Source organism: Muscardinus avellanarius (assembly GCF_963383645.1).
Source record: "Muscardinus avellanarius genome assembly, chromosome: 17".
NCBI classification, from domain to species: Eukaryota; Metazoa; Chordata; class Mammalia; order Rodentia; family Gliridae; genus Muscardinus; species Muscardinus avellanarius.
In genome coordinates this window covers 12,576,209-12,648,297 of record NC_137803.1, presented here as the reverse complement: position 1 = coordinate 12,648,297, position 72,089 = coordinate 12,576,209, and the positions used below count along the sequence as shown (strand labels likewise).

The following is a 72,089-nucleotide window of genomic DNA, read 5'->3' as shown; positions in this document are numbered from 1 at the left end:
TTTCAAAACAAAAAATTAAAAAATGGCTGGGGGTGTAGCCTGGAGGTAGAATGTCCATGGGTTCCATCTCTAATAGCCCCCCAAAAGAAAGAAATAATAGCAGAATTATTGATAAATTATCATTATTGTTAAGTATTTCTATTATTCCCTTATTTCAAAGAATGATAGAAGGAAAGGAAAAAAATTAGCAGAAGAGATGAGTAATCAGATATCAGATTACAGAGCAGGGAAGGAATTTTTAAACGTAAGAGTTAAAGAAGAAATCATATACTTTTAACCACATAAAAATTTAAATTATATACATATAAAAATTATCACCAGGAGTTGAAAGACAAACAACAGATTGCAGAATTTATTTATGACAAATAAGTTTCCTATCCTTAACCATGTAAATTAATAGGCTAAGTACTAAAGTTTCTATGAAAAACCAAAGAAAATATAAATCACTAGTAAAACTAACTTCTTTTCACACCCTCACCCCATTTTGGATATGTGTGTGTGCTACTAGAGACTGAGCCCAGGGGCATCCTACCTCTGAGCTTCAACCTCAGTCCTTTACATTTTTCTTTAAATTGAAACAGGGTCTTGCTAGGTTGCTGAAGCTGTCCTAGAACCTGCATCCCTCCAGTTTCAGCCTTTCAAGTCTTGGGATAGTAGGTGTGTACCACCACGCCTGGCTCAATGGCTCCCTTTCGTGTTCATCTCCAGCTTCCTTCTGCTGCGTGAATTATACCTAAGGGCGTTTAATCATGCTCCAGTGTATCTTAGAACATATTGGCCCTTTGAACACCATTGAACCATGTTCCCTTACAGGCAACAAGTTTTCTCTGTGCTCACCGTCATGGCAGACCCTTTATAACAGTGGTGAGGTGACCAAATTCTACACATCTCCAACTTTCATACCATCTTTAATCTTCTTTAAACTGGTTTCTACATACTCCTTTGCATCAGAACCATCTCGTTAAGCCTATCACAGACGTATTTCACCAGACCCAATAGACATTTCTCAGCTTCTGTATTAACAGGCCCTCTCCAGAGGCCCCCACACACTGCTGATGATCATTTCATCTTGTCCAAAAACCTTTCTTCTCTTGAACACCGAGAAACCCCAACCCCCAGGTTTCTCCTTCTGAATCTCCTATGATTTTGCATACTTGGTGTCCAGTGTGGCTTCAAATGTGTGGCCGCCTCAGTGATGCTTCCTCTCGCTACAGGTGATCTTGGCTGCTCTTCAGGCTCTCAGAAACTCATCCTGTGGCTGTCCAGGACTCATTCCTGAGTTCTACAACCATAGACCCAGATCTATGTGAAGAGCAGACAAGAACCTCAAACTTAAGTCCCCAGACCTCCATATCCTCCACAAACCCCTACGCATCTGTGTTACAAACCCTCGTTCTATTACCAAAGCCCTCACTCCAGAGGATATTTGCTGCCTTCCATTCTCTTTTCCATATCAAATCCTGGAGATTCTCCTTCCAAGATTTATCTTTACTTTTCTCCATCTTCATTGTTGCTTCTTGGTTCATAGCACGTTGATCTCTTGCCTGGAATGTTAAAAATGCTGTATTTCCGTTTCTTTTGTTTTCACTCTTGTCTGGTTTTGATGTGTTCTCTAGAGAGCGCGTAGTCTGTTTTGTAAAAAGTAAAATGAGAAACAAAAACATTTTCTTGCTTCAAATCTTTCACTTGCTCCATTTCCAAGTGTGATAACATCTAATTAATTTTTTTTGGTACTGGGGATTTTTTTTTTTTTTTGGTACAGGGACATTTTCTCTCTGAGCCACACCCACAGCCCTATTTTATTTTTTATTTTAATTTTTTTGGTACTGAGGATTGAACCTAGGGGCATTCTACTGAGCTACACCCCAAACCCTATTTTGTATTGTAGTTTGAAACAGGATAGTTAAGTTGCATCTTTCTAAGTCACCGAGGTTGGACTTGAACCCAAGAGCATCCTGTCTCCTAAACATTGGGATTACAGCTGTGCGCAGCCAGGTCTGGTTCCAAATTCCTCTTGATAGCCTACAAGCTTTCATGTAGTCTGACCCTCACTCACGGGCCATTTTCCATGATATGCCATGTTCCTTCTTGCTGCTGCTTCTTTCTGGAATGCTCCCTCTCTCTGCGTTGACCCACCACCCTGATTCCCACCTCGTACATTTATTTCATCTCTGTACTTGTTATGTTTCAGACCCTAACTCAGATGTTCCTGTTTCTTTAGGAGAAACTTCCCTTGTCTATGCAATGTGAACTAGTGACTCCGGTCCCACTATCCTCTTTCTACGACCTTATTCCTTTTTCTTCACAACATTTATTATTTTTAGTTTTGGTTAGGATTAATTTCATAAGTTTCAAACACCTGAAAAATGGTCTTCATTTCTTTCTTGCAATTAGACGTCTCCAGTCACGTAAGTGGTCGCTGGCGTTTATTATGGTAGCTCAAAGCTGTCAGGACAGATGGCTCTGCGGTTCCTTTGTTCATTCCCTTCGAATTGCCTTCAGATCACAAATAAGCTGCTCTTCCTCTAGTATCACACGTTTCAGACAAGAAAGATGGGAAAGAATAAAGAATATAATGGTGTATAACAAGAGTTGCCCTTATTTAGGAATTGTTTTCTGGAAGCTGGCACCTAGCAGTTTATTCTTACATCACTATATCTAGAATCTAGACACTTGTTCTCTTCCTGTCCATAGGGGAGGCAGGTAATAGAATTTTTAAAGTGAGCACAGTGGCCTCTCCCAACAAAATTGAGCCTGCCTGCCTGCCTGCCTCCCTTTTTCCTTCCTTCCTTCCTTCCTTCCTTCCTTCCTTCCTTCCTTCCTTCCTTCCTTCCTTCCTTCCTTCCTTCCTTCCTTCCTTCCATGAGTGATACTTGAGATTATCAATACCCTGTACATCCTTCCTCTGAGAAGGTACACCCCCAACCCTATTTTAGTTTTTTTATTTTGAAACAGTCCCATTAAGTTGCTGAGGGCCTTGCTAAACTGTCTAGACTAGCCTTAACCTGCGATCCTCCTTTTTCAGCCTCTCAAGTAATAGAATTACAGGTGTATGCCATCATACCCAGATTAATTTTCTTTTGATAGAAAAATAGATAACAAACACTAGGTAAGTAACTAGCGTTCTTGTCCATTTACTTATTGTTTTCTGTTTATTTTGTCCTTAAGGGAGGAATAATGTTTTATTTTTCAAGAAACCTATACCCATGATCTAATAGGCACTCAGAAAATTGTGGAACATATGGAACTTCCTACCAATCACGGTGCTGCATTTCCTGGGTATGCCTGGCTAGGGATGCTGTATTGAGGTACCCAGTTTCTACGGAAGGTTCAACGTCTGCTTGTGATATAGCGGATCCTTCCATAGCACAGCTTTGCATGATTTTCCTTTCAAGTCATCATCTCTCTTTCCTACACACCATCTAGTCAATTCCCATGAGGAAACAATGATTTGATATGTTCTGAATATATGTGTGTGTATATATATATATATATATATATATATATATATATATATATATATATTCTACCTTGCTGTAACACCTTTCAGAATGAAGCTTCTGGAGAAAACTATCCATGAAGATACCCCACTTCCTCAGCTTACAATCTCTCCACTCACTCTTGGGGCTTTATCTGCAGATCTCTACACAGGGAGCTTGTCAACAATGTCACAATGGCTTCCACTCAGCTGGGTCTGCAGATTCTCTTCTGTTTTCATAGGAACATCTTCTCAGCAATTTCTGTCCCAGACAACAACTCTTTATTCCCACTCTTTGTCCTCTTGGCTTCTGAGGCTACTGTCTATAAACCACCTCAGTTTTCAATTGAGTTTTCAGTTTTCACTCCTTTTCAGTATTAAATTTTTTCTAGCTCCGACTCTTAATCTCTGCCAACAGAGTCCTATCGGCTTTCCACAGCCTTATACTATTCCCCATTTATTTTATATTCTTATAATGATCTTGTTTAGTGCCCTGGATTGGCAATTATCTATCGGCTAATCGCCATGTTCATGCTCCAGCTCTGACCTCTTTCCCGAGCTGTTTATAACTGTCTGTCAAAGCGTCTAGAGAACCAATGATCTTTTCCCATTTGACACAATCAAAACAGAGTTCTGTTTCTCTCCCATTTTTCTTCTCAGAAAGGAAGACATCTATCCTGTACATCAGTGGGTCTTGCCTGCAAAACTTTTTAGTTATATAATTATTATCATGGCACCTACTGCTAGTCATTTTCTATTTCCCTCTATTTTTCTATATTTGCTAATAGGATCCCTCTGTGAAAGATAAGTGTCTCTTCTCTATTTATTTATATCAGCATGGATCATGGATGTTATTTTATTCTATCAGGTAAATCCAATACTATAATTATTTATCTTTTTGCTCATCTTTTCCTAGCTTTGCACTCCTTTACAATTCTGTGTTTTTTGCACAGTTTTAATTTTTTTCCTGATCACCTCTTTACTTTCTGCTCTCATAAGATGTCCCAGGCCTCACCTTGTGCTTTTCCTCCTCCAGCACTGAACAGTGATCCCTTTTATTAGAGAATGTCTTTTAGAAACCAAGATGTGTTCATTGTTACAGGCATAGCATTGCTGACAGCATTCTCAATGGACAGATATAGGAAGATATCTCTGTGCCTTAGCTCTACATACACATTTCTAGATGCAGATCTATCATGCATTGAAAACCATGATTTTATACTATTATTTTATTTCAAACACCACAAATTAATTTTAGTCTTTTATTTATAACTTATTTCGCCAATAGTAAGAAATCTCTATTTTCGTATCTATACTATATCATAGTTGCACAGATATTGTTACAGATGAATTGGTATATGTGTTATATATTTGATATGTTTGCACATGTATTAAAATGATCCATGATTTTGTATCAAAACTTCTAATTATTGCCCCCTTTATGCACCATTACATAGATACATCATATATTTTCTTATATTCCATTTATCATTTGCCTGAAAGGTGAAGTACTTTTAAAATAGTGTTTTTACTTAATAGATTCTGAAAATCCCTCCCTATTAGTTCAGAATTGCCTTCCTAGTCCTTCTTTGTTGGTTCTATTTTTATTTACTATGAGTATTTAAAACTGTTTTTTGAAAAATTTTATAATATCTGTTTTAAAACCATGTTATATAATTTCAACAGTTGTGTTATCTTCATATTTACATTAGTTGATTTTGTTACATTTCTGGATTTTTTTTTTTTTTTGGTGGTACTGGGGTTCCTGGAAGCCCTTCTACCTCCGGGCTACACTCCCAGACCTCTTTTTACATTTTTTTTATATTTGGAAACAGGGTCTCCTAAGCCAGCGCGCGCGGCTGGCTTCGAACCTGCGCGATCCTCCTGTCTCTGCCTCCCAAGCGCGGGGATTACAAGTGTGCGCCATCACGCCCGGCGACATTTCTGGATTTTGATATGAAAAATTTTGCATTATGTACTAAACATTTTCAATATTATGTAATGAGATTCTAGTTATTGGTTAAATCTTTTATTAGTATGTAGTTAACACATTTGTGATCATAGAGTAATCTGATCCACATTGGTGCGCTCTGGTTTTAGTGTCATTTAGTTATCAAAAACTTCTGGTACTATTTTGGCCTGCAATACTTTTGTAGTACCCAGTTGCCAATATATTCTAAAACAGTTCCCAAAGATTTTTTTTTAGCAATTCTGCTTACTGCTTATCTGTTCACTTCACAAATTAAATGAACAAAGATAGCCTAAGAAATTGTATACAAATTTAAAAGATTCTTTTCTCCATTTTCCACCTCTTTGTGGTTTCCCTCAAAACTCTATAGTCAGAAGAAACATTTTAAATTACATAACAAGTATAAGACTATAGGTAAAGATTTCAAAGCTACAATTGAGAGCTGGACCAATAATTTAAACGACAAGTAAAAAATAGTTCAATTGATTTCATTTTTGGCATTGGAATTGATAATACTATAATAATAAATCTGGGAATTCAGAATATTTTTTTCAAGAAGAAAAATTATACTAAAGATGCAATGATAAAATAATTCAACAAATCAAATAGGACTGATCATTGCATTTATTTGGGATGATGAAATTCTAGAATGGAAAGTGAAATTGAATTTACTTTTTTTTGTTTTGGTGGTACTGGGGTTCCTGGAAACCCTTCTACCTCCAGGCCACACTCCCAGACCTATTTTATATTTTTATTTGGAAACACGGTCCCTTAAGCCAGCGCGGCTGACTTCGAACCTGCGCGATCCTCCTGTCTCCGCCCCCCAAGTGCAGGGATTACAAGTGTGCGCCACCACGCCCGGCTGAATTTACTTCTTAAGAAATTAGAAATGTATTTTTTTTTTTTTTTTGGTCCTGGAGATTTTACCCAGATTTTTAAATTAAAAAAAAATTTTTTCAAAAAGGTTGTTGGGAGTCTTGCTAAGTTTCTGAAGCCAGTCTCCAACCTGTAATCCTCCTGTCTCAGCTTTCCAAGTACTGGGATTACAAGTGTATGCCACCTGGCTTTGGGAAACATTCCTGTGTTAGTATGTTCTAAAGTAGTAAAAAATGAAATGAGTTCAAATAGAAAATTTCACTACTAAGCAATATTAATGGCCCAATTCTTATAAATGGAAATTTACCATTTACTTTTCTTTTGGTTGTGACAATAACAATATGACAGAAATAAGTGGAAACTAATGAGGCCTTCGTCGTTTGGAATTCTGATGAGAAGAGATTAGAGGAAATCGCAATGATTGCCTTCATTTAAATGTCTGAGAGGAGTACCATACTATGTATTTATTGCCGAGTGAAAGCGAGGATGATTCATTTCACAAGTAGAAGAGAACATGAAGGTGGAGAAGTAGAGCAAGAAGAAAAGATAGAGCACATAGTTCCATGTAAACAAGAGGTGTAGACTAGTTACATATTTGTGCCCTGCCCAATAGAGCAACAAAGAGCACAAGAAGAAATAAAAATAGACCCAATGTGCAATCACTGAGAATGGATTAGCCAGAATAGGACATGCGGTTAAGCCTAGGAACTTGCTACTACAGATTTTATTTAAATAAGTCACTTATTGATTGGAAGGATTACACCATTCATATAAAAATTTTAATGTCTGGAATTTGGAACAAACAAAATATCAGACAAACAAATTAAACACAAATCATGTCAACGTCTAATGCATTCTTTAAATAGCTCTCAAGTGGCAGCTGTTCATTTTTCTTATGTTGTTTAACTCAGGCCAAGAAGGAAAGGTAAGAACTTTCTTCTGGCTCTGCACCTTCATATTTAGGATATCTTTTCTCTCATCTTTTATTTCTCCTTTGAAGCTCAAAACATCTCTGTCTGTCTGTCTATCTGTCTGTTTCTCTCTGTCTCTCTCTCTCTATATATATATATATATATAGATATCTATCTATCTATCTATATATCTATATATCTACATATATATAAAAAATATATAAATATATATAAATATATATAAATATATATAATATTTATATAACTAATTATATATTTATATATAAAAGACATATATTTATAAATATATAATTTATATATATTTATATATATAAATATATAAATAAATATATATAAATTATATATTTATAAATATATATAATATATAAGTATATATTTAGTATATATTTATATATAAATATATAATATATAAATATATATTTAGTATATATTTATATATAAATATATATATATATATATTTCAAGCTTTGCTACAGCCATCATCAAAGTCTAAGCAATTCCCTGAGAACCTTTGAGGTTTTTGGCTTCTGAATCATGCTCATCTCTGGCTTAAATAATCATACTGTGACCCCATCTAGTATCTAACCTGCGTGCCACTGAACTCTACTTTTAATGATATCTAATGGGCCTTGGTTTACTCTGCATTCCCCTTAAACATGCTTAATATCTTGTCTTACAGTACAATAATGTAAAATGTCTTGTAGACATTAATTAAGCCCTCTTCCTTTCGCTTACGTTTATTCTGGAAAGGCTTACCACTTTTCTCAATTCTGGGGTGGGAACCCCGGGGACTGATGTCCATGGTCCTGAAACAATCTCTGTCCTTTGGCAAATTGTGAAGAAGGTCATCTCCTTTCTTCTTTGCGTCTAATCTAAACTCCATGTACTACCATTTCAACTACACTCTTGTTAGCACCAAATTCTAATCCATTACACCTACATTCATAGTCCAAAATCCAGGCATTCGCTTTCTCTGCCCTGTTCTTAGGCTTAAAACGGCTACTGCAGAAAAATCATAAAATCATGCTTCGTAATTCTAGCCATAGTTGTTTGGCTAGCCGTTCTAGATTTCTTTAGAAGTATACAACTTTATTATGCCTATTATTTGAATGTAGGAACTGTCTAAGGAACTTTCAAATATGTTTTTTTCTTTTGTTCTGTACCCATTTACTGGGAATCTCACACATTTATCTTTTACTACCTTCTATATACCAAAGACCCTCAAATTATCATTGAGATCACCAAGCACTTCTTTCCCATTTAGACCTGAATTTTTAATGAGGTGTCTTAAGTTTAGTGTATTCAAAGCTAAATGTATTGTTTCCCCTCCCTTTCTCATTCATACTCCTCACGCTGAATGCTGAATTTTCTCTGTTAATGACATCATCATCCACCCAGGCAGCAGAGCCTAAAGTGCCTACACCATCAGCATCGCTTGCTAATGTTTGCTGTCTATTTCCAAAATGCACATATATAGGCTTCAACTCATGCCACTTGAGCTTTTTTTTTTTTTTTTTTTTTTTTTGGTGGTACTTAAGGTAGAACCCAGAGGCTTTCTACCTCCGAGCTATACTCCCAGACCTACTTTATATTTGATTTGGAAACAGGGTCTCACTAAGTTGCTGAGAGCCTCACTAAGTAGCTGAGGCTGGCTTCGAACCTGTGTGATCCTCCTGTTTCAGCCTCCCAAGCACAGGGATTACAAGTGTGCACCACCACGCCTGGCTGACCATTTGATCTTTTTAGAATGCTTCTCACCTTTATTTTCCAAGATTTAGATAAAATGCTAGCTTATTTGTGAGGCCTGTTATCCCCACTTTTAATTAATAATTTCTTCCTTTGTGATTTCATTTGCATGACTTTTTATTCTAATATTTATTGCATTTTACAGTTAGTCATTTAATAAATTCAGTATTTTTATTTAGACCCAGTATAATATCAGTCATTATCATATACATGGGGGAAGAAAGAGAAGTAAGTCTTGATTTCTGTCCTGAAAGAGTTTGCTTCCCAGAATCTAGAATAAAGTCTTACCATGATGGAAACCCAGATGTTGAATTGAGCTATTATTGTTTTAATCTTGTAAAAATGAAAAAAAAATGTCATTTAAGTAGCAGGAGAACTACCATGAATAAAGGCTTTCTGAGACTGGCATACATAGAAAAATATTTTTCTTTTAAAGTTACCATGAGGGTGACTATGAGAAGACTTTAATTATTTATAGATTATTTCCTCCAAGTATTTATAAAACTACTCCCTAGTTTTGGAGAAAAGAATGATTTTAGATTCAGCTACAGTACTTTGTTTTGTATTTCAGTATTCTGTTGCAAAAGATGTACACTATTTTATTCTTGTGCATTTAAAGTGAAGCTAGTGGTTCATCTGGAGATAATAAGAAAACAGTACAGATAAAATTGCAAAGATAGAAAATTTAGTGGTAATAGTAGAGAAAACCCAAGCATATTTGAGTCATATGATGGCTTTCCCCTAAATATTTATTTATTTATTTATTTATTTATTTATTTATTTATTTATTTATTTATTTGGTGGTACTGGGGTTCCTGGAAGCCCTTCTACCTCCTAGCTACACTCCCAGACATATTTTTATTTGGAAACAGGATCTCTTAAGCCAGCACGGCTGGCTTCGAACCTGCGTGATTCTCCTGTCTCTGCCTCCCAGGGGCAGGGATTACAAGCATGAGACATCAGGCCTGGCTCCCCTAAATATTTATAAATAATATTTATGCATGGTATATATGGGCATAAGAATAAATGAAAAAAAAAACCGAGGTGAGTCCCTATTTCTCATCTACTCCTAACAATAAGCATCGGCTCCAGGAACTGTTTAGATGGCAAATTCCAGAAGACTCAAGTACAATAAGCTGCCTTGATAGGAGCCAGACAATAGTTACAGTGGGGAAAGACCCTTCTTCCCACTTCTCCCTAGGACCATGATGCTCCTTGTGAGTGGGCGTCTCTGAGGACATTGGGAAATAGCATTCTTGCTAGAGACAATGGCGCTGATGGAGACTGAGCACATGGATGAGTGGCTTTTGCAGGTGAGGAGAAATACGGAAGAACCATGTGGCAGTTGGAGATAAAGGGCAAATCTGTTTCCTGGGGGGCTTCAAACATCACAGTAGGCTTCATCCCTGGGTAAGTAAGTGAGGACAAGAGACAGTAAATCTTAGGGAATGACCAACTGACTTAGGTAATGGTCTATGTCACCTCATCTGTGCTCTGGAGGCCTGGTACTGGTAAGGCCTAGGGGAATTTGAGTTATTATTTTACAGCAAGGGTGAAGAATTGACATGACATGACAGTTCCCAGGGCCAAGTTTCCTTCTGTCACTTTGGGATTGGTTAGTTGTAAATAAACTGTTGTAGGCACAGTCGTGGGAGGGATTTCTGAGTTAATGTGAAGATGGGAACAATGACGAATAGACCTTTAATTATGGTTGACTCTTGGTAATTCCAAGAGGATTATCCAGTCGGTGCGCCATGTGGGAACCTTGCTGTTAATTTGACAACCATTTCACCATTTGAAATATGACAGGTAGAGACTAGGAAGAATATGGGACTAAAAATATTTCAATTCATTCTAGTCAATTATCATGATAATTAGAGTACAGAAAACAGGAAATCCATTTGTAAGCTTATATTTTTCATATAATTACAATCATTTCCATCAGAAAGCAATTGCTAAATCAAAAATTAATTTTATGGATGCTTTTTTACATTATTTTCTTTGCTATTATATAACTCATAAACGATCATGGGGATGAAGAATTACTATTTGATTTTAGATAAGCTAGCAAGATCTTCCTGGGAAGAAGGTAAAACTATATAAAATTGACATCCGAGCAGTTGTAAATCGATGGTATATGTAAATTCCAATGCCACTTTATTGTAGCTAACCCATCATTTTGGAAAACATTGGCTGTACTTTAAAGAAACATTTAGCTAGAAGAACTGGGATTATAAACCTTTCTGTACACAGAGATGAAGGTAGGTACAATGTATAGCTCTACACTGTGATGTTAGGGCCAGGATTGGAATGTATCGTTGCCCCTGTGTGGCATGTTCTGATGGCAAAAATGTAAGCAGACAAGTGGTCCCAATCCGCCTTTCCCTGCACCTAGCCAATCTTCAAGGAGTGGGTCCACCTCAGTGAAACACAGCCCGTGTTACTCCAGGGCGGGTCTGGGTGTTACAGATGCGGTTTTTCATTGCCAGGTCAGAGGGTGGAGAAGAGGCTGGCAGGATGACAAGACTGAGCTAACACCCCACATTTCAGCTGCTTTCTGAGGCTGTTGAGTTTGGGTACACATCTGGAGAGGCCAAGTGAGATAACTCTAGAAGATTCCAAGCCAGGCCCCAACAATTAGGGGTTCAGGATATCTGCATTGGAGAAACGATACCGAGTTAGAGAATATCTGAGTTACTGAAAGGAATCAGAGAATATTTTAGTTAGAAAAATAATTTTTAAAAATGTACTAGCCAGGCATGGTGGCGCACGCTTGTAATCCTAGCATTTGGGAGGCTGAGACAAGGATTTTGGTTCATGGAGGACAGCCTCGGCTACTTAAGTGAGGCCCTTTGCAGTTCAGTGAGACACTGTTTCTAAATAACGAGTAAAAAATAGGGATAGGGGTGTAGCTCGGAGGTAGAATTTCCCCCAGTTTCCAACCCCAGTACTGCAAAAGGAAATGTACTAAAGCCAGGTTATGGGAGCCTCTGCTTCCAATTCCAGTACTTGGGAGGCGGAGGCACAATCATCTCAAGTTCAACACCAGTCTCAGAAACAGTGAGACGAGATGGGAGTACTGATTAGAGGTAGACCACCCTTGGGTTCAATTCCCAGTGAAATACACACACACACACACACACACAAAAAAAAAAAAAAAAAAAAAACCAAACAAACAAACAAAAAAACCCCCACATCGCTCTAAATTCTATTTTAGGTCATTTTGTAAAGAAAAGTTTCACATGGCAGGGTGAAAAGAGATTGGGCTCCAAGAGATCCATGAAAAATTGCAAAAGAATTGGATACTGAACTCCCAGAGTCATAGCTGTCACTACTGTCTTGCTTTCGTCTATTTAGTCAACAGAAACAGCCTGGATGAAAGAATCTGTTTCTTAATTTAAAAGAAATGTGAAATTTCTTATTGGTGCATTGTAGTCATACATCTTAATGGAGTACAGTATGATAGAGGCATACATGCACACGTCACTTGTTTAGCCCTTCCCCAGTTCCTACCCCATTCCTTCCCGCCTCCCTCCTTCTCATGTTTGGCTTAGCGATTGACTTTGATATGTTTGTGAATGTACACCATGTACATTAGGGAATTTCTCTCCCCCCCTCCCATCCCCATCAGTGAGGTCATCTTATTTACTCACCGTGGTTTCTCCTTTTTTATCTAGAGTTTCTCCTATGATCCCTTTTCTTTTTAGCTTCCACTTACTAGGAAGCCCATCTGATTTTTTTACTTTTTGTGACTGACTAGTCTCATTTAGCATAATGTGAGGGATATGTTTGAGACAGGCTAATAAATACTGTTGATTTTTAATTTGTTTGCACGGTTACATTAAGAAAATTGTTACTATAAAGACCCGAGATAGGAAAATTACCTCTTCCAATCTGATTCACGCACAGACTGAATGTCAACATAACCACTGCCTTAGTCAGATTACTATTTTGAAACCCGATGGAAAGCTAAATGCTTGTAAGTTTCTTCAGGGACAGTGCTGAGCTCTGAGTCACAGGGAAACCATCCCAGAAGAGAGGTTTAAACATCAATAAGCAGCTGCCTGGGCAGGGTGCAGACTTTACCTATGGACACACTTTAAGACCTAGTTCTAAGGTTTGTAGAACAAATTTTTGTTTAGACATGCTTATTTTGCTTCGTTGCATGATGGCAAAGCAGGCTCTCACCTCTGCAACTTTACATCACTCCCCAAAGGGGAAACATTCTGGGCTGAACAGTCCACAGCTGTATGAAAACATTTTGTTTGTGAGAACTTGGAGAAAAAAGATAAGATTCTCATCAGTGTATCTGTGTATCAGGATGCTGTTGTGAATGCGTTGTTGATTTGCATATGCAAATACACTACTCCTGTTTGTTGTTGGAGGTGAGAATCAAATTCACTATCAGATCTCAAGAAAGGTGTAGATGGCCTGTGATCATGCGCAGAGGCCTGGACTTTCTCCAGGTTGCGCCCCTGAAGGGATTCCTTTTCTAGTGGGGCAGACTCTATTACCACTGGCAACTCTACTTAAGTTTGGGGGCAGTGGGAGGGAGGACTGTGACCCCTGCTCTCTGCCATAGACCTTGTCTGTCCAGCCCTCCTATTATCTTATTAAAGTACTGATTTATCATTGGCTGATCATTCCAGCCCATACTCCATTAAAAGTGCTCTCAGGATTAGATCAATTACCAGTCATATACAGTGGGCTCTGACCCTATCTCTGAGACATCTGATTTTTCTCTTTTCTTGTTGAATTTTTAAAATTACAAAGTATATCTTGGATAGACATAAGTATACGCAATATATGTATGCACTATCAACAGACAAAACATTGCCAGAACCCCTGAAACCTCTCTTCTTATTTCTTCAGCAGGAAGTTCTAACGAGGTTATTCCACTAGAGAGAATGAAGGCAATTGTTTCCCCAAAATAGTGTACCCATCCATAGAAGCAACTTTAAAACTACACCTTTGCAGCTGGGCATGGTGCAAGGACTTGGGAGGTTGAAACAGATTGCAGGTTTGACACCAACCTCAGCAATTTAGCAAGATCCTGTTTCAAAAATAAAAAAAAAAAGGCCACCTAAATGAAAGGGATGGGAAGGGGAAGAGGGAAATTCCCTAATTTACATGATGTACATTTGCAATCATATTAAAGTCAATCACTAAGCCAAACATGAGAAGGAGGGAGGGGGAGGGAATAGGGTGGGAATTGGGGAAGGGCTGAATGAGTGATGTATGCACGTATGCCTCTACCGTCTTGTATCTCATTAAGATGTATGACTACAATTCACCTATAAAAGTTAAAGAATAAAGAAAAAAGCTGTGGGGAGGGGGGCTGGAAGTGTAGTTAGAATGCTCTTGGGTTCAATCCCCAGCACCAAAACAAGAACAAACAAATAAAAATCTACACCTTTTCTTGGTTTAATCTTCCACAAGAGAATCATACTGTGTGCATTGTTTTGTGGCTGATTGGTTTTCCAAGCCTCACTTCTATCAGCGGCATGGAAGCCCATGTCTCCTATCATGGAGATCTCAAGTATCAGTGAGCAGATGATGGCATACTTTCTGGCTCAGAAAGTATGGGTTATATGACTGGGTCCCGCTGTCCAGCACTGTGGAGTGCACTAGAGAAGTGAAGCTCTCCCTGAGAAGCTCTCAGAACTATCTCTGAGGTCATGAATTCCCATGAAGGTCCAACAAGGATTGGGAGAATCCTGAAATGCCAAAGCCAAGAAAGTCCCAGGAGACCCTAGTGCTTTTCCTGCACACATCATTCTCCATGCAGTCATTTATCCTCCCTGCTGTCAGCCCTGAGCTCTTCCCATCTGCCCAATCCTTCACAGTTCTCCTGTGATCAAAATGCCTATATAGAGACTGGGTAACCCCCGATATTTTCAAAAGTAAACTACTGTTTAAGATTGGCTGAAATGGCTGAGACTTTTAGGTTGATTGATAATAATGCATAATATCTTATACCAAGGGCAAAGTGGTAGTGGAAAGAAGACAGAGGGGAGAATTAAAATTATCAAGGGCCTATCCTACAAGTAACAGGCTGGCAATTATACCTATAATGAAAATTGATCTGAATTCATACTTTATGGATGAAAAAGATGAAGCAGAGAGAACTGGTTCCTTGTTCATGACCACACATGTAGTAGAGTTGCCAACCGGGGATTTAACACTAGTAACTTATTCAGTATTTTACTTCTATGTTATATATGATTTAAGAAGGGGATTCTAAGTAGATGGGTTTACAAATCTCATCACACAAAGCGGTGGTTTCTGCTCACTCTCCACCTCCCACTCTGCTTCCCACACATACCAGGAACAACAATGGTCCACCACTTTTAACATTACCTCTTGCCTCTTCCTCCAGGTGTCTAAATAACATGACAAAGTTGCTCTGTTTCCTTTTTACTTCTGAAGACTATGAAAGGATGATGTACTTCTTGAATATTATGTTCCTCTCAGAACCCTCTACAATCTCTTCCTAATCTCTGTACAGAAATACATCACAAAATTTGTTTAGCTCAATGTTCAAGTTTTAAATCATTACAACTAAGAGAATTTTGTCCACAGCTGATGGATGGGTAGCGTACACTGTGATGTAGTTTTCCGGTGTAATTATTGTTTTCTCAGGTGTTAATAATTTTCTCTTTTTTGTGTATGTGTTGTTATTTTTCTTTCTTTCTATTACTAATGTATTCCTCTTTTGACTGGGCGGTTATCTCTTCTCAGGTATTCAATGTATTCAAATATATCTAGCTCTGTGAAATTATATTTACCTTAGAGAGCTTCAAATGATATAGATTCTTAATTTTAGCTTATATTTTACAATTAAAATGAAGGAAGTTTGGGCAAATGCTTATAGTAAAAATGTATAAGGTAAATCCAGAAATACTAAATACGATGGAACCTGTTCCTGAAAGAGTGAGCTCACTACCTCCCCCAATGTAGTGTTCCCAAATTTCCAAGGCAGACATGATGGCAATTATATATGTAATAGATATGTTTATGTAAAATATTATATATAATGTATGTAATATGTATTAAATACATATAAATGCACACATATATTTAATGAAATATGACTTATATATAATATGTATACATACATATATTGAATAAAATACAGTTGATTCAAATTCTTACGATATGCATGAGAACATGCCTCCTGTGTTCTCCAGAATTTTGCCTTGTTCACTTTTCTAGGATTGCTCTGATACTCCTTTATAATCATGAACTTATCGATGCTAGGATAGGAGTCCTTGAAAGAAGGACTCTGTTGTTTTTCTTGTTATATATCACAATTGGAGAGAGAAGGAATTGAACAAATGGAAATAACAAGTTAGTGATTGAACTTCCATGCGTAAAAAGTACCAGCTGTGGCACAGTGTAGGAGTATCTATCTCTACACACTACACAAAACACCACCACATGACGCTAAATACCAAGTTAAAATTTTATGCCATTATTTGATTCACTAAAAGTATCTATTTTGACTACTTTGAAATGGAGCAGTGGCTAGTACTCCACGGACTTCTTTCAATTCACGCCACAAAGGACCTGTACCTAATTTCACTTTAATGGCATATGGGAGATGATCATGGTCATCACAGAAGGAAACAGGGAGTGTCTGAGTCAGAGGCTTTATATTTCAGAGTGGTGCAGGGAACTCTCTCAGACTCACCCAACCAGCTGCCAACTTCCTCTATGAAGACAGTAAGGTAAATACTTCCAGAGTCCGCAACTTGAAGGCTGGCTAGGTAAAGAGAGGGAGAGAGGGAAGGTGAGATAGCAAAACAGAAATGAGTGAATCTTGGCTCCTTCTCCGTAGCTGAGACACTAACCTCCTCATCGACTCTCAAAACCATCTCGTCCTGTTCACTTCTTTGCTTTGGGGCTTGTCTGTGACTGGGGTCATGAGAATGGGCTACCCACAGTGAGGAGGTCGGCTACCAGGAAAGAACTTTTTTCCACCTCTGAATAGACAAATAGGGAAATACGTACGGATGTAGAGCCTAGATTTCCAGTGTTCTTTAAGGCGCTGTCAGTTGGAAAAGATTAATTTTTAACACTAGAGTTGAACCGTTTCGATCGCATAGCAAGGTACTCATCTGATAAAGGATTTATCAAAGTTTGAAACCATGGAAAGATTTGAAAATACTTCATAGAGTAGCAAGTATTTTACAGCATCATGTTTGGTTTATTGGTAAGAATAAACATTAACCATGTTCAAAAGTCAATTATTCATTTCTTTCTAATATGTATGTGTCAATTTAGTAAATTTAAAATCTTTTTAAAAATAATATACCATGAAACATAATTAATTTACCTTGTATAATCAAAATTATTCTAAGATTAGAGAATATATTTTATCAATCACTTAAGACACATAATTTATCAGGTGTCTAGGTCCATGAAATATTTTTATAATTTCACATTTTATTGAATATATTTTACGCCTGATTTTTCTCATATTTTATTTAAAAAATCTTTCCTGCTATTTATTAGACATTAAAAAAAGCTTTGGTGAAAATATATGTTTTTGTTGTTCTGACACGAATAGCATATCAATTATAAGAAAAAAAGTGTTAAAATGTTCTTAAATTAAAATATACTGTGTGTAATCAAGTAAGTTCAGTCTTCCGTTGAGTTGTAAGTCCTTAGGTCTAAAGTTTGAGATTTAAAGACTTTAATGAGTGTTTGCTAATCTGTATTATTTATAACTTAAAAATATAAATTAATTACCTTCTTATAGAAACAGATAAAATATGTATGCAAAAATCATCAGTACAAAATTTATTTTAGGTGAATTAAAAATTACTCTGTTAAAGCCAAGTTCTTTCATGATTTGAAAAGGATTTTCCTTCATTTTTCTATCTGGAGAGTGACATACTGGGTAGTATCTCAGTGACATCTGTAGCCGTAAAGTAAACCTACTTCTTTTTTAGTTGTTTTAGTTAATTTAACTGAGATCCAAGTCATGGTAATTAGTAGCTTTATAAATTCGTTTTATATGTGTTGGCATTTTATTTATTTATAAGTTGCTGTGAAGGTAATTTTAGGAGAAAGGAAACTCACAGTTTTGTTCCCAGGCTTATTTTTAACTACTCTTGGTGTGTAGAGCAATTAATTCAGCCTTAAATAAAAGTTGTCTACTTGACAATGTGTATTTTATATCAGACGAGGAAGGAATCTTGCTTTCACTTCTAGAAACTATAGTGCACTTGCATAGAGAAAGATGATAAAAACAATTAGAGGAAGAGGAACATATTCTTGGAATTTATCTCGCACATTCATGAACATGTCTATACAAGGGTGTTTAAGTGCATAATATTTAGTGCTATCTATCATTCTAAAAGTTATGGCTTAGGAATTTATGATTTGTCCAGGAATGTCTTGGCTCATATTTTTTGTAATTATTTTTCACCCAAAATAATTTCTCTACCACAAAATTTATCTTTGTCTCCAAATTATGTGCTCTATCTCCTAAATACACACATTCCTGTGAGTTTTTCTTTTCATTGATATGATGATGGTTTTATGGAAAGTTGCCGGGAAAACTAAAAGTTTAAAGCATGAAAATTTGCAGCTTAGAAAGTAATTAAAGAATAATGGTGAGAAACAGGAAAGTGTTTTCTCCCCACAAGGGATAAAATAGTAAGATATAATTTGTAAAGCAAAAAGAAGAAATGGGGCTTGAGCAAAGGCAAAGGTACCACAGAGTGTGTTTTACAGTTTGGGAGATGATACTACCAGGTCGCTTCCAGGTTCAACTTGGACAATGCAACCAAGTTCCCAAACAGGGTCACTTACAAAACCTTTCAGGTTGGGCTTGGGGTGCAGCTCAATAGTAGAACACCTGCCTATTATGTGCAAGGTCCTGTGCATTTAGTCCCCAGCACCACAAACAAAATAAAATGTTTTTTAAGTTTTTCAGGCACGCCTTATTTCAGAGGCTCTAGTTCACATTATATTTGTGTGTTAAAATGGATTTACAATCCTCTCCTAAATGTAATTTGTGCCATAGATATTTGGAAAGGATTATTAGGATCTTGCCTTTGGAGTTACTTTCTAATACTGATTAATTTCATTTAGTATGGCTGGTGATTTTTAGGAACAAACATAAAATCTTATAAATTCTTTTAGAAGGGAAGACGCTAACACACGATTTTCACCTAAAAGTAATGAAATTCTTAAAATTACTAATCTTAATATAAAAAAATCATTGTATATTTCATTTTCATACATTTAATTGTATATTTGTTAGTTTTGAGCTTATTTTTTATATCTAGAAGCAATACTGATTTTTTTTTCAGCCTAAAAGATGAATTAAGTCCCTAACAAGTTTTTGAGCTCTTCAGCACGACCGGTATCATTTACTGTGCCCCCATCAACTCCCATCATCCACCCCCAATTTTTTTTTCCTCTCTACTTTGCTACAAGTCTTTTCTATAGCATCAACGACAGCTGTCATTGCTCATAATCTGGGATCAATAGAATTAGATATAAAACCAATTTAAGATTTTTCTGAAGAATTTTTATTAATGTATGATTATTATCGGTACTTCACATGCTAGCCAAGTACAATATCACTGAACTACATACCCATCCCTGGATAATGTTGAGAAGAATGTAGATATTCTTTGTTGGAATAAAAGATGACGGGATGTGAATGATTTTCTCTCCTTATGGCACTGGGGGTGTAACAGAGGAATCGGACTCATAAAAAATTGAACATAGCTGGATTTGACCCTAAGAAATCATTGCTTATGATCCCCTGTCTCAGTGATGTTCTCTGAGCTTGGAATTCCAACGTTCAGAGGATGAGATCCTCAGGAATGCGCATTCTGGGAAAGTCTAAATTTTTTTCTTTTAGGATAGAATAAATTATCACTTAAATTCAATTCATTGCATGATGACTGCTAGAATAGGTATTTGCTAATTTCAAGGTCCCATTTGATAAAAAACTGAAACACTTAGTATAATCTCATTAGTAATTTCAGAAGGCATGTGACTGCAACTGAGTTAACACAATGGTAATTCCAGAATATTTCTTTTTCCAGACTACACATATCTCCCTCCTTGGATTCTGTTTTTCTCTCATACCATATTTCTTCCCATGAGATATCTGAATCTTTGAATTTCAGTCACAAAGGTCCATAAAAACCTTAATATTAATGGAAAATGTGCCCTGAATTAATTTAATATTTTCCACTGTCTCCTAGGCTGCACTCGGTCTCACAATGGCCTCCCTTGCTGCAGCAAATGCAGAATTTGGCTTCGACCTATTCAGGGAGATGGATAGCAGCCAAGGAAATGAAAATGTGTTCCTGTCCTTTCTGAGCATCTTCACTGCCCTGAGCCTGGTCCGTCTGGGCGCTCGAGGAGACTGTGCCCATCAAATTGATAAGGTCAGTCTCTGTTTTCCCAGTGAATCATTGTGGCAAATGCTTTCTCCCAAGAGAACATTTCACTATAAAGCTTCCTGTTTCTGTGGAGTGGGCATCCTGAGAACAACAGGAGCCCTATCTTCAGGACTGCCTCTCCAGGTGTGAAGATAGCACACACACCTTATGGCCTTTCCCCTCTCTCCCCCCAGAGCTGGGTATTGAACTTAGGGCCTTGACCATGCCGGGAAATCACTATACCACTGAGTCACAACATGTGTTTTGAAGGTGGGAGGCAGCAAGAATTCTCCTAGCTCTAGGATGGGAGAGTAGCTTAATGGTAAAGTGCTTGCTTAGCATATGCCAGGCTCTGTGTTCAATCCTTAGCACCACCAAAACACTGAAATGTGCAGTCCTGTGTTCTCTTCTTAGTTCAGTGGTTTTCAAAGCATCTCCCAATCCCCGCCCCAGACCAGCAGCATCTGCATCACCTGGAGAGCTTGTCAGAAATATAGATGCTTAGGCTCCACACAGATCTCCTGAGTCAGAAACTATGGGTGTGGGGTCAGAAATATGGGTTTTGATAAGCTCTTTAGATGGACACTAAAGTTTGAAAATCATTGCCTGGATAGACACGAGTGATAGAGATGAGCCAGAAAGAGCTATCAATGATGTCCTAGTGTATACACTGGTTACCTGGACACAAATGATGTACCAGATAATAGAAGCTGACCTGAATAGTCATCACCAACACCACCTTCATGACCACCTTCATAAAGTATTTATTTATACACCCTTGAATATAGCTCTGTGCTGTGCTTTATAGGGACATGGAATGGTCAACGTTTCCCTTTCTTCTGTCTGAAAATTACAGTGGAAATTCAGTAGTTCAGCAGCACCGTGTCTAGGCTCTATGCAGACATCTTGAGTTCATCTTTTTCTGCCCCTGATTCTACCCACTATTTTAGTTCAGGAGTAGGTGCTAAAAGAAGCTGGTCCTTGTGTAACCTGCTATACCTTAGGACTTGTGGAAGATTACTTGTATACATGATTTAAACTAGTATGCTTCTTTTCTTTCTTTGCATAGCTCAGTGAGTCTATTGCTATGGAGCAAATACTACTGAGTCTAGTACTGATATTTATATACTTAAGAGCCAGTGGGGTTTACCACCCAGTCAACAGACCACCTCACTTTTAGGAGATGGTAGTAACAACCAGCTGCTAAGAAAGTCATCAGTGCCAGCCTCTGGGATAAGTTCAACAAATATAATCTTATTTGATACTCCTCAAAACACACCGAAGTGGCGTTTATTATCTTGACTTGATGGAGGGGTTGCCGTGCCAACCATGTGCTGACAGATGTCAGAACTGCGATTCAAACTCAGAATGATCTTCTAAAGTAGGGTTTCTGAGCCTCGGCACTACTGACATTTTGGACTAGATAATTTTTTGTTGTGAGGCACTGTGCATCACAGAATGAGAATTTTAGAAGCATCCCTGGTCTCTCCCAAGCTATTTATCAGCACCTCTCCCTGCCTAAGTTATTACAACCAGAACATTTTCAGATATTTTCATGAATTCCCCTGAAGATAAAATCAACCCCTAGTTGAGAATCACTGCCCTGAAGCCATCAAACTAAAATGCAGCTCAAAGTACATTATTGTAAAACTTTAGTTATTTTAAAATTTAATATTGACAAAAATATAAAGTGTTTGAAAAAATTCAGCAGCTAATAAAAATGAAGCCATTCATTAACAAAAATATATAATATTTTTTGAGAGCCAGGTGAGGTAACTTGTTTACCGCTCATGTAACCTCCTATAAGATCATTCAGGAGGAAGAAATGCCAATTCTAGTCACAAAATCAATTGCGTATAAAATTTTAGTCCTTTGAAAAATGTTCCTTTGGAAAAGAATTCTCAGCTTCACTCCTGTACCAATTAGGTTTTCATTTCAACATTCGACATTTAACATGATGGGCCACGTATTTATAGTTTAGTTCTATCTAGGCTTGATCAATTTAGTTATAATTTATGGCTTCCTTAACTGTATCTCCTTTAATCTTTACTGTGTACTGTCGATACTTTTTTTTCCTAATGCTAAAATTATTACAGTTGGAGAAATAAAAATTCCTTTAAATAAACTTGTCATTTTAAAAACTATCATTCCCAATAATCTTAAAATATCTTAGCTTTCAGACCCAACATCTTATCTTGAATTTTCTTGGCTCATCTAAGGCTTCAGCTAAACTTTAAGAATTTCTGGCTTATTTACCGGATAAAGTAAAGAATCAGCATGCTTAAGGTTCAAGGGACTTCATGTAGTATGGCAAGATGGCACCGCTGCAGCGCCCTCGGCTGCAAGGCGGGAGGGTTTTTGTTTTTTTCTCTCTGATCAGTCTTCTAGCTTTTTTCTCCGGCTGTCTTTTACTTATCGTGTTCTTTTTAAAGTTATGGTGTGTTCTTGCTCTTGTAAGAACGCTGTTTGTAAGGCGATGGGGATCGGGTGTCAGCAGGACTGATACCTACGGCTTCCCTTGGCCGCCATCTTCCCAGAGGTCTTAGTGGAGTTAATGTACCAGTTAATGTTTGTCATTTGGGTGAAAAGCCAAACAAATTTTTTGACCTTATTTGTAAGGTCGTATGTTGAGCCTCTTTTTAAAATTTAGCTCTAGTATTATTGTTCTTTCTTTTTTTCATTCTAAGTGTAAAATCTTTATTTACTCCTTTTTTGGAAAATCTTGCTCTTCTCTGTCACATAACATTTTTATTGATATACCTTATGCCACATTTATATTCTCCCTAACTCATGTGTTTCCATCACGGTGTTATCTAAAAGTTGTATAAATTTGAAATTTCTAAGACATAATGAGTTTTTACCAAAGACATTAAAAATAATCATTATAATATGTATTTTAATTATACTACTCGGTAAGAAGAAATCAGTTTTATGACTTGGAATGAATACATAGGGTAGAAGCCCAAAGGGAAACAGATGATTCATTCTCTCTTTCTCTCTCTGTCTTTTTAACACTAAATCCAAATACACTAAAATGCTTACATTGTATAGATACATAATTTTCTTTTTTGTTTTCATCTGAATTTATTAGCCAGTTATTGAGGAAAAAAAAAACTTTAATTTCTTTACATAAAAACATGAGGGGATATGAAGAAACAGGATTCCGAGTATTTCAAGTAGAAGCACCAAGGAATCTGATGGAAAAAAATAAAGAGAACTTGTGATTAAAAAGCCGTTTGAGGCCGGGGGTAGTAGTGCATGCTTGTAATCTCCGCGCTTGGGAGGCAGAGACAGGAGGATCGTGCAGGTTCGAAGCCAGCCTCGCTGGCTCAAGAGACCCTGTTTCCAAATAAAAAGTGTAAAATAGGTCTGGGAATGAAAGCCTTTTGAGTTAGTTGGTATTTACCACCCATGAATAGGTGGTAGTATCATTATTCATCATTGGTCATGGTAGTGTTATTCTTAATCTACAAGTTCTTATAAATGTTTAGATAAACCAGGTATGTATTCCTTCAATATTGTGCTATTTCAGCTTTGTAAAAGCCAATAAGAAATATTAAAAAAAAACAATTAATATAAGAGAGTAAAATTAGTAAAAATAAAGAATGGTATTAAATAAGTATCATTCTTACAGCTTTTTTCAAGAAGTTAAGAGGAATATCCTTTGAAAATGCATATAATTTTATCATACTGCCTAGGTGCCAAAAATTAACATAAAAATGATGTTGAGTCTTGACACTTCATCGTGGTATTTGTTTTTCATTTTCATCCATAGTTTCTGATATAACAATTTATCTAATGGTAGCCTTATGCTTTAGGTGACCTTTCGAAAAACAGAGATTCAGAACAAGTTTCAAAAGTAGGAATCTGCCTTTGGATAAATTTTGGCAAAAGGGATATCTTTCTCCTTGCTAGACTTCACATTAATTATTAGGTTCTTTTTTCTTAACAAGGTAATAAAGGATAGATTTAAAACTCTGAAGAACATACATTAGTCAAACTATATGTTATAAATTATAGTTTATACATGTTTATAGTGTATTCAACAATATTATATAATAATTAAATATAATTTCCAATTTGTTCTCAGCCTTCAACTTTTTTCTGTGAATTGTTTCAAAGATCAGAAACCTAGACTTTCTTATTCTTGATCTCTCATTTTAGAAAATAAAAGGCACGAAGGCCCACTCAAGGCCAAGGTCAGTGGACACACGTCAGACACTACTTCTCCCCCTTTTCTTCTTAAGCTGAGATGATTGACAGCAGCAGATTCCATTAGCAACTTTCCCTTTTCATTTTGGGAGCATCTAGAGGAGACTTCGTTTATTTTCTAACAGAGATGTCACAGATCCAGGAGAATAAAACGATGATAAAGACACAGCCCAAGTTATACAGATTCTTGTTTTAATTTCCTCCCTAGCTATAGCAAAAATAAACAATCCCATAGAATGTGAAAGGGGAAGGTCCTTGTCCAGGTCCCTGATAAGTTGTAATTAAAAAGCCCTTTGAGTTGTTAGTTGGTATTTACCACCCATGAATATGTGGTAGTATCATCATTCACCATCGGTCATGGTAGTGTTACTCTTAATCTACAACTCTGTGGGAGTCACAGTCACCATAAAAGGGAGGCAAGATTGTTGAAAGACCCAGGGTACCCTGGCATTTCTAAGTCTAAATTCATTATATCTTTCAGTTTGGAGCAGACAGCTACCATACTTTTTAAAGCATTTAAAATCCATGTATTTGGCCAAGGAAAAAAAAAGAGGAAAGAGGCTGGTGTTTTTCATGCCCAGGGCAGCACAGAACTAGAGGATAAATGACCCCAGGTTGATAGAGAACTCTAGACTGCCATCCTGATGATTGCAGAGACCTTGCTTGTGAATTTTATATAACTAATTTTCATATCAGGTTTGTCTGGTTGACTTTTCCATCTCTCTCAGTCCATCTCAGGTTATTATTCCAGATTAAGAGGAAGGAACAATTGGGAAACAGGTTCCAATTCTCTGTACCCTTATAAGACTAAGGTTGACAATCATTACTTTGTAAGTAATGTAAAACTTACTCTGTATGTTTTCACACCTCCTTCTGGGCTGTTCCACTTTCTCCTAGTCAGTAAGATGGTGCTATTAATTAGGAATCCCGAGACTGAAAGCCCTACAGAAACCCTGATGGTGACATTGACTGATTTAATTAAATACTCATAAAAAATTTCTTTACTCAGTGTCAGAGTAGCCCTTCCTACCACTAGTCTACCTTCTCTAATTAGAGGCATGGTTAAATATAGAACACATGACCCCTTCAAGCATAGCTGCATCTTTTAACAGAAAACACAATGGAGATTCCAGAAGTCACAAACTGAGATAGTAGAACAAATCTATCATTGCCAGGCATCTCCTTAACCCTTTATAACAGTGGCTTAGAGGAAAAGAAGTGAAATGAGGCCACGCTACCCACTGAATGTTGATTGTCTACGCATGCTAGGGATGGGGAGCACAGGCTTCATTTCACGTAGGGATGGGGAGCACAGGCTTCATTTCACGTAGGGATGGGGAGCACAGGCTTCATTTCACCTAGGGATGGGGAGCACAGGCTTCATTTCACCTCAATAGCTCCATAACGGGTTCCCATATGTACATTGTATACATTTTTATTACTTCTTAGTAGAGCAACCATTTGTGTTTAAGATTTCATAGATATTAGGTCCTGGGAAAAACTCAGATCAAATACAAAAGGAAATCAATACTTAGGCAATTAAATCAAAGTAATTCAGATAAAACCTCATCAATTTGTTAATTTTGTAATTCATCAGGTACTTTCTTGTTTAGCGATGAAATGCAGGCGAGAGGTTTGACCACTTTTTACCCACCTGTAAGAGCTATTCTCTTTGTGATTTGTGAACTGAGGTATCTGTAACCATATCCATCTTGCTGGAAGTTTGAGATCGCTGAAGACTCTGTTCTGGGACTTGTGAGGGAAGACAAATACTTCCTCCTGCTTTTTGGTCTTCACCTCTCTCGTAATTGTTGGATATGTCTGAGCTGATTTAGTTTAAAGCCAACATCAGACAGATCACAGGTTTGAGGCCAGCCTTAGCAACTTAGCGAGACCCTGTTTCAAAATAAAAAAATGTACTGGGATCCATGGTGTATGCCTGAAATCCCAATATTTGGGAAGCTGAAAAAGGAACATTGCACGGAGGTTCTCGGCCAGCCTCAGCAACCTCATGAGGCCATCTACAACTTACTGAGACTCTGATTAAAACAAAGTAGGGTTGGAGATGTAGCTCAGAGGCAGAATGACTCTGGGTTCAATCCCCAGTACTACAGTAACAAACAAAATAGAGTTGGGGTGTGGTTCAGAGATATAATGCTGTGGGTTCAATTCCCAGTACCACCACAACCACCATCAACAATAACCAGCATTATTTATTGTCTAGAGCAAAGAAAAAGGAAGAAAAATAAACAAAAACAATAAATAAATCCTGGGTGGGAATGAGATTGTTGACCCCTCCCAAAATCCACTCCATTCTTTTTCTGGAATCTAGGAAAAAGTGAGCTGGGTGACTGTGGCCTCAGAGAATAATTCTCAAGCTTCACACTCAATCCTTCCTAAGACCATCTCGTGTTTTGAGATGTCAGTATATTGTGACTATTCCACATCCTTTTCAATGGCAACTAGGAAAATCGTTTCTAACCCTTATTGTTGTGAATATTAACCCTTAATATAAATTTATAAGAGACTGGCTGATAACTTACTTCTCTGACATTTTCTTTTAAAAAAAAAGACTGTCATTTTGAGTGCACATAGTTATTTTTAATCAACTACATTTTCATGTTCATTTAAAAATATGCTTTTATTGGCTCATTGTAACCACGTATCATATTGAGTTTTAGTGTGATAGAAACACCCATGCACATAGCACTCGGTGTGTTTCCCTGCGATTCTGACCCTGCTGTTTGGTCTTCCTCCCTCTTGACAGTACTGAAATCAGAACTGACAGCTTCACAAATATACCTAGACTTATTTGAACTGATTCCTTCATCAAGTCTCCCCTTTCCTCTCCCCACCTCCCTCCTCAAATTGTCTTCCACTATTCTACTGGTATCTCTCCTCATTTTTCCAAAGTCTTTTGGTGTTTCCCCGTTTCTCTCTAGATTTCACAAAGGAAAGAAAACATGACATCTTTCTATTCTTCTCTTGATAATGCTGGCATCTTCAGGAAGTTCCAGCCCCAGGAGCTGATGCCATGGCTGCCACGAGGGCACATAAAGATGATGGCTTAGGACCTCTCCTAAGCGAGAATATCAATCTTTTTCCCCTTGAAAGATAAAGTGCACTGTGCTTTGGGAATTCGGGAGCAATGATTCTAAAATTTAAAATTTATTTCAGTCACTGAATTGAAAGGGACTGGTGAGAAAAAGGGGCTGGTGGACTATCAAGACATTAAAACATTTTCAGTACAAGAGAGATTTATCCCCAGAGGATGATCCCCTTTACTCAACAGCCTTTTTTTTTTTTAAACACATTTTTGAACTAAAGGAAAAGAGGCTCTAGAGTCTGAAAAGTTCTATTCTTTTGTCAGAAGGCACCAAAATGTGACTTTAAGATTCACAGTAACCCAGAGGACAGGTGGCAGCAATGATAGTGGGTTTTATTTAAAAAAAAAAAAGTTAGCTTTGGGAAGGTTATTCCATAACCATTATTATGTGCACATCAGCATAAGAAATCCTCTATAAGACTAAAATGGTCTTTTCTTAGTTAAAAATATGTCTTGGAAATAAATTATAGTTTTAAAATTTGGTTAATACAAAGGATGCTTGAACTGAATTTGTTTCCTGCCTCCTTTGTATAAGACAGAGTATACATATACAGAATAAGACAAAAAGGTTAGTGCAAACCTGAGTTTCTGTGCTTGAAGAAATCTATTGGATAAAATAAGGCACACAGCCAGGCATGGTGGCGCACGCTTGTAATCCCTGCGCTTGGGAGGCGGAGACAGGAGGATCACGCAGGTTCCAAGCCAGCCGCGCTGGCTTAAGAGACCCTTTTTCCAGATAAATAAAAAAATATGAAATAGGTCTGGGAGTGTAGCCTGGAGGTAAAAGGGCTTCCAGGAACCCCAGGTTCACACACACACAAAAGGCACACAGGCACATAATGTTGAATTTTGCATTAATAACTTGAAGATTCTCTCTGTTAAGACACCTGTAAGATAAGGGGTTGAAAGAAAGGGAAAGGAGAAAAAAATTAGTGCTCAAATGTTAATGGCACCATGTTTTAGGACAATAAAGTAAAAGTGAATGCTATTTTATAAGATGAAATATCAAGAAATTTAGAGCTAATAATCGATGGGAAATGCTGATGGGTTCCATGATTCCATAATTATTAAAAACAGCAACAAAAGCAGGTGTGGAGGAAATTTAATAGGTAAAACTCAAATAAATGTCAAACGAAGCTGTGAATTGATGTTCATCGGCTTAAATTTTTATTGGCTCAAATGCTAAAATGAGAGCTTTCAGGTTACTTAAAACAGAAGCAGAATTATTTCATGGATCATAAAATGATCCGCAGGTATCTTGAGGTTTGTTGTGGGAGTGAGGATTGTTGTAGCTTCTCTTTTGGCTATCTTGATAAATGTTGAGTTTAATTGTTTAAATGCATGTTTTAGTCAGCGTAGGGTTGTGCAGTGCAACATTAACATGGTCAGTCTGTAGACTGGCCACCAGAAAAACATGCCTTTGTGGAAGCAATATCCCCATATAATTTATGTCAATTAATACAAATTCCAAAATCCTTCTCTTGGCTTCCCAAGAGAAGTCAAAATGTGAAAAAAGGAAGAAAATGTAACAAAAATGAAACCAGACTGTATTTCTCTCCTTTTTGGCACACTGGTGTTTATTTGAGTTCTGGGGAGAATGAGCTCCAGGACTCAGTGAACAAACATTGAACGACAATTAGATGGAAAATATTTTTATTTTTTAGAGCACTTGTTAACTCTTTTTCTAGAAATCTGTGATAACTATTCTCTTTGTGTCTTCTTTGCAGACACTTTATTTTAACTCCATTTCAAGACGTGGAAACTCTTCCAATAATCAGGTAAAACAATTTGTTCTTTTAAGAAAACAAAATGTGAGCCAGACACAATGGTATATCCCTATATTCCCAGTACTTGGGAGACTGAGACAGGATAATCAGAAGTTCAAGGTCAGCTTTGGCAACTTAGCAAAAACCTATTTCAAAATTAAAAATACATAGGTGTGAGGTGTGGCTAAGAGGTAGAACACCAGAACACCCCTGGGTTCAATCTCCAGTAACACACACACACACACACACACACACACACACACACACACATGCACACTCATACACATGAGTGTGCATGCATGCAAGAATATGATGTGGCTGGGCGTGGTGGCGCATGCCTCTAATCTCAATATTTGGGAGGTTGGGATAGGAGGATCATAGGTTTGAAGCTAGCCTCAGCAACTTATTTTAATATGTTCTGTATTCTTTTGAACAAAAAAAAACATGTTTCAAACTCCTAGGATCATAGACATTTCAAATAAAAATTTGACAACTTAATTTTTAATTATTAATTTACCAATATCTTACTTGTGTATTGGCAATATTTTAGTAAGATAAACATGGAACTAAATGATATGTTTTTCTCCTTTTTTATTCATAGCCATCTTACATTGATAAAATCAATTACTTGGTATACATATTTGGCAAATTCATTGTTTTGTATTAATAATTTTATTCTAGGCTTTTTACAACAGTAAGTTATTTAATTTGATCACAAACATTATTATAAGAAAAGGTAAGATACTGGATATATATATGGCATTGCTACTTTAATAGTGTCTTTTTTATTCTTTTACAGATGCTCTACATATTGTAAAATGTTTTATGTGTAAAATAGATAAAACTTAAATGTTAAATAAACCCATGACTTGATGAATTCATAAGAGATTATGGATACCCTTGAAGTGTAAGAATAACTTTTTATACATCTTTTTTTAAATAGTCGGGATTCCAGTCTCAACTGAGTAGAGTTCTCTCTGAGATAAACGCATCCCACAAGGATTATGAACTCAGCATTGCCAATGGTCTTTTTGCAGAAAGAGTGTTTGAAATTCGTAAGGTAGGTGAAACTGCTTGTCTTAGAAAGTGATTTCCATTCTGTACCGGAATCTTGTTCAATTCATTATGTGAAAAAATGCATGTGACTTTCTGCTGAGCCTTTTCTATCTGGGTGTGGTGGCACTTGCTTGTTATCCCAGTACTTGGTAGGTGAGACAGGAAGATCTCAGTTCTGAGACCAACCTCCACAACATAGTGATATTCTTAGCACCTAGTGAGGTCCTGTTTCAAAATAAAATTAGAAAAAAGTTCTGAGAGTGTGGTGTGAAGATAAAATACTCCTGGTTCAATCCTTAGTAACACACACACACAGATACACACACACACACACACACACACACACACACACACACACACACAAGTAATTGTCTTCTTTATATTATTAATTATACCAAGTGTCTTCAAAATACCATCACTGTTTTCAAAGTTCAAGTTTTCACCCTATATCAAGAGCCACCAAGACGGATGTTTTCCCAAACAGAAGGAAACTTCCCCATTAGCCATGAGGCTGAGCTGTTGTTGGAGGCAGGGAGCAGTCCCCAGCCCCAGAGGAAAATGTCTATCAGTGTTTTCTTTGAGATCCAGTCTATTGAGACAATTTGGCATCCCAGGTGTGAGCTTTCTCTCTTCACCTCCTTTTTTATCAGGTTTGCTTTTCATTTCTTCTTCCACTAGTTATCCTTTCTCTTTTTACAGTGTGTGTGTGTGTGTGTGTGTGTGTGTGTGTGTGTGTGTGTGTGTGTTGAACCCAGGAACATTCTACCCCCAAGATACACCTCCCTATTTTATTTTTATTTTTATTTTTTTTTGCTGGTACTGGGGTTCCTGGAAGCCCTTCTACCTCCGGGCCACACTCCCAGACCTATTTTTTTATTTTTTGGAAACAGAGTCTCTTAATCCAGCACAGCTGGCTTTGAACCTGCGCGATCCTCCTGTCTCCGCCTCCCAAGCGCGGGGATTACAAGCGTGTGCCACCACGCCCGGCTTTATTTTTAATTTTGAAACAGGATCTTACTAGGTTGATGAGTCTTACCACTTGCTGAGCCTGTCCTTGTACTTACATCTCAGCCTCCTAAGCACTGAGATAACAAGCGTGTGCCACCATGCCCTGCTCTTTTTCTGCTTTTATTGATGTGTGATAGTTTCCACATCATACGGTAGTTCATGGTGCTAGTGTCATACATGCATGCAGCAGTTGGTGCCTTATCTTTTTAATGATGTTGTTTATAAACAAACCCCTCATGGGAAATATAGCCAGATACCACCAGCCATTAGCAGAGGAGAAGTTCAGGCCCCACACAGAGGTGGGAAGTGTGGTCAGCAGGTGAATTTTCAGTATTTTTGCATGGTGTTGGTTATCAGTGCATTCATCATGGTATCGTACCTACCCAAAGACCAGTGAGGCCTGGAATGTGCTCCCAAGCTCCCATGGCCAACCCTTGCCTTGGAACTGTCATTGCTGTGACCAGCGGAGGCTGATTACCTGGTCAGGACTATTAAGCAGACACATTGCCCATATTTCTCTGGGCTTGTTCTCAATTCCTCAGGCATCTATCTATAAAACTCTGCCTCGGTGACATTGCTGGGCTAATCTTCACCTGCATCTTTGTCAGCGCTCTCTGTTCCACCCAACCATTATTTTTTCTCTCAGTCTGTCACCTACTCAAATTCTTTGCCCATCCCCGGCACCACTCCCAAATCCTTTGGCACATTGCCGATTACAAAGCATTAGAGCACTTTTTGTTGTCAAGTCTTCCCCAAAGATTTCTGTACAGGTTTTCCAGAGTCCATCATATGTGTCCATTACATTTGATTTCTCTGTTCTCATGCAAAATCCTGTAGCCTGACTATTGCTAACGCATTTGAACTAAGAGTTGATCTATCTCTTTTGTTACTATTTAGAGCATATTTCCATGTTCTTTTTTTTTCTGACACTCATTGTGTATAAAATGAAATATGGTCAGAAGCACAGCCAAGGTAAGATCTGATCAAGAACATGGAGGATGGAGACATTGCCCTTCTGTCCTCCAGACATTTGTAAATATAGCTAGTTATTTTTAAAATGACTTTTGCGCTTATTTATTTTATTTTTTGTGGCACTGGGGATTGAACCCAGAGGCATTCTACCTCTGAGCTAAACTCTCAGCCTGATTTTATTTCTTATTTAGAAACAGAATCTTACTAAGTTGTGACGGCTTCACTACGTTGTCCAGACTGGCTTCAAACATGTGATCCTCCTGTCTCAGCCTCCCATGTACTGAGATTACAAGCATGTGCCGCTATACCCAGCCATGACTTTTGCTTTTAAATGTAACGAATTAATAACTTCTTAAGCATTGAAGTGAGATTATAATGTACCAATAAAAGCACCAAAAATAAAATAATAACCTCTGAAAAAAAGAAATCAACATAAAGCTAGATCATCTCCAGGATATTTATATCCTGGTTTGTAATGCTCTTTTTACTCATATTTGAATATGGATAAATTGATTAGAATTGATAATAATAAAAGTCTTTACAAAATGTATGGAACTGTTGATGACCCAGCTACCAACCTGGATACTTCTCTGTCTTTTCCTGATCTATACGAAGTATGCCTTGGGTCTGATTTCTGTAAATGTCATTCCATATTCCCCTCAATTCTTCCCCCATTTGGTAAATGTCAATGTTCCTGTGGATTAGGAGCACTGCCCTAGTGGATGCTCTACTCTACTTGCCTCCTGACAGTTTTCTGACCCGCTCCCCAAACTGTTTTAGTAAGAGAGGAAAACTATACTATGAAACTCATCAACAGCCAGAACTATTGCACATTGTAGATTTCCATTCTGTGTTCACAGAATCCTTGTTTCTTGTTCCTTCATGCCCGCCCTGCTTATTCTTCATCTGTTTTGAGTTATTCAAGCTCTTGGCCTCTCGACTTTCTCTCAACATATTCATTGTTTTTCAAGATTCTCATTTCCTAACCACTGTCTTACTCATAACCTTTCTTCCCTAGATAATTAGCCAAATCCAGATCAATGCCACGGAATTCTCCGGCAATTCTGCAGGGTCTACTAAAAGATACTCATCAAATGCCCTAAAAGTCTGAATTGCCATTTTGACACTGTGTTCCCTCACTCTAGCTGGTCTTAGTTGTGGCCAAGCCCGCATGGTCAACACTGGTGATTTCTTTGGAATTTCTGTCCCATGGTTTCCATAGTGTTGATTTCTCCAACATGTCTACCTTCTGCTCTGGTTGATTTATTTTGATGTCCTCTGTTTACCATTATTCCTCCCACCGTTATTTAAATTGTTAATTTTCCTTAGGGATTTGAGTTTTTCATCTCCTATTCCAGCCTGTCTTCTCATACAAGATGAAGTGATCTAATAATTTCTGGAGATTGTCTTTCATATTTCTTCAGCTTTTCAAAGCCACATGACGAGTCTTCCATTATGCCTCAATACCATGCTCAACTCTTTGTCTGTCTAACGTAACTTCTCACATGAGCATCCATAGAATCCGCAGGACACCATGTTTGCTGACCCCAGACCTCTTTCTTGTTCTCTTTTAATAAGTGACTCATTAGCCGGGTGTGGTGGCGCACGCTTGTAATCCCCGCACTTGGGAGGCGAAGACAGGAGGATCGCGCAGGTTCGAAGCCAGCCTCACTGGCTTAAGAGACCCTGTTTCCAAATAAAAATATAAAAATAGGTCTGGGAGTGTAGCCCGGAGGGCTTCCAGGAACCCCAGTACCACCAAACAAAACAAAACAAACAAAACAAAGTGACTCATTGAATATCAGGTTATTTTTTACTTCTCTTTTCCCTAACCCTCATAGTAACTCTATGGAAAATTGCTAGGTCTAATTTCTACTTTTAAAAATAAAAACTTCAGTCAGGCGTGGTGGTGCATACTTGTAATCCCCGCACTTGGGAGGCGGAGACAGGAGGATCGCGCAGGTTCGAAGCCAGACTTGCTGGCTTAAAAGACACTATATCCAAATAAAAATATAAAAAATAGGTGTCTTGGAGTGTAGCCCAGATTTAGAAGGGTTTACAGGAACCCCAGTACCACCAAATAAATAAACATATATATATATATATATATATATATATATATATATGTATATATATAGTATATTATACTATATATAGTATATTATACTATATATAGTATATTATACTATATATAATATATAGTATATTATATATACTATATATGTAGTATATATAGTATATAAAGTATTGTGAAGGGGTAATTGGGTGATGTGTGCATTTATGTCTCTACCATCTTGTAATCTATTAAGATGTGTGACTACAATGCAGCAATAAAACATTTTAGAAAAATAATTAAAAAAAAATATATATATACTTCACACAACCCATTTTCTCACTAGCTCATACTAAGGAGAACTTTGGATTTCTTACTTTTTGTGACTAATTAATCCCACTTATCATACTGTTGCTCAGTTCCATCAATTTTTGTAAATGACATAATTTTTTCTGCTTTATGGCTGAGAAAAAAATCCATTGTGGAAGCATAGCTTTGTAATCCATTCACAGGAGGAACTCTAGACAAAGAAGAAACTATAGATGAGCAAATAAGATGACCTCACCGAGGGGAATGGGAGGGGAGAGGGAAAGTCCCTAATGTGCATGATGTACATTCACAAACATATCAGTCAGTCACTAAGCCACACATGAGAAGGGGAAAGAGGGAAGGGAACGGGTTAGGAACTGTGAAGGGCTAATTGGGTGATATGTGCATTTATGCCTCTACCATCTTGTAATCGATTAAGATGTGTGGCTACAATGCACCAATAAAACATTTTAGAAAAATAATTAAAAAATAAATAAAAATAAAAACTTAAACCAAGCATGGTGGCACACACCTCTAATCCCAGTAGTTGGGAGGCTGAGACAGGAGGAATGAAGGTTCAAGGATAACCTCAGCAATTAGTGAGACTCTCATTATCCTAACAAAACCCTATTTCAATTTTAAAATATAAAATAAAATAGGGCTGGGTGTAGCTTAGAGGTAGAATGCCTCTGGGCTGCTCAACCCCCAGTAACACAAAAATAAAATAATAAAATAAAAACAACTAAAAATATTTACAAACTCACAGAAATGAAGAGAAGAATATTCTGTTAGTACATTTTGGATATGGAGAATCTGGGAAGCGTGTTGGTCTTAGAAAACAAGATACTAGAGAAGGTGAAACTAAAGCAGGAAAGAAATTCAAGGAAAAAATAATGGGTCATAATTCTGGAGATGAGAAGAGCTGATGCTTTAGTCAGGTTTCTTCAGAAGAACAGAAATGGCAAAATGTATATACAGAGATAAAGATATGTAAAAAAATCTTTGGTTGTATGAATACGGAGATTGAGAAATCCTGAGATATACGGCCAGCAAAGCTGGAGATACTGAAAGACTGAGATATTGTTCTAATTCAAAGGCTCATAAACCTCAGACTTTAGAAGAGCCATGTTTCAACTGGAGTCCAAAGGCTGGAGAAAGGCTGATGTTCCAGCCTGAGCAGGGACAGTAGGATATTCCCTTACTCAGCATCCTGGTTCTGTTCAGGTCTTCAATTTATTGATGAGGCCCACCCACACACATTTGGTGGAGAAAATTTATTCAATCTGCTGATTCAGTTATTAATCTTATCTAAAACTATCCTCACAGATATACCCAGAAATATGTTTGGCTGATTGTCTAGGTATCCTATCGCCCAGTCAACTTTACACATAATATTAATCATCACAGATAATATTAATGGTAAAGTATTTTCCTTGGAAAGAGACCTTTCTTTTTCAGAGACGGATAAAGTCATCTGGAATGAGTGTGACCCCAGAAATGTATAAAATATGACATCATTCGCTGACAGTCCTAAATGCAGGAGGGTTTAAGGGATCTAATTAATGCATTGAGACAATGAGCGGAGACTAGAGGAGGGAATCAGTGAAGGGCAAGGGAAAGAATTGATGAGCAGATTATGGCCTCAGGTAAGACTGGTTAGTGCTAATATTAGTGGTGAAGTCTCTTGCTGTGGCCCTTTACAATATCAAACCCACAAGTTGGGGTCGAGTTCTTGTAAACTGTTGTAAACTTTCTTTATTGCCATTTAAGTTTCTTACAACTTGCACTAACAACGTCTCTAGACTGTGGAATGACTCTTAAAACTATTCTTTCTAACCAGTGTCTGAGTCGATGGATGGGTGTGTGTATAGCTGGATGAGTCTGTAGATGAAAAGGACTCTATTGCATGAAAATTACACACAGGTTTAGGGTTATAGCCTACAGGTAGACAAGAGTTAGTGGATTTCTTATGTGTTTAGTTGGTGGTAATTTATAAATGTAAGATCCGTTTTCCTAATTACAGAGCTACATTGAATGTGCTCAGTCACTGTACAATGCCAAAGTGGAGCGAGTTGACTTCACAAATGACGTGGACGAGACCAGATCCAATATTAATAAATGGATTGAAAACGAGACACGTGGTAAGTATAACGCTCTATGTTTTGCATGTTTTGTCAGTGATCTGCTAATATTAAGAACTGATGACTTTAAAGCTGGAGGTTTTTGAACAAAAGGGAATGGCTCTTACTGATCCAAACTCACGATTGCTTTTGTTTAAAGTTGCTTTGTACTTTTCAGAAATTGCATGTTCCATAGAATCTTCTTTTGATTAAGAAATGACTCTGCGAGATAAAAACATTTGACAATTTTATAAATTAGTGACAATCAGAATTAATTTTCTGAATTAAAATCAACAACAACACTCCCTAGTTAGAGGGCGAAAACTTAGATTTTTTTTTTTTTTACTGGAAGTGATTTTTATCCCATGGAACTGGGTATTGAATCCAGGTACACTCTATTTCTGAGCCTTATTTTGTTTTTGTATGTGTAAATATTTTTTAAAAAGCAGGGCCTTACTAAGGGCCTTGTTAAGTTGTGGAGGTTGGCCTTAAACATGTAATTCCCCTGTCTTAGCTTCTCAAGTACTGGGATTACAAGTGTGTATCACCATGCCCAGATTGGGACATTATTGTCTTTTTTTTTTTTTTTTTGGTGGTGGTACTGGGATTCCTGGAAACCCTTCTACCTTTCTACCTCCGGGATACACTCCCAGACCTATATTTTTTATAATTTTTTTGGGAAACGGGGTCTCTGAAGCCAGTGCGGCTGGCTTTGTAGGACATTATTTTCAATAATATATCATAATATTTCGTTCTACTGATCAATTCATATTGTTAGGTTGGGTTAATTTTTATATTATATTTTCATCCTTCTTAGTTTGAATATTATTCAAACTTTATTAATAAAGTTATAACATTCAAGAAATGTATTTTCATGATATTGCTTTTTCTAACAAATATAGCTTATTTTTTCCTTCTAAAATCCTCTTCATTTTTAAAATAATGTATTTGTCAAAGGTAATTCCTTCCAGAAAAAAAAAGTTATTTATTCTTTATTAGTAAGATTCTTTCACAATAAAAACTAAATTCTAGTCAATGTTCTGGTTTATTCAAAGCAAATAGGGGCCAGTCATGGTAGTTCACACATGTAATACCAGTATTTGGGATTCTGAGACAGGAGAATTACAGGGTTCAGGGGAGCACATGGTAACTTAATACAATCCTGTTTCAAAATTAAAAAATGAAAAGGGCTGGGTGTGTAGCTCAATGTATAACTTCTCTGGGTTCAGATCCCATTACCACATACACTCACAAAATTTTTTTAAAGAGGAACTATGTTCATCCTTTGTTTTGTAAGTCAACTGGTTCCAAAGTGAATAGTTATTTCTTTACTCAAGGGCTGGCCTTGATTTCTGTTCTCAACATTATATATAAAATTATTGAGTCTGGCTTCACCTCGGGTATTTGAGACATGTAACTACACTCTTAAAAGCTGGTGATTGGGCAAAAAGACAAATGAATGATGTGTGCATGTATACCTCTCCTATCTTGTACCCTGTTAAAATGTGTGACTACAATGCACCACTAAAAAAAAATTTAAAAGGCCAACATTTGGCAATACTCCTGGGAATAAAAATGCAATACCTCGATTTTCTTTCTGTTAATTTATCATTATATTAGTAGTCAGAGTCACTTTGATCTTTAGTCATTGCAAGTTTCAAATACAGCATTTAATATTCAAGAGAAAGTGACTAATTGTGACTGATAGTATCTGAGTGGCCAGTAAATGTTATTGTATAACTAATAAATGGGATTCTCCTTTGTCAATTGGGGATTGAAGCCTGGGCTTTCTACTGAATGGGATGCTATCTAGTATTAAATATTTAAAGGCATCGGATTACTAGTATCTTTTTCCATTTGGCCCAGTTATTTCTCTCCTCTTCCTTTTTAATGCAAATCTCTGAATAATTATCATTTCAATAAGAATATGTACTCAATATTTATTTGGGTAAAGAACTTGAAATTTTTGCCAATGTTCTAAACAACCCACCCAGATCTTACTTCTCCCTCCTCTACACAAACCATGGCCATCTATTTGAATCTGATCCACTATGACATGTCCCTCCTTTTCTTTCAGTCAAATCTGAACAGTTACTTCCATCGACCTCAGGATAATACCAAGTTCTTACCAGCCAAGGCTATTCATCATCTTGGCCTTGTCTGCAACCTTTCCAACCTATGAGTTACGGTTTCTCCAAATACACTTTGGTCCTCTGGACTTCCATACCTTGAACAGACTGTCCCTTCTTTATGGAAGCTCTCCTTGCCTCTTAAATTGGCCTCAGCTCAAGCAGAAAGCCCACTTCACAGATAGCTTTCCCTAATCTCCCCACCCCCGTAGCACAGTGATCACATCTCTACACTACTGGTGTGTCACTACTGCTTTTGTGGGTGTTAAATCCCCGGTGTTAGATTGTGAGCCCAATGACGGCATGGGCTATGGCTTTTGTGGTTGCAATTCAAGTACCCAGGAATTGGAAAAAGTCTCCTTAATGTGGAATGAAGGAGATAATTAGTCCTTTCAGTGGAAGGGAGTTAAAATTATACTTGGAATGCTGCCATAATCAGTGATGGCCCAGTCAGTGCAGTGAAGGTGGTGTGGTGCTATGAGCAGAGAATTTTTTCCTGGGTAGAAATCCTATTGCCATCGCTCTCTTGTCCTGTGACTTTATCTACGTTATTTAATCTATCTGTGCCCCAGTTTCTCCAACAGGAAGCCAACATTAAAAGTGCCTACCTTATAGAGATTTATGAGCATTAAACCAAAAAACTGCACATAAGGAGTTGAGAAATTGCCAGACACGTTAGTTGCTTATTTGTTATCACGAATATCATCAATATTGGTGTAATTATTATCTGGTAAGAAAACAACATCATGCCCTTGAGTGGTCTTTGCAAACATGTTTTGAAATTGACATTTTCCCCCTCAAATTATTATTCAAAAGGCAAAATAAAGAAGGTGTTGGACGATGGAAGCATCAGCTCGTCCGCTGTTATGGTGCTGGTGAATGCCGTGTACTTCAAAGGCAAGTGGGAATCGGCCTTCACCAAGAGTGAAACCATAAGCTGCAGTTTCAGGTCTCCCAAGGTCTGTATATCTCCTACAAGATTTAGGAGGCTTTTCTCCATTGATACTCCTCTGCTGGAAACCATGGTACTCACATACGCAAATGGTGGGCTTATCATATCTTTCCCTATTTTTTCTGCATTACCAATACTGTAGGAGTAGTTTTTTTTATTATTTTTTGGTGGTACTGGGGTTCCTGGAAGCCCTTCTACCTCCGGGCTACACTCCCAGACCTATTTTATGCCTTTTTTTAATTTTTGGAAACAGGGTCTCTTAAGCCAGCGCTCTGGCTTCGAACCTGTGCGATCCTCCTGTCTCCACCTCCCAAGCGCGGGGATTACAAGCGTGTGCCACCACGCCCGGCTGGACTATTTGTTTTATAAAGCAATGCTAATGCAGGCCATGAAACACAACCAAAGAGATCAATCCCATAAGTTTATATTTCCTAAGATACATTCAAAATTGAAAGAAGCAGCAATGTATACATTTGTTTGAAGATATTTTAATTGGAATCCTATATAAAGAAAACATGACAATGATATATCTGTTATTTTTTGTGTGTGATTTTTAACTGCAGGACCTACAATTAGATTCATTTTTCTAAGCTAAGGCAGGGATACCTCTTTTTCTAAGAGAAAAAGTTATATTTAGCAAAGTTATAATTTCTGAATATACTTCATTTCCTTATTTAGTACTTAAAAAAATTTATAACATCTTATTACCAAGCTTGATAAAACATATATTCTTGGTTGCTTTTTTTCTACTCTAATGTGTTTGTGATAGTCTTAGTAATGTAGAAACATCAAAACCCTTGGAACCAGACATACGATGTCGTGTCCCTACCTAGTTTCAGAAGCTGTGTTGCTGAGTTAAGTTAACCACCGTGGACCTTGCCCTCCTCGGACATTACAAAATAAAGTGCTTTGATTAGCTGACACAAATTCCTCGCAACCACTCAGCCTTTTGTGTTGAAGCAGAGAAATTCAGATTTAACTCTAGAACTTAGTTTTATTTTTCAAGTGGTATATCTTAATATTTTTTCATGTATGGAAATATTCTTTCTACATTTGCCCATCTCTAGAAATTTCAGACATGTAAGTGCTGAGGGCTGAATGAGTTTTAGACATGGATAGCTGAGAGCTATTGCATGAGTCAGGAGATAGGAATAAAAGGTGTCTTAGGTTGTTGTATCTGCAGGCAGAGTAAGTCTGGGGGGAAAAAAGAGACATGAGCATAGAGTAAGCCTTGGACTATATTGCACACTAGGCCCAGCTATGCTGGCTTGCCTCTTGCTGTGTGCACAGACTTCAGGCAGGTCTTGTTGTGTGTCCCCACCTGAAAGTCCTAAGTCAAGGTTCATGACATAGGTGTCTCCATGGAAGAAAGAGCTGGGCACAGCAATATTTCAAAAATTGTATATGACAAAATGATAAAATGTAACACATTTTCATAAGAAACAGCTCTGTCTTAGATATAATCTGTGTAATTGCAATATGAAGGATATTGGTTATTATTAGAAGTCCAGTAACTGGGGAGAACAAGTTTTGGAAGTGAGTTTTTGCTTCCCAGGGAACCTCCTAGAACCTCCAATGCATTTTGAAGAAAAGTTGTTGTTCTTAGTACTTTAATACTTAGTAGCTGTTATAGTTTCAGTAATAAGATGAGTTTTGAAATCCAGATGGCATTTCATTAATTTTGAACATTTTAATCATAATTATTTTAATACCTTTGTTGGTACATTGTAATTAAAGAAAGATTTAAATAAAAGAAAGAGAAAATTGACCTGTTCTTTCTTTTGAATTTTCTCTGAACACACAGTGGCCTTCTGCAGTAGAATTTCATTGATTGGCTCTCTTCCAAACGAGAAGAAAAACATCTTGTCTCTTGGATTGGGTTTTATTTTGCTTTGCTTCTAAAAAAGTTTTATTTTTTAAAATAATGTTATGTAACAACCTTGTTATTATAAATATGCACTCATGAAACATGTAATTGGCCACGTCAGACAAAATCTCCAGCATTGATTAATCAAGGAAAATGTTTTCGTATGTACTTGGTCAATTAGCAGGATGAAGTGGGATTCTAAATAAGTTTTTGTGACTTGTCTCTCAGTGTTCAAGGAAAGTGGTCGCCATGATGCACCAAGAAAGGAAGTTCAACTTGTCCTCTATTCAGGATCCGCCCATGCAGGTCCTTCAGCTCAGATATCATGGCGGCATTAGCATGTACATTCTGCTGCCTGAAGTTGACCTGTCCCACGTAAGTTCCTACTGTCACTTCCACTACTGGGGAAAAGGAAGACTTTTAGGATGCTCTTGATTATGTGCAGTTTTTATTTTTATTTTTTGAGGTACTGGGGATGGAGGTCAAGGACATTCTGCTTCTGAGTTACCTCTCCAACCTCATTTTATTTTGAAATAGAATCTCTCTAAGTTGTGGGGAGCCTTTCTAAATTGTTGAGATTGGCCTTGAACCCACAATCTTCTTGTCTCAGCTTCCCAAATACTGCAATTACAGGCACACACCACCATAGTTGGCTCTTGATTGAGCGTTTATCCATCAACTTCAAGATTTTAGGCTTTCAGAATATTAGATATTTAGCCACTTGTTAACTAATGTGTAAGGAATGCCTATCGATGTGCAAGAAGACCTCCTTACAGACATTGAGATTAAATTATCTTAGTTTAGAATACATTGTAAAGTTAGAACTCTCACAAGTCTCATATATGGAGTCCAACACACATGTGTTTGGATCTTCTTAAAGTTTATCCATGAAAAACTTTTATGTGTTATTGAAATTTTGCTTAGTCAAACATCTTCAGTAGGCATGATATAATGGGATCCTGAGCTATTGAGAATTAAAATGTACACAGTCTCAGTCTGTGCTGCTATGTCTCTGGTAGGAAGCAGTAGACCAGTGAAGTGCAAGTGCTACCACTGTATCTTAGATCCTGGCACTATATCTTAGATCTTTGAGTACCTCTTCCTCTTTTACTTCTCCTGAACTGGGTCTTTGAGTGTGACCTTCCTGGGCTGGTCACATCCTTCCTTCTCTGTTCTCCCAATAAAAAGGAATAATAGACACAATTTATTGAGCACCTATTACATTCCAGGCCATGTGCTCTGCATTTCATTTGTATTATCTCATTTAATTTTTACAGCAACCATCTGAGAAAGTGAAAGGAGGCTCATGGAATTTAGTTAATATGTCTAATAGCTAAATATATATAAATATCTATGCATATGTATTCACACACATATCAACTATATTAAAAAGTTACAAATGTAATTTTATATATTTATTATGTTTTGATCTGGGAAAATGATAAATGCTTATTGTAGAATAATTGGAGAGTATAAAGAATATAAGATATTGATGATTTCACTACTTAGAGCCATTATTTTTATTGGTCTTTTTCCTATTGTTCAAAAATATAACTTTAAAATTTTGTAGATTTAGTTTCTACACAGAAGGAGGCTACTAAATAATTGTAATGATTTTTATTAAATTTTCATCTTTCTTTGGTAGCAGATATGGAACCTATGACCATTATATATCCCAGCTACACCATCAGTCCCATTTTATTTTTTATTTTTGAAGCAGGGTGTCACTAAATTGCTGAGGATTTTGCTATGTTGCTGAGGCTGTTCTTGAACCTGACATCTTCCTATCTCTAAGTACTGGAAGGTTGGCCTTGAACCTGAAATTTTCCTTTCTCAACCTCCTAAGTACTAGGATTATGGATGGGTACCACCATACCTGATTTAATTTTTTTATTTTAATAGCCTTTTTACACAGGAACTGCAAGAGAAATATCAAAAACTTGCAATGGTTAAATCTAAATTGTGACAATAAAATTTGGGTACTCATATTAAATCAATAATGAACTCAATAATCTTCACACCAATCACACTTTAGCACATGTAAGTCATTTTACTTTAAAATAATCTGTACTAATAGAAAAGTACCTCAGATGAAACAAGAGATAGCGCAAAACACAGATTTGTTCTTGTACTTATTGTCTGAAGTTTTGTCTCTATCAGATTTACCTAATAATGTATGCATTAGATTAGTATAAATTTGCATACTGTGTAATCTTAAATACATGTTTCTACATAAACAGATAGTGGTGAGGAAGTTGGCACTGCACTAGGCTGTGAGAAAAAATTTTAACTCGGAATAAAAAGTTATTAAAGATTAGCCACAAATGGGAAAATTTACACGGACAAAATTCAAATGGACTATATTCAACTGTATAAATTTAGTGTCTTTGATATAAACATGTAAAGTTTAAAATATGTGAAAAGGTGTGTTATGAAGTCCAGTGACTCTGAATTTGAGAAAAAATGTTCATATATTAAGATGTCTAGCCAATGTTCATGAAGTAACTTTCCATTCTAAATCTGAAAGAATCAATAATCAATTGTCGGTGTTTGAGATTGATGAATTCAATCCGTGAATCATTTGTAACCGCAGAGGTGTTCGAGGGGGATGCAGGCTCCCAGCTGTGTAGCTAGGGCTGCTGTCTGTGCCTCTGGGGCATATCTCCCTACATCATCTCGAGCTTTGGCCATCTCACCTGTTGAACAGGAGAGTCCCTCTGGATCCAGGACTCGCTGTGGGTGATTCTGCTCGGGGACATTGAATTACCCACACTCCCAGTAGTGGGTCTATGAGCCTTTGGGTCCCTTGTTTTCCACTGGTTCACTTCTTTAGACTGTGCAGACATTATTTTCTGTTTTTCATAAAAGGAAAGGGGTTGGAAAACGTTAAGTGACTGTTTAGCTCTTTTTTCTTCTGCTCATCTATAACTTTCACATTATTTTACCCATCCATATTCTACCCTAATTCTGTATATTCACAGTTGGGTAAAGAACAGGGATGCCTTAGAGTGGACACAAGTCACGCTTTGTTATAGCAGAGAAATTAAGTATGTGATTTGTTAGAAAGTGCTTGAATTATCCATCTAAATCATTCTTCCTTTCCAGACTCCCTTTCTGCTAGGTCTCATTCCTATACTTAAAGTAACAATATCAAGGCGGGTGTAATTATGGAAAACTATTTTTCTTTGCCATTATTATTTCACCTTTTGCTAGCCAGATGATTCTAAATTATATTTTAATTATTCCTACAGGTTGAAAAAAAACTGAACTTTCAGAATCTCATGGACTGGACTGATCCAAGAAAAATGACCTCTAAGTATGTGGAGGTGTTTCTTCCTCAGTTCAAGATAGAAAAGAATTATGAGTTGAAACACTACCTGAGAAGCCTAGGGCTGAACGATATTTTTGATGAGTCCAGTGCTGACCTCTCTGGAATCGCTTCAGGGGGTCGTCTCTATATATCTAAGCTAATGCACAAATCATTCATAGAGGTTACCGAGGAGGGCACGGAGGCCACTGCTGCCACAGAGAACAACATTGTAGAGAAGCAGCTTCCCGACTCCACAGTGTTCAGAGCTGACCACCCATTCTTGTTCGTCATCAGGAAGAATGATATCATCCTATTTAGTGGCAAAGTCTCTTGCCCTTGAAAATCCAGTTGGTTCCTAGTTTAGTTAGTCCTTGCAACATCAAAGAAACACTAGGAGTGAATAGATCTTAAGTGGAGTCACAGGGTGCCTCCTTTGAGTTTATTCCTTCCTTATGTTGCTCAGCAGATGATATTGGTGATGTGACCTTCCTCAGACATCTGGTTAATTGTATTGATCCCTGCTCTTAGCATATCTACTCCCATCTTCTTTCCCAGTTTCTAATTTCCTTGCTTTCTATGGGCATTTATTTCTGCCATTTTCCTTCCTGGTCCATCTCATCTGGCAATTATGGATCTTGTTCTACTGGAAACGATAAGGTAGGAGAAGCTGTAGTAATCCTTTCAGAGCTCCAGTTACACAATTATTCTAGCTTCATTTTAAGTGGTCTAGGAAATAAACCCAGCTGCTTCCTAGAATTCAATGTGAAGGATAACTCTCATGCAGACCTAAGACACCATTAGTTTACTTGAATGCATTTGGTTTTAAGTCAGTGTATAATTCAGATCCTAAAAAATATGGAATTGGAATTGGGGGTGAACCAAAATTTTAATTAACAATTTCAAATTTATATAATTTGGGCTTTCCTTGATAGGACTTCAAATGTACATACATTTTCAAATATAAATACCTTTCAACTGTTGACCATTGTTATTTACATATTAGTATTCATATTCTGTAAAGTTTACAAGAATTTTCCCTATTTATCATAATAAAGAAATACAACATATCCGGACAGTGTTATTGATCTTTCTAAATCTGTTAGACTAACAGTACTCTCTTTATTTTCTAGGCTAAGCAAACACACAATAAAAGAAAAAAATGTTTTTGTAATATAAGTCTTTTTGGTTCAGTGTTGGCTTATTTATTGAACATAAACTTACTTTTATGGATATACAGGCTAATGAGATAATTGCAAGTCCTATGATTTAAATGATTCACAAATATGAATATTTCAAATAAGCTATAAGTAACATTAAAATAGATTACAAGTAAATCAAGAGTAAATGGGCCATGCTGAACTTACTTAGGAGTTGATAAACAATGACAACCTATTGAATTATGTTTTTATCACAAGACTTATGCCTCAATAGGAATTACATAAAGTAGAAGTAGTCTAAGCAGCACAGCCCCATGCTGTTTAATACTAGGCCTGGAAGACTCTTGATTTTCAACAAATGTTGTAGAATCTATGAGTATGGCATAGATGAGTAAATATGACATGATTTTAAATATGTAGAAAATCCCCTGATCAGAAATATTTTAATCACTAATTCTCAATACCTGAAATAACTATTATGCATTCTGGGCATTTTTGTGGGGAATGATTTTAACTGGCATGCAGTGGTATATTTGGGGAGGAAGTGATTTTCCTACTTGTTATTTCTATCTGTTACCATTCAAAAACAGAACGCCCCTCATAGAATGGGAGACAAGAGCATATATGCTAATGGTAGATGATTAGCTTCCACATGTGGGCACCCTGCCTGCCCACAGGTGCCAATGTGGATAGCAGTGGGCATCAGAGACTGTGCAATTGAGGTCTGTTAGGATGTAATATGTCCAAGTCAGTTTGAACTGCTATAACAAAATAACTTACACTGGTTAATTTGTAAATAGTAGAAATTTATTGCTCATGGATATGGAGGTATGGAAGTCCAAAATCAAGGAACCGGTGGCTTCAGTGTTTGGGTATTTGGTGAGAGGCTCTTTCCTCATGTAGCATCCATATCTATGCTTTTTCTCACATGCATAAGGAGAGGAAGGGGCAAGGGAGCTCCCTGAAATCCCTTCTGTAAGAGCACTGATCTATTCATAGGGCTGAATCTCTCATGACTGACTCACTTTCCAAGGGCCCCACCTCTTAATACTGTTGCAATGGGATTAGGTTTCAGTAATGAAGTTAAGGGGAATACCAATATTTGGACAATAGCAATATAAAAAATTAAATATAAACTTTCCCTATATTTTTTTGTTGATTGGTCCTACCCATATATCCTCCTCATGTTTAAGGTACCCTTCTCATTTAAAGAAGGGCTACATTGTTTAATTACAACCAAGCCTAAGTTTGGTAAAACTTTCCCCAAATTCCAAAATTTTGACACTCAGGAAAACATTGCTTTTCGATTGAATGTTGTCAATAAATATATGCTCAATGGTAGTGAAGGAACAGCCACTCAGACCTTCTCTTACCATTGCAGTACATGTACATTTCCCTATCTCTAGAATTACATAAAATATGGAGATGTCAGTATGTCTTTATTTAAAAATTTTTTTTACAATACTGGGGCATTCTACCTCTGTGCTATACCCTCAGCCCTAGTTTTTATACCTTATTTTGAAACAGGTTCTCACTAAGTTGCAGAGGGCCTCACTAAGTAGCTGAGGCTGTCCTTGAACCCACCATTCTCTTGTCTCAGCCTCCCAAGTACTGGGATTACAAGTGTGCACCTGGCTCAGTATGTCTTTAGAGTGAATATAGTCATCAGTCCCAAATATGTGATTTGAAAAGGAAGTAAGACCTCAGGGACCACTTTATCAGAACACTAGCTGCTGAGCCTGTAATGGAGTTATTTTTAAAATATGAAAAGTATGACTATTTATCTTTTGGAATCACGCTTCTTCAATCTGCTTATTATAATAGACTTGGTGTTTCCAGAGCTCTCTGCCTTTTACTCATAATTCTTTTTCTGATCTTGTCCAATCACATGATTTCAGTCACTGTTGATGACATCCACCTGTATGGCTAGAAATTCCACCCAAATTCACAAGTATATCCCGAGTGAGTCCACCTGAGTGCTGTAGAGTGACACTAAGCACATCTAAGATGACACATCCTGTCATGCCTTTGTGCCCATTAGACCTCCCTGGGTGCCCGCTCTTACCACTTCTAGTTAAAGGTAGTTGAGGAGTATTTCAAACATAAAACATCAAACATCTTTATACACTCTTTGTTCACATTAGAACTATTTTTTTCTTTCCTCTTCTGAATTATTTTTAGTATTGAATAGCAGTAAATTTGATTAGGGGCAATATAAATCACTCACAATAAAAAAGTAAAATTGAGCAAATGTACCTTAATGAATAATGTTAACTGGCATTATACTAAAATGTCTCTTGAATCTCTCCCTTCCTTCTCACCAACACTGTTCCTAGTACAGGATGCATCATTCTCTGGATTGGTCCTGTATCTGGACTGCCTGCCTATTATGACTCATTTCTCTTTCACTCAGAAAGCCAAAGTCACAAAGATTGCCCTTTCCTCTGTAAATGCAAATTATCTTTTTAAAACACATATCGGATAGAGTTTTGTTCTTATAAAAAACATTGATGGCTTTTTACCACCTAAGAACAAAACCCAAACTATCCAACAGGGTATTAAGAACCTTACACAATTTTACGCGGCCATTTTTTTCTCCTCGTTTTACCATTTGCAAGTCTTTGCCCCAAACTGAATGTATGATCACTTGGTACAATTTGAAAACCAAATCTACCATGTTCAGGTTGGCTGGCAAACTCTACCCACCTTGTTTTGTTAATACCCTCTTCCAGTCTGAATGTGTGCCATTTTCAATGTGATCCACATTAAAAAAAAAGGAATAAGTAAAAATAATACCCACTTCATTGTTGAAGAAGCTGGTTATATCCCATATTCTCTGTGTTGGTCTCTACTCACTTGGTCCACAAAATAATAGTGTATCCTTTTTTTTTTTTTTGAGAGCTTCACTCTGAATTTTGCTATTTTTTTATGTGAGCCTGTGTATTTGCAAATGTGTATATGTGTTTTGCTAGATTAGAAGTGCTTTAAGAGCAGAGAATGGCATATGGAATGCCCTTTCCATTTTAAATGAATACAATTTCTTAAGGTCCTAAGAGGAGAAATAATTAGAGTCCAAGCACAGGGTGCAGCCAGCTCTCAGGGTCCCTCTTCAGACAAGACTTTCCAGTGCTGGTGAGTGTCTGATTAAGGCTCACAGTGGCTGCCATAATTTACACAAACATAACAGTGCAATTAGTGCTTTGTGATTGAGGGCCAAGGGGCTATAGAAGTGTAATGCAGGCATTCCCATTCCTGAAGGCTGGGAAGACTTTCTGCAGGAAAGGATGCTTTGACTCAAACCTGGAGGCATGGGTAAGCTTAGGGTAAGTAGAAGGGGAAGGAAAGAGGGCTCCAGTAGAGGTTATGACATTTTCCAAGGTCCAGTGGTGATGAGGACCACAGACTCCTCTGACTGCAACAAGTACAGACTATAGAACGCAGAAGGGCAGAGAATGGAGATGTTGGGAGGCAGGATGGACACAGCAGGTCACTAAGAGATTGTTCACTATGAAGGCTTTGTGTTTGTCTCAAAGTTAGTACAGAGATATCAAGGGGCTCTGAGCAGGAGAGAGACGCTCTCAGATTTTCAGTTTTGAAGGACTGTATCTGCTGGTGTGTGGACACAGATATATTGTTACAGGACTGGTGAGTGAGGACTGGGCAGCGGTCCAGGTGAGAAGTATTAGTGGTCTGGGCTAGAATATATTTCTCAGATGTGGACAGAACAGTTGAAACTGGTTGATTTGGGAAGGCCTGGCTGGTCATGACTTTGTGATAGTTTCATAAAACTCACCACCGTTTCATTATAAAGTTTTAAAGGGGGAACTATAGGGTTCATCTCCTGTTTTAACTACATTCAGTTCCTGGTTTTGTATTACTTACACAAGTGAGAGGTGTTATGAAAACACAAAGACCAATTTCTGTCCCATATTTCTTTTTTATTTCCTTGAAATTTTTCTTTCATCAAGAAACTTTTTTTTTTTTTACTCTTTAGATATATTTATAGTTTGGGCACCATTTTTTTTTTTAAGTAGAAGGTTTCCTTTGGTGTATGCATACCTGTGTATCATTTTTAAAAGGAGGTCATATGAGTGCCTGTGTTTGACTTTTTGAAGCACTTTGGATTGAACTCAAGATCATTTTAACTCTGAGCTATATTTCAAGCCTATTTTATTTTTATTTAAACAGGGTCTTGATAACTTGTTAAGTTGCTGAGACTGGCCTTGAAACTGTAGTGTTCTTGTCTTAGCCTCCCAATAACTGGGATTACAGGCATGTGCCACCATGTCTGGCTCTGGGCTCAATTTTAATTGCATCTAATTAGTGTCAGATAATAATTTGTTGGAGTGATCTTCATAAAAATGAAAAAAATTACCTGCCTCCTTTGAGCAGTAGGCAGTGTGTCAGTCTCATCAAAATGAAAATTTTTCTGTTTTTTCTTTTTTGGGAAAATATAAGGCCTAGTACTTTAAGAAAGAGGATTAATATGAAACCCAAAAGTTCTTAAGGAATCAAGATGAAATTAATTAACTCAACTAAGATGCTTAATGTCTGCTTATAAATTAAAATTTCTGTGGTTTCAGCATATAGATTAAATTTTCTTTGGGTGAACTGAATGCAAACATACAAAATTATTTTGTATATAAAATATTTCTACATGTTAAATAATTTAAGTAAACGAATCCCTTTTCATCTATGTACTACATTAAATGACTTACCTATGGCTTAGTTTCTTCTTTTGAATAAGGAAGTGACTGGGCCATATCAATGTTTTCAACCGTGGGATGGGACCTCTTAGTGGATTATAAAAAACAATGCAGTAAATTTCCATCAGCATTTATTTTAAAAATGAAAAAAAGATATACTAGGGAAGCACAATTGTTCCATTGGTAGGATAGGGAAGTATTTTTAAAACCTTTTCTTTTAATTTTTAATTTATATTCTGGATCACTGTGTAAAAATTATTCTTGGTGGGAATTGCAAATCTCCAAGGCCCCCTTTAGTCATTGCATTCTAAGATACCATGTTGATCTGTTTTAGAATTGGGGTTGTCATTGATTTATAGTTTGCTTTGAGTCAGAAGTCTGCTTTCATTTGCCTCGAGATGAAACCCTTACACAAGGTGCCTCAGTCCTAGGATGACTATGGCTGAGAGAATGGAATTTCATTATCTGTATTCATCCTATAAGTTAGGAGAGCAAGTAACCAAGATACTTCTTCCCTGGCTTTTAAGCACCAATAATTTGCCACCATAACCAGAGGGAGCGTGTACATTAAATATATTTTATGGTTGTAGAATAACATTTAACTAATCACACAAAATACTTGTCACCGAAGGTTTAACTTAGTTCTGCGTCTCTTGGGTTGACCAGGGAAGCAGTGTATCTTGTAATGCACATGTCAGCTAGCTCCTTCTTTGCTCTTGTATAAATACTTTAAGTCACTTTAATATGCAGTGCAAGGAAAAATGACTTGTAAGAGCCAACTGTTAAAAGATGGGGGAGGAAAAGTGTCAGGTGCTGAGTGCTGGTGTGTTTGCACATTTTGGACCCAGCTCTGGGATGACATTCATAGAGCCTATCTGCGAGAAAACAAAGTAAACAGGCAAACACTCAAGCTGTGCCTTCCTGGAATGACACTAGTAACTGACAGTGATTTCATGCTTGTCAAAAAGTATGGGGGAAATACTTTAATGTAACCAAGGGAAGAGGGCAGTGAGAGACACCGGATTGTAGGGTTGTAAGAGGAAGGAGGCCCAAGTTTAAACCAGCAGTGGGATTCTTCTGGGCTACTGAGTACACTTTTCAATGTCATGGATTCTGGTATTGTAGAGAGCACACTTATACCCATCTGTCACCCTTAGTTAAGGCAAAGATTTTATGGCTGCAGAACGAAGGATGACTAATTTGCCCATAAGTACTTATTATCACCCAGGGAGAAGTTGTGTCTTGTGGTAATAGCTCTGAGATCCTCTTTGTCTATTTTATGTCTTTGTTTGGCAAAAGAGAGAGAAAGGTAGATCAGGAAAGTTGGATTTAAATTCTGAATTGGATGTTTTCTATCTCTGTGGACTTGAGCTAGTCATGAAGCCCAGCTAAATTAATTTCCTTTTTTTATCCATAAGAATAAATTTTGGATTAATAGTTTTTGAAATCTCTGACACTTCTTTGAGCTAAATCAATTTCTCTCTCTTTCTTTCTTTCTCTCTTTCTCTTTCTTTCTTTCTTTCTTTCTTTCTTTCTTTCTTTCTTTCTTTCTTTCTTTTTTTCTCTTTCTTTCTTCTTTATTTATTTTGTGGTATTGAGGGTTGAGCCCAGGGGCTGAGATAAACCCTCAGCCCTATCCTATTTTTATTTTGAAACAGAGCTTCAATATATTGCTAAGATCCTCACTACTTGTGGAGGCTGTCCTCAAACCTGAGATCCTCCTGTCTCAGCTTCCTAAGTACTGGGGGTTACAAGTATGTGCCACTATTTTCTGGCTTTAAATCTGTATTTCTTAGAGGAATGAAGGGGGATGACAGAGGAAACTTTAATATTTAGAAGTTTTATATTTATGGCCACATTCACAACTGCCATGTAAGGAATTTGCTGTAGGAATAAGGTTCAGAGAAATCAAATAAGGTGCAACATATATAGCAGAAAGCAAAGTTTACCTTAAAAGTCAACTGTATCTTATTTAAAAGTACCATGATTTTTTTTTTTATTTTTTGGTGGTACTGGGGTTCCTGGAAGCCCTTCTACCTCTGGGCTACACTCCCAGACCTATTTTATATTTTTGAAACAGGGTGTCTTACGCCAGCGTGGCTGGCTTCGAACCTGCGTGATCCTTCTGTCTCCGCCTCCCAAGTGCGGGGATTACAAGTGTGCACCACCACGCCCGGCTTAAAAGTACCATGACTTAAAGACTCATGACCTGCCATTTTATAGCATTCCCTCAGCAGAGCAATCATGCTCCTCAGAGTCAATGGGTCCAATTAAGAATGGTCTGGTATAGATGAGGGTGTTATTTGATTGCCAGGTGACTGTATGAGTTATAGGAACAGGCTTCCCAAACAGTTGAGTAAGAGAGAGCATGGTGGGTCAGTGTCTCACAAACTCTCAGAATAAAAGCTACATTCTTACATTTGCTTCTACCTTCTTTTGACTTGAACCCTATCTGAGCCCCCTTTCTCCTTCCTCCCACTGTCCTAGTTTCACAACATTCTAGTAACAAAGAACACTAGCTCTCAGAAGCTTCTACTTCTGTGTTGATGTGAACTTACTTTTCAAGCAAGTGGGGCAATTTCTGGCCCCTGTGAAATACCAACCAGCCAAATAGCCAAATTGCTCGAGCTGGCTTCTCTCTGTTAGAAATTCCCAAAGCTGTTTTATTGGAACCACACCTCTAAGGCTGGGAAAGTTGCTGCTGGGCCTCCGGATATTGGCAAGACATAACAAAATAAAATTTCCAGAAGCAAGGATTATAACTTTCCTTTTACTATTTTCACCCAAATCCAGCAACCACACATTTTTCTTTTATGTGTTCGTACCATATTGTGTCTTTTTCTCTTTTTAGAACAGGCAGAAGACTGTCCTCCTCGGGCCTTTTTGACTTTCTCAGACTGAGATGCTCCACTTACTTCAATAGCAGAAGAGGGAGAATCTCCATAGTTCCAGTATCTTAGTGAAAGCTCCTTAAAATGCCCCCAATGCTATACCAAAATACAGCCTTGCGTCGACTGTATCCCAAACCCAGACCAGGTGCTCCAAGGAAGGGCAAGAATAAGGTGAGGCCAGCAAGGCCCCTAAGGGTGCAAAATTTAAGGAGGCACTGATTCTTGGGTGCTGAACTGAACTTATATGACCCCGAGTACAAGCGCCTCCTTAAATTTTATACAAAGGATGGATCATTCTTCAAGAGATGCTCACAGCTTCTCCTGGTCCTGCAACGCAGAGTTGGAATAGAGTGAGTACTTTCTTACATTTTCTACCCTAGGGTCTTCTCTCATCTCAGTTTCAGAAGAAGCCCCATGAGGTCTGAGATCCCACAGTGGTTCTTTAAAACAGCCAGCCCCCAGGAAGGGAGATTTAGGACATGGTTATGAAGTGCTAAGCTGCCACTGTCTGGTTTCACCTGGTTCTGAAGTTGGTGCCAGGCACCAGGTAGCTTCAGAAATGGTGGGCTTCCTGAGCTGTCCTCCAGCCCCATTTCTGCAGACAGTGCCCAGTAGAAGAGAGAACTGGGTGGAAGTAGCACAAGAGGCAATAATGAAAGAATGCACTTCTTCCTAGAAGCCCTGCGCGCCCAGCTCTGAGCAGGCCCTGGTGTGGCTGTGGGCAGCCCCCTGAGAAAGACGCCATGGTGCAGCTCACTCTGCCAGATCCCAGGATCCAGTCTTTCTCAATAAACTAGATGGCTTCAAGGGGAAAATGGAGATAATCACTCTGTAGAATTCTAACTTGCTAAGTGATATTTCTTTTTTCCTTAAAAATGTATAAAATAAATCAGGTGAGGTGGCACACAACTGTAATCCCAGTACTTGGGAGGCTGAGACAGGAGGATCACAGTTTTGAGAACAGACTCAGCAACTTAGTGAGGCTCTGTTTCAAAATAAAAATAAATAAATAAATAAATAAATAAATAAATAGGCCTGAGGGTATATTTTGGAGATACAGTGCCCCTGGGTTAAATCCCTAGTACTAGACAGATAGATGATAGATAGCTAGATGGATAGATAATAGATAAGTAGATGGACAGACAGTGGTGGTAATTAACATATGTGTCTATAATAATAATCTCCATTTTTATATGTTGACAGTGAGGTCATGTGGATATTGGGATCAAAACTATTGTCTTACGCTCTCCACCAGTACCTTGATTTAGTGAGAAAATGAGCCTAAGCTGAGAATAGCAGTGATAACAACATTATTAACACCTACTCTATGCAAGCACTCTTCCTGGAACCCTAAAAACACGGCATGCTTGAATCATCATATCTGTCCCATAAGGAAGCTGTTATCTAACCACCTTTGCAGGAGAAAAATCAGAGGCCAGGAGGACTTACATAACTGATCATAAAGATAAAGCGTGGCAGTTTGAAATACATTTGATTCCAGTATCTGGTTGGTTTCCAAAGTGTCCATCTTGGAGTATTTAGACTGAATTCGCTAAATGACGTATTGACCTGTCTGTGTTGTTGATGATGATGATGATGTTTGCCTTTGTTCCTGGACCACAAGTAGAGGTATGGGTTCTCTAAGTGAAGTAAAATGGACAGATCTGCTTTGGTGTTTTAAGGAAATCAACTATGACCATATGACTGAGAGCTTCTTTTTTCTCCTGTGGCTGTCCTGTCTGCCCTGCCTGTGGTGTTTTGGGGGGACAAGAGGTGACAGTCCCTCTCAGATGAAAAAGATGTCACGAATGTACTTAAAGCCTTACCTAGAAGACAAGTGACGATTCTAAACACTGTCTTGTTATGGGGATTTCATAGAACCTAACTCTGTAAACACAAGAGAATCTCCATTTTCACTTAAGAGTCCCTAAAAAATTACCTTATTCAAAAAGGGTTGTAAAAGGTAAGAGTTTCATATCTGTCCTGAGGATCAAGGGAAGAGTGAGGGGTAGCAGAACACTGTACAGGTGGCTTCACTCAGGAAGGGCAACCTGGCCCATGGGAAATGGGTTTGCACTCACCCAGTATACATTTTCAGCTCCCTAGAGCATTCATGACAGGGTCAGCATCCTAAAATGTGTCTCATATTCCGAGCCTTTTAATATTCTTGCAGATGATAACTGCTCCTTCTTAGGTGTTTTATTTTCTTAAAACACAACCTTGTGCAAAGGTAAACAGAACACAGTCTGCTTTGAGATACATAGGGATGACCAACTCAGGCTAAAAAACAAGAATGAATAAACTGGTCATGACTGTGATAAATTGCATCTTGTATATAGTAAATTCCCAGTGTTTCTAGCAACCAACACTTTTAGGTGCCTTTCAAAGCCTCTTTTTTTTTTTTTTTTTTACTGTGGACTGAATAGTTATTGGTTGAATAAACAAATGACCAAGAATCACATAAGGAATATTTTACAAGGCTTTTTTTCTTTAAGGAGCTTATAATCCAAGGGAGGAATTTATATTATACACAGTTATATTTCCAATGGAATCACTGGTGTTTTAACTCAACTGAAAATTGCAAACGTGTGCAATATTTCTAGTGGGGATCTTTCAACATACCTTAATCATCTCTCTGTGTAGATTGGTTAATTAGAGTTATGAAGACTCCCCCAATTTCAGATTTAAATTTGCAGCCAGAGTCTGACACTGAATCTAGAGTTTTATATTTATTTTAAAAGATGTTTATTGATGCATTGTAATCATACATCATGATGAAGTTTAGAATGGTAGAGACAGACATGTACCCAGTGCTTGGTGAGCTTTCCCCTCCCTGCTCCCGCCCCACTCCCTCTCCCTCCCTGCACACGGTATTGAAATCGGCACTGATAATCTTGTGTACGTACTTCATGTCATCTGAAGTGCTTCCCTCATCAAGTCTCCCTCCCCCACCTGCCTTCCTTCCTCCCTTAGACTCCTTCCATCACTCCACTTGGGTCTCTTCTCTTTCATCTGGAGTTCCTTTTGGATCCCAAATACACCCTAGCTTCCACAAAGGAGGGAAAATATATAATTTTTCATTTTCTGTGCCTGATTAATTTTACCTGACATAATGTTCTCCGAGACCATCCATTTTCCTGAAAATTACATAATTTTGCTTTTCTCTATGGATGAGTACAATTCCATTGTGTATATATCCCATAACTTCAAAATCCACTTATCTGTTGATGGACACCTAAGCTGGTCTCATGACCTGATCTTGTGAACTGTGCTGCTATCAAAATGGATATGCATGCATCACTATACTATTCTGGCTTCCATTCATTTGGCAAATACCCAGGAATGGAACACCTGGGTCATATGGTAGTTCTATTCCCAGTCTTCTGAAGAAGCTCCACACTGGTCTCCAAAGAGGCTGCACTACTTTGCAATCTGTTCCCATTGCCCCACATCCTTGCCATTAAATATTATTGTTTGCGTTCTTGATGATTGCCATTCTAATCAGGGCTAGATGGAATCTCTGTAGTTTTGATTTGCATCTCTCTGATTGGTAATGATGTTGAACTTTTAAAAAATACTTTTGGCCATTTGTATTTCTTATTTTGTGAAGTATCTGCTTAGTTCACTTTCCCATTTTCTGGCTGAGTTATCTACACACTTATGGCCAAGTCATTTTTGACAAAGGTGTTTGTAAACACACCCTGGAGAAAAGACAGTCTTTTCAACAAATGGTGTTGGCAAAACTAGTTATACATTTTTAGAAAAACGGAATTAAAACCTAACCTATTACTTTATATAAGAGCCAATATAAGATGGATTAAAGACCTGAAAATTAGATTAGAGACTTTCTAATTACTAGAAGGAGACAGGACCAATGCTCCAACATATAGGGGTGTGTAGAAACTTCCTCAATAAGACTCCCAAAGCATAAGAATTAAAATGAAGAGTAATAGGTGAGAAGATATTACATTAAAAATCGTCTGTGCAGCAAAGGAAGCCATAAAAAATCTAAAAAGAGATCCAATAGAATGAGGAATATTTCTAAGCTATTTCTCTGATAGAGGACTAATATTTAGAATATACAAATACATTAAAGGACTTAACACTACAATTTCTAAATACAGGAGAAATGGAATGTGAAATTTCTTGTGTTCATTTGTTCCTTGGGAGAAGGGGTCCCAAGTGGCTCACATGTAATAGGTGTTCCATCAATACATATTTGTGCAGATGGAGACATAGTTGTGAATGACAAAGGTATGAAGATCTTTATGAGTTGTTTGGGGATGTGTAGGATAAAGGGTGGAACCACCTATTTCTCACCCCTTCTTTTAAAAGAGAAGACTCGTGTTTGTCTCCATCTTCTTCGTGTGTGCTTCTAGTTTTGCAACCAGGGAAATGGAATGTCCCACGGGGCAGTGGGCACCATTCAGAGAGTGGGATGGGGATAATTTTTTTGTCTCTTCTCATAGTCAAGCAACCTGAGTTGTAAGAGAACTGAATAATTCAAGTTTTCTTTTTATTGCTTTACATACATAATAGGAAATAATCCCTCAGAGTTTCGACTTGTTTATGATTATCCCCTACAACATTCAAAGATGGAAGTAGATGCTCAGAATCTCAGGGATGAGCAATTGCATTTTCTTCTGATAATGGTAGCAATGTTGACAATGGTGATGGAAGCAATACTAGGGGGCACCTACCGCTCATGCTGCTCCTGGATTAAGGAACAATAATATATTTTATGATATCAAAGACTATTAAGAAACCTCGGAAATAGAAAAACTCACAAAATTCAAACTCTCAAAATTCAATAAAAACTCATAAAATTCAATCTACACTTAAGCCTCCACTCTAGGACAGCAGGCAAGAAATTTTCCAGTTCGTCTGAAGTCCTCCAATAAGGTGGAACTTAAGGTTACAAAGTAGCATATTAATAAATATTCAGACAACTCTAAGTGTTAGTAAGTTCCTTTTCTTTGAGTTAAAGTCTACCTTTCAATAATGATTGCTTCATTATAATTTTCCTGGGATTGTAGCTCAGAGGTAGAACATACCTCATTTCAATCTCCAGAGCCACCATAAATTAAAAGCAAAACAATGACAAAAGAAGTATTGCAACTAGAAGTGTCTAGTTATACTTCTCAAAAGATGTTGCCATATTTACAAAATAAATGAGGCATTTTCTAATTAAAGAGGGTAAACATACTCCACAGTCAGTATATTTTCTAGATAGAACAGTTATTAAAAGAAAAATCTTTGTGCTGGATACATATCTCAGTGATAAAGTACCTGCCTAGCATCACAAGGCCATAGGTTTAATCTCCAGCACTAATAATACTCTTTTAAAAAGGGGTCTATTTCAGCTGGGCGTGGTGGCGCACGCTTGTAATCCCCGCGCTTGGGAGGTGGAGACAGGAGGATCGCGCTGGTTTGAAGCCAGCCCCACTGGCTTAAGAGACCCTGTTTCCAAAAATAAAAAAGTATAAAATAGGTCTGGGAGTGTAGCCCGGAGGTAGAAGGGCTTCCAGGAACCCCAGTACCACATAAATAAATAAATAAATAAATAAATAAATAAATAAATTATAATAAAAATAAATAAAAATAAAAAGGGGACTATTTCATATGCAATGCAGACCTTTCTAATCTGTTAAGTAGCACTTTAAAAAGGAAAACATAACATGTAATATGACATAGAACTAAATTTCCTTAAAGTAGCCTTATTTTGAGGCTCATATGGCATTTTGTTTTGTTATTAGCCAGTATATATCTCCCAAAATGATCAGGTTTATTTTTGTTTTTGTTGTACTGGGGATTGAACCCAGGGGTATTCTCCCTCTGAGCCACACCCTCAGCCCTATTTTAGTTTTACTTTGAGATAGGGTCTCACTAGGTGGATAAGAGTTTCACTATTTTCTGAGGTTGTGCTTGAACCTGTGATCCTTCTGTCTTAGACTCCCAAGTACACCATAAACTGATCATACTAATTCAATGCTGCAGAAATGATCCAGACTAGTCAACTTTCACATGAAACAGAAATATTACTAAATTATGCTCTAAGAGACTTATTTGACTTTTAAAAATTCCTTCCCCCAAAACTGTGTAAATGAGTCACTGTAAACATGAGCCATCTCCTAGTAAGGGCACACAGAACGAGAAGCCAGCACAAGGGAGACATGAACAATGGATGCAGGAAAGGACAATTATGTGGGGAGTATTTGACTGTATTAAAATTTTTGGTTTCCATGTGGAAGAAAGAATGGACTAGCTTTCCGAGAAACAAAACTGAAATCAAGAGGTGAAAGTTACCAAGAGGCGAAAGTTACAGAAAAGTAGATTTCTATTCAAAGTGGGAAAGGCCTTTATGTATATAATTATGGAAACTAATTTCCATAAAATAAGATTCAATAAACTCTTCTCTGTCTAATGAGAACAAGACAGATAAGCCAAAAAGAGTGAACAGATTTTGAAAAAAATGAATGTTATTGAAATTGATATATTTAGAGGAAAACATTCCCCTCCTCAAAGAGATGAGTTTCTGGAGGGTGTGGCTGCCTGCGCTGTCAAAGGAAGATTTCTGGTCTGGGTTGCCAGCCCTCTGACTTCCCAGCAAGTCGAGTCATGAGCCTTAATTGCCCATGACTTTTATGGGGTGCCTTTGCTCCTCGTTACAAAGAATAAATGCTATTGATAAAAAGAAGAGATACTGAAATAACTTTGTATTTATTTCATAAGTGAATTCACTAAGCTCATGGATTTGCCCTTGCATGAATCAATTGATTATTTTCCTTTGAATTCCACATTGGATTATGTCACTAGGTACCTGTTCAGAAGACACTGTTCCATTAATGTTTTCTTCTAAAAGTCAAACTATTATGACTCTTCCCTTGGAGTTGTATGGCAATGTCTGTTAGCGTGGTTGCTAACTTAATTATTACATACATTATATAATCTCTTACGTGTCTCTGCTTTGTCCCTCCATCTCTGTATCATTTCACTCCTCAGAGCCACACTCATCTCCGTACTTGCATCTCAGACTGGCCTTCTGCATGCACTACCTTTCCATCTCGTTCCCTTAGCCATGATTTTTTCTGCTTCCTTTTGGAGAAAGAGAAACTGTTCTGAGCCTACAGGAAGATCAGCACCTCCCTAATAGATTTACCCCTCAAACTGAAATAATACTCTCAGGTACTAAATGATACGAAGTGCTGTGTAATAACAAGATTATTTTCTTTCCACGGTAGCGTAATAGAGCTTAATTTGAATGTATTAGTAGATTGAATGTGTCAGTTCCACTGAATGTATTAGTAGATTGATATCCTTGGTTAATATATTTTGCCTTAAACAGCATGAAAAGTAGCTTGATAGGAGGAAGCACAATGGAGTTAAAATTAGATCGATGTGTCTACTTCCTGAAAGCTGATATAGATAAGAATTCTGCCTATAAAACACCCAAAGTGACATTAACCACTGCCCACAAGCACACAGCATTTCTTAACAGCTGGTAACTGAAATCATAAAGATAATTTTGTGAGTTCCCCTTCCCTTATGCAGAGAAAAAATAAAGCAAAAGAAGTATATCTGTATGAGAGAGGAAGAGAGAGAGGGGAGAGAGAGAGAGAGAGAGAGAGAGAGAGAGAGAGAGAGAGAGAGAATGAGAATATCTGTAAAAAGCAAGAGAATAAACTTTACAATTAGCCACTAAGAATTAATAAAGCGGATTTAGAAAGCTAGACATAATTTAGAATACTCCCTACGAAACACTGATGTTTTTTATAATGGGGGCTATCAATGAGCAATCTATCTTTGTGTAGATTAGACCTATTTTAGTCTTAGACCTATTTTATTTTTTTTAATTCTGAATCAGTCTTGCTAAATAGCTGAGAGCCTCGCTAAACTACTGATGCTAGCCTTGAACCTGCAATCTTCCTTTTTCAGCCTTTCAAGTACTGGAATTGCAAGCCTGTGACACCACTCACAGCTCATAAACACTGATTTTCCCTAAAGAAACTGCATAAAAAAACAAAAACTAACAGTGGCTTCTCATAGAGAGCATGGATTCAAGAAAAATGCCTTTACTTCAAATAAAGAAGATACAATTTCAGAGCCTGAAACTTGGGAAGCACACAGAGACGAAGTGGCCAGAGTCACGCAATAGCAGGGGATTGAGAGAAATTTCTTATTTTGTACTTAATAAAAATATTTCATCAACGTTTACATCTTTGCAGGCCTTGCAGTTGACTCACTCTCTTAATGGGCACCTGGATGTGTCTAAGTGTAGATTAGGGTATTGAAGAAGGTAAGTCAGGAAGTTGATTGCCAGGACGCGTTGCTTGAGCATCCATGGGGAACATGGTGCCGCCCAAAGATTCCTGGCCTGCAGCACTGCAATAAAGAGACTCCATTGCTCAAGAGAGTGGCAGCTCACTCCAGAGCCGTTTGTCACCACAGGGTGGGAAGTGGGGAGGCAGCCCCAGGGCTGTTCTCTGCGCAACCCTGTTCCAGCAGACATATGCTGAATCATTGTGTCTCTGCTTTCAGAAAACTTTGGCTTAGGATGAAAGATAAAATTCAAAATGAGATATATTATGAATTAATCTCCTTGATCTTGACATTTAAAATTTAAGAAAAATGATTGAGGGCAGACAATTTGCCAAAAAGTGAATAAACCATTAAATCGAACCCTGAAGATAAGCTCCACCTGGCACTCGCTCAGACCTAGAGACCTTGATGTCCAAAGAATAAGGGGTAAACCTTATAGTTTATTTTATGGGAATAACTAAATATTCATAGGCAGCCAGGTGTGGTGGTGAATACCTGTGATTCCAGTACTTGAGAGTCTGAGACAGGAGGATCACGAGTTTAGGAACAGCCTCAGCAACTTAGGAAAGCCCTCAACAGTGTAGGAAGGCTCTGTTTCAAAATAAAAATAAAAGAGTACTGGGGATGTAGCTCAGAAGTAGAATGCCCTTGGGTTCGGCCCCCAGTATCAGAGAAAAGAGTTCAGGGCAGAAAATCATACATTTCTGTATGAAACATACCATTGTCTAAGCTATAAATAACAATTTTGTCTAGAAGCATGGGTTATTTTCAAAACAGAAAGCCACAAAACCTGTGGACTATAACTTGAATTTCACATTTCCTCCTATTAAAATATAGAATGTTTTATAACCATGCTTCTACTCTGGGGACTTTTCTACAAAAGTCATGCCACCATCCAAATGGCGAACAATATTAATAGAGGCAACATCTATATTGTAAGAGTAAGCAGAAACGATAAAAATTTGGATGGTATTTATTTGCTTCTAATTTCGGTGACTGCTTTTATCTGGGTCATGATTCGCTTAAGTCAGAGGCTGACACTCCTGTGTGTAAAACTGGGTAGGACCTTTGGTCTCTGAAGAAACACAGAGGAGATGAAATCCAGTGTGCGCAATGAGGTAAATGCCTTGCGGTTACACAGACCCTCGGAGGAGCTGAGAGCTCTTCCTGCTGAGGCCCAGCATCTTGGGACACGTTCCTCTCACCATTCTAAAAGGAACAGCCCAGACGTCTGAGTTTGATTTCCAAGTTGACCCAAGATTTTTCCTTAAGTTATAATTAAGTTCTTTTTATCATTAACTCTGGGCAAGTTAATGCAGTAATAGTTAATAAAGATGTTTGAAACTATAGTAGTATTTCCTTTAGCATACAGATCTCAGGGATAAGCTATGGTTTATAAATGGCTTAATTTTCATGTAGCATTTCACTATTGGTACATTGTAGTCACACATCATGAAGTTCAGGGTGATACAGGCACACAGCACTCGCTGAGCCCTCCCCCAGGTCCCTCCACTCCCCCTTCCTTCTCACCTGTCCATACACTACACTGTGAATGTGTAGTTTTCTAGTAAAACAGGCTCTAGAAGAATCTGTAAATAAGAATCCATATACTGAGTCTTATGATAGTATTACAGATAGTGTACCCACACTATTTAGTGTAAATATTATATGTATCATATGATTGTGTCATATATTTTTCCAGGCTAGTTAAAGAGTTAGGTGAAACTACTCAGATTGTCAACAGAAAAGGGCAGTGGGAAAAATCCAGAAAAAATGCCTTCTCAAAGCATTTCTGCGCCAAGACTATACTTAAGACCGCTTATTCCAGCCAGACATGGTGACACACACCTGTAATCCTAGTACTTGAGAAGCTGAAATAGGAGAATCACCTCAGCAACTTAGTGAGACCCTGTTTAGTACAAGAAATAAAGTAGAGCTGGGGGAATAGATCAGAGATAGAATATCTCTGGGTTCAACAACCCCCAGTCAAAAAAAAAAAAAAGACACTATTTCTTTTCAATACTGACAATCACTGTCATTTAAGCTTGGGCTATATCCTTTCTCAGTGTAAACATAATTTCTGTTAGAGATTATATGCTATTTTTAGAAAATATAGAACTCGGGTTGAGAGGGAGAATCTCAAATATGCAACTTACTCAAGCCCTAAATTTTGTAGTACTGTTTTTGATTATAATTTTAAGCGATTGGCCATTCTATAGTATGAAGGTTGACCATCATGTAGAATAAGGGGGAGGTTAGGATAAATGGATAGTGGTTATGAGTGAAGATTAGGTTTAATTTCAGTGAAATATTGTTGTAGGTTCAAGGTCAAAATAAAAGAAAACCACATCTTCGTAAAATTTCTTATCTTCTCAGGTCTCTGATATTTCCCTGTTTTCACAAACACAGATTTGAATGGGTGTCAGAATGAATCTTGTTGATTTAAGCCAGAAAGTGCACAGACTTTTTTTTTTCATCCGAAAGATACTACAGACAGCTTACTGTTAACTCACCTATCTTCTGTTTAGGACAGAAATTTTAGCAAATAAAAACAATTCATTTTCTCTCTTTTCTGCCCTGGTAAAGGGGCCAAAAACATACAATGGGAAAAAAAGATAGCCTGTTCAACAAATGGTGTTGGCTAAACTGGATAACGATATGCAGAAAAATGGAAATAAACCCCACTTTCTCACCCTGCCCATGTCAACTCAAGATGGATCAAAGACTTGGAAATTAGACCAGAGTCCCTGAAGCTCCTTGAAGAGGGCATAGGTCCAAAACTGCAACACATAGACAGAGGTAAAAACTCTCTCAACAAGACCCCAAAGCCAAATACCAGTTTTGTCTTCCTTCCTACGGTCTTTGGTTCAAAGATGGCTACAACCCTTGGATGCCAAAAGTGACTACTCAGAGATTTCTTTAGTGAGCCTATGTTTAAGGGTTACAGAATCACCAAAGGATCTCCATCTGCAAGGTGGGGAGGATGAATTGTAAATGAAGAATAAATATGTTCCATTGCAAAAAATTATTTTTAAAAAATGTCATTGGTGTATTATGATTATTCATAATAATGCAAAGCATTATGACATGTTTGTACATATATCAAACATAATTTGATCCACTCTACTCCCCAGGACCTCCTCTCTCTTTCCTCTTCTCCCTCCTCTTGGTTCTCTTGCTCAACTCGAGGGGTCTCCCTTCTACTTTCATGAAGCCTCCCAACTTTTCCTTTATTCTAACCTTTTTTAATTGGTACTTTGTAATCATACCATGATGAAGTTCAGGGTGAAAGGGGTTTCTGTGCACACAGCACTTGTTAAGCCCTCCCTCATTTCTCACACTAGCTCCTCTCCCTCCTCACCTTCATGAGCTTGACCCCAGGATTGCCACTGATAAATTTTTGTATGTATATTATGTATATTTTGTATGTATATTATGTCCATTGAGGTGCTTCTCTCTTGAGGTCTGCCTTATTTAGGTCCCTCCCTCACTCCACTAAGGTTTCTCCTTTTTCTGGAGTCCCTCTTGTGTCCCAGTTTCTGCCTATCTTCCACGTATGAGGGAAAGCATTGGGCCTTCCACTGTTTAATTAATCTCACTGATTAATCTCACTTAGCATAATATTCTCCAGTTTCATCTATTTCCATACAAATGAGATAATTTTGTTCTCCTTTATGGCTGAGTAGACTTTCATTGTGTGTGTGTATAGCATAATATTTTAATCCATTCATCTGTTGATGACTACCTGTGCTGGTTCCATAGTTTGGCAATTATGAATTGTGCTACTATAAACATAGATACGCATGCATTACTATGGTAGTCTGGCTTCAATTAAAAGACTGCTCGTTTTCTGATCAACATACCAATCTACTTTGCAATTCTACATTCTATAAAAGCCTGGCTGATAAATAATTGATAAGCATATGAGGCATGATCACAGTTTTGAATTTGGAATAAAATGTTGAGATCTTGTGATTCTTCCTTCATCTTTCACAATCTCTCTTGGCAGTTTCATCTGCTTCATGTATCTCTAGGTGCCTGAATTTAGCTTCCGTGTACACCTGGGTTTGGGGGAGTACCTGGATCACACCTTGGTCACCTGGTCTAAAGCACTCTGCTTCTTCCTTTGGGTTCAGCCAGGAGAAGTCTGCCCAACCTCAGCAATCATTCCTACACTTACTCCTTCTGGTTGCAGGCTGGGTGAAGAATACACAGTGAAGACAAAACAGACCCATTTCTTGACCTTGAGGAACTCAGAAACAGTTCAAGTAATTTTATGTCCCTATATGAAGGTATCACTATAGTCAAAGAATGATCAGGGTGGGATCCGGCAGATATTCACACCAAGTGCTGTGTGCATGTGTGTTTGTGTTACTTTGAACCTCACAGTGATGCTCAATTATAAGGGGCCAATCTATTACATTAAAAAAGTAAATACGAAAGTGTGTATATAATTCTACATTTTGACAAGGCTAAATGAAGGATAAATGTAGTACATTATAGGGAGAAAACAAATAAGGATCTTCTCAGAGAGGCCTTTCAGAGAAAAATAAGTTATAAATGGGACTCTACTCTGGAAGAACATAAAAATTCTGCTGTGTACAATGTGAATGTTTCCATAAAGATTACTTCTTTTGTGTGCTGAAGGAGCTATGCATACCGAATAATTCATCATGTTAATCTCCTAATTCAAATGCTCTCTGTGTCAAATCTAGCTTGCATTGAGCATAAATTCTGATTTACAACAAGAATGCTTCGATCCCTCCTGGTACTTTTTAGGAGACTTATATTGCCTTCCTTTGGGTAAGCCACCCCAGATCACTTCTGTCTAACCCTGACCCATGTGAATATACTCTGGTGCATCTTTGATGGAGCCTCAGGAAGTTGCTTAAATGGTTGGGGTTTGAAACCCTTATTTTATGTGTTAAAACTTAAGGCCTTTATGTTTGCAGAGTGGGGAGAGGCAGATTGGTAAGTCATTGTTTTTTATATTAACATTTTTATATATACTAAAGTTCTTCGAACACTGATGGAGTTTAACAACAACAACAAAAAAAGAATTGCCAAGGCTAGTAATGGTGGTAATGAAAAGTGAAACTTCAGTCTTTTAAAAAATTATCAGAATTATACAAAAGCTTTCCGTTATTTTATTTTGAAAAAATATTTAAACTTGCAGGATAATTGAAATAACTGTACAGCAAACTCTGCACATACACATTGGCAGACTGGCCAGTTGTTAACATTTGGTTACATTTTCTGTCTTCCTATTATCTCTCTGTCAGTCAGTCAGTCAGTCTGTCTGTCTTTCTATCTATCTATCTATCATTTATTTCTATCTTTCCTAAGCAATTTGAATAATAGTCACAGCAGGATACTTTCCCTAAATACTTTAATATACCTTTTCTAAGAATAAGAACATTCACCACAATGTCATACCACTTGAGAAAATAAGTCTTAATTAAATATAATGTATGATACATACTTAAAATTTCTAAATGGTCTTAAAAATGCCACTTACAGTTGTTTGGGGCAAGGGACTAAGGATTCAATAAAAGTTTTTCCATTGTGTTTGGTTGTTTATTTCATTTATCTCTTTGACCTGTATCTCTCCTTAATTTTTCTGGGTTTGTGTAGCGTTTTCTTGACCTTGACTTTTTTTTTCAAAAATCTGGAACAGTGATCTTGTATAAAGCTTCCACATCTTGGATTCATCTGATTGTTGCCTGATGGTTAGGTTCAAGGTAATCATTTTGTAAGATAATTACATGGAGAATCTGTCTTCCTCAGTGTAACATTAATGACAGAAGATGCCAGGGTGTCTATCCTTCCCCGAGTGAAGTTTGACTACCTGCTGCAGGGCTGATTTCTCTGATCTCTGTTATAGCATACATTTTTCCTTCCTCATCTAGAATTCATCCTATGACCCTTTTTCTCTTATTATTCTTTTGTTTTACTAAGTACTCTGTTGATGCTTTGATACAATGAATACAGTCTTTCCCCAAAAACCTTTCAGTTAGTGGTTTTATTATATGTTGGTGATTCTTACTGGAAGCAACAATTCTATTTGAAATTAAAAATCATAAAACTATGTTTGAAATTTCCACCTTTCTGTCTATGTTTATTCAATTCACATTCCACAACAAATATTAATTCCTCTCTTTATCTCTCATTAATACTTACCTTTTTGTTAACTCACGGTATCACATCCACTGGTTTTATGCTTCATCATGTACAAATGGCCTCAAAATTGGCCCATTAAGCCAGATTCGGTGAGGTTTTGAGAAACCTCTATGCTTTTGAGCACCTCTTACTGCCTTATTGAAAAAAGTTTATCCCAGGCTCATTCTGTCTTGTTTCTGGAAGCATCCAGTTTTTTGAGAATCCCTAGCACCTTTTAGTAATGAACAGTATTGTTTGGAAAACAAGATTTGAACACCCAGAAGTGCTTCCTGCTCTAGGGGTATCTTAATTTTCAAGCCATTTTGAGTAAAGGTAGAAAAATTAACATGATATATGATATGATACGATACTATATGTAATACTATTACATGACCCATGTATTTAGACTAATAATCTACCAATCAAATATAATCTTAGAAGATTCTTCCTGACTTTGTTTCATTTTCTAATTGTATCTCCTTTCTTCCACAGTGAAATTTCCTGATTCTCGAGCATCAATATGTTCATGTGTTTCACATAGGACATATAAGAAAAGTTTCAGAATCAAGGTGGAACTCTTTTGGACAGGAAAGGACATTTCATGACTCTTTACTGACCCCTGGTGTTTATTGACTGCTTTTCTGGCTTTCACAGGTGTATTCACAAAGAGGTTGCCTGCTCTACAGGAGTTGTTCTACGCCTTTCTGTGCTGTGTGATGCTTTGTTTTGTGGCAAGCCAACCTGTGTGTTGAAAAACATCTGGCAGCATCCTTTGCCCTACCCACTAGCTGATAATATCACCCTGGTTGAAAAATATAATTTTGACCTTTATGCTTTGTTCCTCAATGTTTATTTCTTGCCGCAGAGTAGAAGTGTTAAGGGTTAGGTTTAAAATGTTCCTGCAACCTCATGGGGTAGATAACGCAGCCAGATTTGGAGGCGGGGCTTGGTTGCCAGGAAAGGTCCCCTGGGGGTGTGGCACAGGGCAGTGTTTCTCCAGGAAGGCTGCTACAGCTTCTCTCTCCCTCTCTCCCCCGCTGCCATGAGCTGACACAAGCTGTCACCTTGTCTCTCTGCTCTTCGCCATGATGCCCTGAGGACCTGCAGCCCCGGCTCCTGCTTGGAAGTGGGTCTAACACCAGCTGAAATCTTCAGAACTGTGAGCAAATAAACCTCTTCTTCCTATAAGTTTGTGTGTCAGGTATTTGGGTCATTCTGGTGGTGAGAATGCTGGCTGAAATAAGAAGAAATTGAAGCACTCCAAGTTTGAGGATTTAATTTTTAAAAAGATAATTGACATGAAGATAATTGAGGGCAAGATGCTAAGTCTAGGGATCAATATTTAGGAAATTTGACTTGCCCAGGTAGGGACTCTTTTTTACTAGAAAGTACTCTTTGGACAGTGGCCTGGGAAGAATCAGACATTATGACTAGATCTCTGAGCATTGTGGCCGTAAGACATGTGGAATATCTTTTACATTCTTTGCAGATTTTTAAGGTGAACAGCAGATTTTTCTAAGTGAATCTGCAATTTAGCATCTTTATGGTTCTTTGTAGCATTAAGAAGCCATCTTCCTAGGATCCTGATATGTATCCTTGCTAAGTTACCCCTTTAGGTCAATCTGGATGGTATCAGTGTCTCACAAGGTTCCAAATCTTCATTCATTTAGAGTGTTCTAATCTCTTTGTAAAGCAAACCCTGGAGAATTTTTGCTTTTCCAAAGGGCTTGAGTGGGAGCCATGGGTGATCCTGTCTGATCTAGGTTGGCAGCCCCCTTGGGGTGTTGCCATCACAAACTCACACCTCAGATCCATTGCTCCGCCTTCAGATACTTGTATTCTCCCTGTATGCCGTGCTCACAGAGCTCAGCAAGGCCTTTAAACAGCCTATTCCTGTCACACCTGTTATTTTTGGATTTAGTATACTCTGAGATCCAAACTTTCTCTCTTATCTTATTATATCTAAATATTGTCATCGGCTGGGCGTGGTGGCGCACGCTTGTAATCCCCGCGCTTGGGAGGCAGAGACAGGAGGATCGCGCAGGTTCGAAGCCAGCCCCGTGCGCTGGTTTAGGAGACCCTGTTTCAAAATAAAAAAATGTAAAAATAGGTCTGGGAGTGTAGCCCGGTGGTAGAAGGACTTCCAGGAACCCCAGTACCACCAAAAACAAACAAACAAACAAACCAAAAAAAAAAAAAAACAAAACAAAAATAAATATTGCCATCCATGTTCTCAATGAAATTATTAAACAACAAACTTTATTTACCTGAAGTGTGATATTAGCAGCAAGTTGAAAATTTGACTAAAATTGCATACATGAATGAACTATACCTTTGGGTTCAGGCCTGACAACTCTTGTTAACATGAAAATGCAGAATATTTCAAAGGGGGAGAAATCAAGTTTTGGAGGCAGCAAGGCCTGGTGTTGAAGCCAGGTTCAGTGCTATGAGTATATAAAGACTTTATTTTCCCCTCTGTGTCTCTGCTTCCTCTCCCTCCAATTATAAGACTAGTTTTAGCCTTAAATGAATAACAGAAATTAATAAGATGACACAAACAGGTTACTTTGTATCGTCGCAGGGACCTAACAGAACCTCAGTAGTCATTATTCTTTATTAAATTCCAACATTTACTTCTCTAGAAAATAACCTGTATAGTTAGGGGCCTTTGCTCTTTGATAAAGTGTTTCTGACTTAAAGTACATAAAGTTGCCAATTCTAATTTCAAGGACTTTTGAGATGAGGGTGAGGGAGGAGGTTTCCAGTGGGAAGGAAAAAAGCACTGTGTACACATATTTTTCCAACATTCGGTACCCCAATAGGATGTAAAATTACAACGCACCAAATTAAACAATCTGATTGGAGCCAACATTTCTCAATTTAAGATCCCTTTACTCAAATGGGTTTTCCTTTCATCAGGAGTTCACTGTTATCATTCTCACCCTGGAGTGATGCTCTTCTGTGGAAGGGGGGAGAAGGGATCTCATAGTAAACCACCCCAGTTCTGGACGCAAATCACACACACACACACACACACACACACACACACACACACACACGCTTTCTTTTCTACAAGATGAGGATATTTTATATTTATTAATTTTTAACATGCTTTTATTGGTGTGCTGTAGCCACGCATCACATTGGGGTTTCGTGTGCTAGAAACCTACATGCACAGAGCTCCAGAGTGTAGCTGAGCCGGTGTTTTAACAGCTTCCTGAGTTGTTTTTCTGGCTAAGCCTGACCCCTAGTGGACAGGAGCTGCATGTAACCCACTAAGAGCCAATGTTGGCTACAGTGAGGTTAGGGGAGCTTTAGGTGCCATAGTCAGAGAGATGTTGAGGTTGGCATGGTGTGAGTATACGATCTTAATTCTGGACAAAAACGAATTCCTATTTCTTTGATGTCAACGGGATTTTTCAGCTTTATTAGGGTACAAATTACATGTAATATACTATACATATTTATACTGAACCATTTAATCAGTATTTCAATTGTAAACATGCCCTTACAATGTAACCAAACATTTCCTTCAACCCCTAAAGTTTCCTTATCCCCTTTTCCATTCATCCTACATTCAGT

The 72,089-nt window shown here is 37.6% G+C and overlaps 1 protein-coding gene across 2 annotated transcripts; it reads left to right on the top strand.

The window, feature by feature from the left end:
- Positions 1–20,238: 20,238 nt before the first annotated feature.
- SERPINB7 (serpin family B member 7) lies at positions 20,239–45,615 on the top strand (the record flags this gene model as incomplete). 2 transcript variants are annotated; one of them, XM_080714573.1, is made up of 7 exons in its annotated part: positions 20,239–20,421; positions 29,461–29,511; positions 30,443–30,559; positions 36,921–37,038; positions 39,963–40,105; positions 42,194–42,340; positions 45,217–45,615. In XM_080714573.1, the coding sequence occupies 7 exons, from the start codon at positions 20,254–20,256 to the stop codon at positions 45,613–45,615; spliced, it is 1,143 nt and encodes a 380-aa protein (XP_080570699.1). The 2 variants fall into 2 exon arrangements, with proteins under 2 accessions (XP_080570699.1, XP_080570698.1); XM_080714572.1 differs by lacking the exon at positions 29,461–29,511 and having other exon boundaries at positions 20,254–20,421.
- Between the last annotated feature and the right edge of the window lie 26,474 nt (positions 45,616–72,089).